Here is a 51,567-nt window from a genome sequence, read left to right on the forward strand (position 1 = left end):
TAAATGTTTCAGACTTTCTAGGTTTGCATTTTGTTTATAATGATTGTTGTGTTGAAGGTTGAATTTTTTCAAGAAATCAAATATGTGCTTTTGTTTTTGTTGATATTCAATGAATGCGAGCAGTAATATTGATGACACCTGCGAGCAAAGTCTTAAAACACTAATGAAAAGAGTGATTAGAATAAATTTTTAAAGATTAGGATAATAAAGGTAATGATAGTAGTGATGATTAAGAAAAAGCATTATGGTAACAAGAAGGGAAATCAGAACAAAACACATGTATCCACCTACCTCTCAACAGGAAATCACCAACAACAAGGAGGTGTACGACCCCAGCGACTTCATGCGCCTGTACAACCTGGTGTGTCACTCTCAGTTCCGCACCGCAGAGGATCTCTTCCATCGCTGCGTCATGATTGTCTTCCTCATCAAGGCACTGAAGAAGACCAAGTACTTTGATGGCAAGGGTTCCAGCTCAGGTGAGTGTGCCGTCAGGTCACTGTTGTCACTAGTGCTACTCTCTCACTGCTTTGGCTTCTCTAGTCTAAAAGAATGGTTTGATACAAGGTTAGAATATAATTTCAGAAGATATCCTGGACACCAAAAGAAGTGATTGATTAGTTCTAACATTTAAATGCCTGCAATTTGTTTTATTTGCTTGGTAAAATTTTCTAGGGTTACTCAAATAAAAATGTGTCATTCTACAGGTATGATTAACAGTTGAAAGGTTGTATCATACATGATACCATTTCTATTTTTCATTATTATCAAATAGATTTTGTGCACTGATTATATTATGCAATGGATACTGTATATTGTTAGAATTGTTTATTGAGCATTGGACATCAGTCACATCAGATCACACTTTGTCATGTGATAATTGTCATGTGTTTGGTGGCACCAGAAGGAAGAAGAAAAAAATATATAGTAATAATAATAATAAGAAGAAGAAGAAGAAAAAAAAAAAAAAGAAGAAGAAGAATGTGTAATAGAATTGATTGAGGACATCTTACCAGCTTGCTATTCGGGCAGTTTTCAAAATAGTATATGAATACATGTAACAGTTAAATGTCCACATACTGTTACATGCATGCATTCCTAACATTTACTAGTTGCTCCCCAGTCCTAAAGAGATGTGAACCTTTAATGTGCATGTCCTCCCATCAATATATACTAAAGAGGTCAGATTTTATTTTTTTTTATTCTTCTCAAAATAAAACCATAGCCAAGTGTACATAACTGGATTTTATCACAGAATGTACTTTATAATTATTTATTACATATCTCCATTCCTCATTAGAATCTGTAGAAAATAATTATCTCTGCCTTCTCTTTTTGCCAAAGCTTATCCCTTGTTCAAGGATAAAGGTGGGTGATGGATTCCTTATGTTTGCTCCATAAAATAATGTGTTCAAACATATATACTTTTTATAAAGTAATGTTAACTGTAAGTGAATGCATTACATATTATTAATTTTTTTTTTTATCATCTTATAATTCAACCTGAAAATATTAAGTAAGAAAAAATTAAAATTGTAATTTGTAAGAAGCAATTTATGTATTTTATGAATACATAAATTGCTTCTTACAAATTACAGTTTAAAGTTTTTCTCACTTAATATTTTCAGATTGAATTACAAAATTATTTAAAAAAAAAAAGTTCCTTTTAATAATATGTAATTTCACTTTCATTCATCAATATGATTATTTTTCTTACAGGTGATAAAATCAATGATGTGGAGCTGTTCATTGGAAGCCTCCTGTTGCGCTTCCTTCAGGTAGGTCAAAATAACAAAAAGAATTAGATTAGACAAAGAGTTTCAGAAGGAAAGTCATATGAACCTCCTTCATGAGTGAGTGTACTGAGTGAGAAATTAAACATGAAGGAGGTGTGGTGGTGGAGGAGTTAGTTGACAGAGCAGAGCAAGGAACATTATTATTGTTTGAGCATGTAAAGGGAATGGAAGAGAATGCCTGGATCAGGTATAAGGATAATGAAAAGGTCACACATAATTACTGAAACACAACTGAGCCATTTAAAAGAAGTTAGTTGAAGAGCCTCATTCATGTCATGATGAAGGTAGAGGATGGTCACCTTCTCTGTTCATCATCTGCCAAACCCCACTCATTACTCATTCATTTTCCCTCTTCACATCACAGGATTCCATGATAGCATTCCAACCATGAAATTACTCTATCATTCATTTTTCAGAAATACAGCATGTTAAGTTATGTTAGGTTTGGTTATTTAGGTGGCATAAATAAGGAGGAAATGTCTGCATGGGAGAAATGTCCATGAGAGAATAAACCCATGAAAAAAAAATATCCATCATTCATAACATTGCATATTTCCTCCCAGATAGTGCAATTCAATGCTCATGAAGTATCTGAGTTCTATCTGATGAGCCCAAGGAGTTTGGATGGCTCTAAAAATGAAACTCTGGGAGCTGCCATCTACCCAACCCTGGCTCTCTTCAACCACTCTTGTCACTCAGCCCAAGTCAGGTGAGACCTGTGACAGAATGAATCGGTAAATAGGAGAAAAAGTGATCCACCTAAAATTATGTTTATAGTTGTTGTGTTTTGTCACTCATTTATTATTAGTTGTTTTTATTATTATTATTATTATTATTATTATTATTATTATTATTATTATTATTATTATTACCTATATGTGTACATTTTCATTACCTCAGTAATCTTGTATATTTTTTGTTAGGAATACATCAGATCATCATCAGATCTGCCAAATACACATATTCAAGTTCACAATCATGCTTGACCATATTGAATTGTGATTTGAATTTCACAGTTTATACCATTTACTATTTTGATTTCTAAAATGACATGAAACCTGATGAAAATCTCTCTTCAGGTGGTCTTATATATTTTGGGTAGAATGGAAAGCTAGTGTATAACTCAAAGACAAATATTAAGTCAAGCACTGTATATTCATATTTATTTTGCTGTCTTCTGATTTGATGACCACTTCAATGTTATTCTGTGTACTGTATACTAGGCAGAAATAAAAGTGGTATAGAACTCATAGTTCAGTGATTAACACAAAATTAAGTGTATATACTGGATTTTTTAGCTCATTATGATTTGATTTCCACCACTTTCATAATGATGATATTGAATTTATAATAAGTTACTTTATACATACATACTTACATACATACATACATACACACATACATACATACATACGTACATATATATATATATACCAAAGCTGTCTCCCCAAAGATGGGATAGCCAAGACAAGGCACACAACCTCCACATTCTCATTCATTCACACCATTCTCTTAGGCCCTTCATCCCTGACAGAGAAGAGAAATTACTCCAGCCCTCACTATATGGGGATCATTGTTTAAGTATTTAGTTCCCCAGTGGTGGGCCCAAACTGTCTTTGGTGTCAGGACTGGGATTAATTATGGTGGTGGTATTTATGTACATAACAGCAGAAGATTTATTTTAAAGATTTATTTAAGATCTATATTGTATGCTTACAGATATTTCAGCGGCCAACAGGTGATCACCAAGGCAATCAGAAATATTCGTAAGGGAGAAATAGTACCAGAAAACTATGGGCAGTCCTTCCCTTCTAAGAACAAGATCCAGAGGAAGGCTGAGCTTGCTGACAGATACTGGTTTGAATGCAACTGTGAGGTGAGTGAAGCAAACCTCATAATTCATCACTTGCAAAAAAGTATAAGAATCTTGAAATGGGATAACCAAGACAAGGCAATCTTGAAATGAGTCCCCTTGGGTGGTCCATGAAAACACTGAGAAATTGATAAATCCTTAGCCATGAGAAGCATTAGCTGTAAACACTTCACTGAGAAACTGATCTGAAGGTGGGAATTTTTATCCATGAAAGCCATTAGGTGGAGAATGAACCACTGACCAGGAGAACAAGCCAGCACCTTGCATGTCAGGACCACAACATTTGCCAGGTCCCAAGATAATTTTGGTGGCCTTTGTACTCTTTGTACTCCTTACATTTCTATTGTGATATAAAAGACATAATAACTATGGGTCATTGTTATCTGGATCACAGTAGCATATATTTATAATAGTTATATGATTTTTGAAACTTAGAAATATCAGGTATAAATACGGGAAATCTACCAAATGCACAAGACATAAAAAAAAAAAAAAAAAAAAAACAGCTAATAATTTTAAGAAAATTCTTGTGATAAATGTAAAATAATTAATGAAAATATTGAGTTAATTTTTCCATCACACCACAACCAGCTGTTCTTGATAACATGTGAGAAACCCTTAGAATCATCTGACCTCACTCTGGTTCCATGTTTTTCCTGTGACTATTTCATGCTTTCAAACTCAGATAACAAGGTAATCAGTTATACAGACAACCAGCCCTTTTCTTAATAACCTTACTGCTCTTCCAGGCTTGTCAGAATGATTGGCCCATGTACAAGGATATGGATACCTCTACCATGCGTTTCAAGTGTCACAAATGTCATGGTCCTCTGAATGTGAACACAGAGCAACTCCTTAATCCGTTCATCAAGTGTGAGAAGTGTGGCGATCAGACTAACATTCTCTCCACACTGAAGAACCTGCAGGTGAGGATTCATTTATTCACATAGAGAGAGAGAGAGAGAGAGAGAGAGAGAGAGAGAGAGAGAGAGAGAGAGAGAGAGAGAGAGAGAGAGAGAGAGAGAGAGAGAGAGAGAGAGAGGTGGGAGACATAATTACAGCATACAAACTGGTGGATGAAATGGAGGAGCTAGACAGACAACCTATTGTGTTGGAGAAGAGAACTCAGATGTGTGAGGAGACATTATAAAAAGTGAGAAAAGAAAAGTTAAAAAAACATTCCATGTAGAGTGTGAAAGTATATACCTTGGTGTGTTAGATGATGTTTTTTTTGTGAGGAAGTACAGATATGTAAGTTTAGCATAGCTTTTAGGATGAATGTGCCAGTAGCAGGAATGTGTGGGATAGTTCTGGGGAAGAGAAAAGTTATGACAAATAAATAGACAAGCAAATGATGTATTCAATATTACTTTTGCTCTCATTTGCAGAACACAGAGCAGACTTTCAAGGGTGCATGTAAGGAGATGGAAACCTATAACCTAGAAAAGGCTGAGGCACTTTTGATTGAGAACTTGAAGCAGTTGGAGGCATGTCTGTACCCACCTTACAGGGACTACCATCTCACCCAGGAAGCCTACATGAAAGTGTGTCTCTGTCAAGGAAATATCAGGATCAAGCAGCCCAAGACAGAGGAGTAGGTTGTTCAAGGCAGAATAGAGAGCCAGCATTTGAGTCTGTTGATAGATATACAATTTTTATTTGGTACATTGATTTAATGTTGTAGTTTCTGTAAAATGGTAGTGTTTATAGCTCAGCTCTGATGAGCATATATACAATCCCGTAATATTTATTTTGATGCTTTGTATGATGTATGCTGTTCAGATTATATAATGCTGTGCTATATAAGGTTCAGATGATTTGTGTGTGTGTGTGTGTGTGTGTGTGTGTGTGTGTGTGTGTGTGTGTGTGTGTGTGTGTGTGTAAGTGTTGGGGGGTTTGGTTGACATGCCAGCAAGGTCTGTTGAGTGTTTCATTGAATGATTCATTGCTGCAGTTTTTCTGTTACTTTTGTATCTCACTGAAACATTCTTCTGCTGCTTAAAGATTTGATTGAAGTTAAGCAGTGCACACAAGGCAGCTGTCTCTGTAGAGGAGCCTTGCTTACTGTCTGTCTCGTGCACTTGTTGAATGTTTCCTCAAGATAGGTCTTTATAGATGCAAAATTGATTACCTGACTTCAGCTTTAAAACCATGAGTACAGAGCTATTTATGCCATTAGGCATTTTGCTTCTTTTGGAATCCTAAGCTGTTATGTACTTGTAAATTCCATGAAATTCTTCAATCTTAATCTTCTGCTAATGACATACAGAAGATGGCATTCTTCTCAGATTTCTGTTTAACTAACACTTGCACTTATATAGTTGTTCTGTATTCCATCCAGAGTTTACTTGATATTTAACTGCTGCATTATATGAGATAGTATACTATTTTGAAGATTACTACAGCATATTTGTAACAAATAGCTGCAGGAGTTTTATCCTGTATATGAATCAGGGAATATCAAGCACTAACATCCACCTCAGAGAATGTGAGTGTATTTGTCAGTGTGTATATTAATAAGCAGACCCTTGTGAATAGACTGATGGGTGTTCTATATCATTACACTGTACTCCATATGTATCAATACATTCTGTCATCCATTTCAGTGACACATGTAGTGACCCATTGCAGAGCCCTTATGTTCTGTTATGTTGATGAGTATTGTTATGATCAACCTTGAGAAACACTGGACTTGGCTTGTTCATAGTCAAGGTTCATAGTCACTGAGGTGTAGCTGCTGCCATATATATTCAGACATTGTCTCTCCTTTTGGGATAAATTTCATTCTTGTTTGTAAATACTGAATAAATCCCTTATAGTTATTGTTATTAATTATATATATATATATATATATATATATATATATATATATATATATATATATATATATATATATATATATATATATATATATATATATATATATATATATATATATATATATATATATACGAGATGTGTCATTAAAGTTCCAGGACTGGTGCCACACAAGTTTTATTTCACATCCAGGCTACAAACTATAGGTTATCTCCTTCGAAGTAATCCCCCTGGCACCGCATGCACTTGTCCATCCTTCTCTGCCAGGCTTGCATGCACTGCTGGAAGGATTCTTGCGGGATGCTCCTCAGCTCCGTCGTCACGGCCTTTTTGATGTCGTCCGCATCATCAAAACGGGTCCCCTTCATGACCTCCTTGAGCTTGGGGAAGAGGAAGAAGTCGCACGGAGCGAGGTCAGGTGAGTAGGGCGGTTGCTCCAGCACGGCGATGTTCTTCTTGGCCAAGAACTCTCTGATGCTCAGGGCATTGTGAGCAGGCGCATTGTCGTGGTGAAGCAGCCACGAGTTGCCCTGCCACAACTCCCGCCTCTTCTCGCGCACTGCACGAAGCAGACGCCGCAGTACTTCTTTGTACACATGTTGGTTGACTGTCTGGCCCTGTGGCAAGAACTCGCAGTGGACGATGCCCCTCACATCGAAGAAAGCGATCAACATGACCTTGAAGCTGGACCTGGACTGCCTTGCTTTCTTCGGCCGTGGCGACGCCGGACTCTTCCATTGAAGGCTCTGGCGTTTGGTCTCCGGGTCGTACTCAAATACCCAGGACTCATCGCCGGTGATGACTCTCCTGAGCAAGTCTGGTTCAGTTTCCAGACGCTCGAGGATGTCCTGACACACCTGCATGCGTCGTCCCTTCTGGTCATCGTTCAGGAGTCTCGGCACCATCTTCGCACAGACTTTCCGCATGCCCAGATCTTCAGTGATAATCTTCCACACGCTGTTGTGGTTCATGCCAAGCTCATCTGCGATCTTTCGAACAGTCAACCGACGATCGTCACGCACCATCTGCTTGACACGCTCAACATTGGCCTCATTCCTGCTCGTTGAGGGTCTTCCACTCCTGGGATCATCTTCCACGTCCTCCCGGCCCTCTTTGAACCTCTTGCACCACTCAAAAACACGTGAGCGTGACATTGTCTCATCCCCGTACACTTTTTGCAGCATACCCAGTGCTTCTGACGGCGTTTTCCCCAACTGCACCAAAAACTTCAAGTTTGTTCGCTGTTCAGCGCTCATTGTTAAACGACCTGCAACAGAGGACATGATTTTAAAAGCACGTAAGAAAAAGATTAGTGACTGTAGAGGGTTGGGAGCGCAGTTGTATACTCCAGAAGGATTACTTTGAAGGGGAAATATGGTGGTTTGTGGCTTGGGTTTGAAATTCATCTTTTAGGACACCAGTCCTGGAACTTTAATGACATACCTCGTATATATATATATATATATATATATATATATATATATATATATATATATATATATATATATATATATATATATATATATATATATATATATATATATATATATATATATATATATATATATATATATATATATATATATATATATATATATATATATATATATATATATATATATATATATATATAATCTTAGTGTATTAGTAAAGAAAATCATGTGGCATAGCTGTGTAATGAATTAAATATTGACTTTGTCTTGAGGATTGCCCTCCTCTTATCCATCATAGGCAGTAGGGATTGACCCAGACACCAAGTGCTCACAGCCATGTGTGTAGTAAAATCCTGTCCATGTGTCTGTTATGAAAGGAGAATCAAAATGCTACTAATGTTGTGTTAACCAGTGAGTTCATATAGTATGCTTGAGCCTTTGTGGGTGAGTCAGTAGAATTTTAAAGCTTGCATGCTTACTTCAGGTAAGAATGGAGTTCTTCTTAGCCTACAAGAATGCTTTAATATATTGCAGTGTGTGCCATATGATGCTCAGTATGAGCCCTCATTATATGAATCATAAGTGTGAGGAGCATTTCATTTTTTGTTGGTTTGAATAAGAACAGTAGAATTTTTAGGCATGTATATTAAATAGTTTTATTAAGGTTGGTGTTTTTACAACACTAATGATAAAGGGAGATGTTCAGCTTGAGGGCTGAGATCTTTGAGGACAACAGGGGGAATACTTTACACAGTTCCTTATTACAGACTCACTATCTTAGTCAAAAAGTGTTTAGTGCCAAATGTGTATGCTTCACTCAAATGAGTTTTTGTGATGAAAGATATTTGAAAAGAGTTACTCAACAACTCCTGGGGATGGAACCATACTTTTTTTGCTTTGCTGTAAGGACAAGAGGGTTAAAGCTATAAAATCATACCAACAAGAATGAGGCAAGCATAGTTCTGTCCAGAGGCTGAGATGTTTGTGTCCACCACATTATATGACTAGCAAGTTTGTGTCACCATGGTGGTGGTAGAAAGTAGTGTATGCAAAAAGAATTTTGTAATTACAATGCACAGTAAAGCCTCACTTCATGCAGATCAACAAAAAAAAAGTTATGTGATTTAATGCCAGACCTTTGACCGTCCTGTTCTCAGTAGGCCACCTTGACAGCATCCACAACACCAGTCTAACTTGCTGAGTATCCTGGCATTAATTAACAGCTAATGTACTGGCTTACATCTTCACATCCTATCTTAAACAGGACTTATTCTTAATTTTATAATTTTAATAATGCTATGTGTGACTTTTTTACAAAGCATTTGTTTTTCCAATTCTGATATAACATTATACGAGGATCTGCCTGATTTTGAGCTGACAGTTGTGGTGCTTCTTGTCTCATCCTTATACAAAAATTGTGTAGAACATTAGTGGTTAAGCAGTCCAGTGATGTTACCATCCTGGATCTTTAGCATAGTAGAAAAACTTATTGAATAGATATGGAACTTTGGTTTTCTAAAAATTTTAATAGGAGTTTCTGTAGTAAATATTATGTAACTTTTTGTATACAACTTTAAGTAAACCAATATAATACTTGTTAGGAAGTCATCATTTTACAGTATTGTTCAACCAGTGAAGGCATTGTTGATAAAGTGAGGTTTTACTGTAATGTTGAAGATGACAGGCCATTCTTATAGAATTTGTGCAAAGTTTTATTACCCAGCTGAGCTGATTAAAACCCATTACCTGCATGTGCGTGTAATGTGTATCAAGAGCAAGCTACAAGCTGAAGTGAATGTTGGTGTGCCTGGTTTGGACTTCAAAGGTTCAGACAATGAATCCTATTGCACCAGATGTGCTGAGTATCAAGTCTGCTTGAGAGTCACTCCTCCCAGTAGCACAGCAAGTGGGTATTTAACTTGGTTTCTCATTTTTCTAGTCATTATGAGGCATCTCCTTTATGAATCAAGGAAACTTTTTATTACCCCAGTAAATATTTAGTTTTGTGTTCATGGTATGCATTATGACTCCTGGATTGTGATAATATTATGGTTGCACCATTATACTCTGTAATTTTTAGTAGACTTTTCTCACAGATATATCTCAATTTAGGCTTCTAACAAGTCAGTTTGTTATTTTGGATTCTCTTTGGTGTAGCTTCAATATTGAATTCTATCATAGTTTTGTAAATCTTATTTCACTTGGAATTTCCATAAATAGGAAGATTATGACTAATGAAATCTGCAGTGAAGGAAATTCTCTCTCTCTCTCTCTCTCTCTCTCTCTCTCTCTCTCTCTCTCTCTCTCTCTCTCTCTCTCTCTCTCTCTCTCTCTCTCTCTCTCTCTCTCTCTCTCTCTCTCTCTCTCTCTCTCTCTCTCTCTCTCTCTCTCTCTCTCTCTCTCTCTCTCTCTCTCTCTCTCTCTCTCTCTCTCTCTCTCTCTCTCTCTCTCTCTCTCTCTCTCTCTCTCTCTCTCTCTCTCTCTCTCTCTCTCTCTCTCTCTCTCTCTCTCTCTCTCTCTCTCTCTCTAATGGTGTGGCAAGGTGCAGAAACATTCACTAGGCAGAACTGACTGTGAGGTACCTTATGGTCCAGTCAGTTAAGTTTTGTCCTTCCAGTCTATCAGGTCGGGTTTGAATCCCGATCATGTCCACCTTCCTTATATACAATAGCTTAATTTTTCATTGTTTCATAATGGGGACATAGTTCTTTTTTCAATCATGACATTCTCTCTCTCTCTCTCTCTCTCTCTCTCTCTCTCTCTCTCTCTCTCTCTCTCTCTCTCTCTCTCTCTCTCTCTCTCTCTCTCTCTCTCTCTCTCTCTCTCTCTCTCTCTCTCTCTCTCTCTCTCTCTCTCTCTCTCTCTCTCTCTTAACCAGCATTGGTTCCAAAGATAAACTGGAGAAAAATCCATTTCTAAAGTTTGTCAAAGTCTGAAGTAACTAAACATCCTGAACAGAAATACGACTCCTTGCATAATGCATCATATTACTACAGTCTTTTGGACAGATACTTGGTACTCTTGTGTACTTCTTTTGGAAGAAAAGGACCAGACATCCTTCAAGCTGCCCCACAGTTCAGCAGCATTATCCTGGACTTCTATTATCTCAGTTCTCAAGACTTTCTTGCTGCAGTTTTTCATGCATAATCTTCATATTTGCATTTTCTGACTTGTGTTTAGAAACTTATTTTACTTTAATTATGCCTTAAATAGTGCCTTTTGTACACTACTACAGACTGACTAAGATAAAGAGATTTATGTTGGTGAGCTTTATCATTATTTCCTGACACACACATAAATGAAAAATTGCTGTGACTACCAGGTGAGAAATGGATCTCATCTGCTGACGTGAAAAGTTTAGTTGTTCCTCACTTCCCCCATGTGTTACAAGGTTGATTAATTCCTCATAAGTTTTGAATGGGCTACATACAGTAAATTTATACCATTTCATTATCAGCACTTTTGTATATGCTTAATAAAAACTTGGAAAATACATTACAAATATTGCCTGTATTTTAAATGCTCAGTTGCCTGAGATCTGAGTAGTATTTTAACAGGTTAAGCTTCAGAACACAGTCACTCAGTAACCCTCATTACAACATGTCCAGCATGTGCCACTAACAACCATAGTCACTGGAACAGATGGGGAGGATGCAGCGGCAGCAGGCCCAGTGCACCTTTTAGCTACACACCAACATCTCCACTTTCTTCACTGTGCAGCCCATGCCACCATCATGCAAAAGTTGAGCCTTCTACTGTTAGTATTACTACTACTATTACTACTACTACTACTACTACTGCTGCTGCTGCTGCTGCTGCTGCTGCTGCTGCTGCTGCTGCTGCTGCTGCTGCTACTACTACTGCTATTACTATTACTACTACTACTACTGTTACTGCTACTACTGCTGGTACTACTACCATTAAAATATTAAATGATGACACAACAGTAACAACAGGGAACATTTTTTTTTATGTAGGAGGGACACTGGTCAAGGGCAACAAAATCCAATTAAAAAAAAAGGCCCACTGAGATGCTGGTCTCTGAATAGGGACCAAAGCAGTAGTCAAAAATTGAAGGATAACTGTCTTAAAACCTCCCTTTTGAAGGAATTAAAGTCACAGGAAGGTGGAAATACAGAAGCAGGCAAGGAGTTCTAGAGTTTACCAGAGAAAGGGATGAATGATTGAGAATACTGGTTAACTCTTGCATTAGAGAGGTGGACAGGTTGATTAGGTGAGATTGAGTATGTGTGATTAGGTTGGACAGATGGTGATCATACCACTGGGCAGGTGACGTAGTTAAGCTTATCAAGTGAGAGATGAATACAGTGACTAGATGATGTCCAGGAGAAAAAATGTTTAGCTAATTGGCAAGAGTGATAAGCTGCAAGAGTGATTAGACTGCTGGTAAGGTAATTAAGCTTGTGAGGTGAGAGAAGAGAAGTATGGTGATGAGATAGGAAGTTGCTTGTTTGCCCAGGTGATTGATCTGTAATGACACTTACTCAGGTGAAAATTAAGGAAGTGAAGTTGTGTGTGTGTGTGTGTGTGTGTGTGTGTTTATGTAGGAAGGACACTGGCCAAGGGCAACAGAATAGGGATGAGAGAAAGAAGAAATACTTGTGCAGCGAGGCCGCGGGAGGAGGGGAGGCATGCAGGTAGCAAGATCAGAAGAGCAGTTAGCATGAAAATAGCAGTAGATGACACCTAGAGATGCAACACTGCGGCGGAGAGAGAGAGAGGGAGAGTTGTTTTTAAGTGTATTTGTGCTTAATTAACTTAAAGCGTGAGAGAGAGTGGTAGGGGGAGAGTTACGGGGGAGTGGGAGGAGTAATGAAGAGGGGGGATGAGAGAGTTTGAAGGGATGGAATTGAAGTTAAGGTGGAGGGAAGAGAGTAAGGAAGAGTTAATATTCACTAGGGTAAAACATCTTTTATATATATATATATATATATATATATATATATATATATATATATATATATATATATATATATATATATATATATATATATATATATATATGTTTCTGATTATTAGAGTTCATAAGGAACTGGGAGTAAACTGAAAAGTGGTCAGTTATATCAGTGTATATAATACAATTCATAATATTGTTTCCAGGTTGAGTTGTCCAAATATGATCAATAAGCGTGGCGCCAGTATCAGTAACCTGAGTAGGCTTAGTAGTTAGTGGAAAAAATCCATGAGAATACATAAGATTCATAAAGTCTATTACGCTTGTATCATTAGCTTTAAGCAAGTCTAAATTCCAGTCCCCAAAGGAATAATAGTTAAGAGTACTTTTTCCTTTCAGTAAAGTTCAGTAATTGATGTAAAGCATTAAGAAAGTCAAATAAATTACCTTTAGGTGGTCAATATACAGAAGCTAGAAAGTTAGATTCTCTATCAGTACAGAGTTCCACACAAACACATTCAAAATAAGATTCCAAAATACTACAGTTTGACAACACAACAGATTTATAAATGTTTGAGACATACATACATACATACATACACCTTCACCATTTCTATCCCTATTAGTAGTGTATAAATTATAACCTGGTATGTTAAACAATGGCACAATGTTATTATCTAATCTAGTTTCTGAGAAGCCCATGACATCAAATTTTACATAATTACAATTCAGACATTGATCAGTAAAGACTGAAGATTGCTTGCAAGGCTTCTTATATTCATACTTAATATTGTTAATATATTATTAGCCCAAGGTTGTTTGTCGTGATCTGTTAGATATATATATTGTGAAGATTTATGTGTACTATGTGTACTAACAGATCAGCATTATTATTCAAGTCTTCATCCTGCTGGAAGTGAAGTGGATTGAATACCATGGTATCAAGTACTGCCAATGAAAGATAGTTAATGTTAACTAAATCACTGTAAATGAGACAGCGTAGCTCATCATCACTGACTGAATGATAGGAAAGGTGGTCAGAGACAGACATAGCTAAAGAAAATAGGGATTTGCGAAGTTCATCACACATTGTATTATTTCATACCTACTAGGTAGTGAAAGGATGCATATAAGATTGAATAAAGAACAGAGCAGAGTTGTGAAATATCGTCTGTTGCTGAATTACTGATTTATCCTTAAGCTTCACCTGTATTGTAATAGCACGTGTTTCTTGATTTCTGACCTGGTGTTCTAGAGTGTATGGTGTCTTATATAGGGAGCAGTGAGGAAGGACCTTCACTCCTCTCCCTGTCTTCAGCCACTAAGTTTATTTTCGTCCGTGGTTCAGTGGCTGATGTCTCTTCCTCGTTTTTTCTTCTCCCTCGTCACTCGGTCAAGAAAACACAGAGCCGCCCCCTTCACAAGATAAAACCCCTCTGTAACCTGGCTTTGGTCTGTATGACATCAAATCGCTATACTCCCTCCCTTATCCACTCTTTAAATTCCCTTATACTCTTTACCCAATCTTAATAATCCTAGGAACACTTCAGCAATATAATATCTTAAGAGTCTTCTGCGAATCAACTCAAACAGGTTGGAATTACTTGAATCTCGCGCTGACACACCTTCTCCTCACACTTCGTCTCTTAAACGTCCTTTAAATTTTCCTATACTCTTTACCCAAGCTTATTAACCCCACAAATACTTCCTTACTACAATATCTTAACAGTCTAGTACGTAATCATATCAGAGGTTGGAATTGCTTGAATCTAGCGCGGACACACCCGCTCTTCACACCATTTAAACACCATCTAAATTGTGTTATACTCCTTACCCAAGCTTACTAACCCTAGGAACACTTCAGAACTACAATATCTTAACAGTATGGTGCGGAATCATGCCTTTACACGCTTCAGTTACGCTCTAATAAACTCCTTTCAATAGCGAGAAAAAATGAGCTGTCAACTGAATGGCGTCTACCATCACCATGACAACGGGTCGTGAACAGCCAATCCCAGCCCGCCATTTCATCCGGGACCTCAAGATGACCACACTAATATCATACAATATAGTTTAATTTCCAGCCAAGATCAGAGTTAACTGAGACACATATGGTGGATAAAAAGCTCTTTAAAATATGGGTGTTCCGAGGGAAGTATACCACCAGGGAATGTGAGTTACATTAGTAATGGAGGAATATTTTGATTTTTTTTTTTTTTTTTTTTTTTGCTGGAACGCAGCAGACGAAACTAAAGGTAGAGTTACTACTTAGTGTTTTTGTGTATGTGTGTGTGTCGTGGAGGAGTGAACTGTGCCTGTCCTTGTGGGTGTATGACGAACCAGGCGTGAGTATTCAGCATTTCACCAAACACACTCACGCAGAGACTGGCCCTTTAAACCTTCGTCCCTTTAAATCTTACCCAAACAAACGCTTTCGGTTCGCGTAGGCAGACCAGGGTAGGCTAGCTCTCTCTGACCGCGCCATGTGACTTATTTTTTTAGGGTCATGCTCCTAATGAGAGAGTGACCCGCCGGCTAGGGGGACTGGGAGTAGGTTGGGAGCGTTAACTGGTTAAGTAACAGAGTAGAAGATGAGAGAGACACTGGGATGTGTGATGGATGAGTGAGAGGGAATAGAAGGGTGTAAGCTGTTTGACGTAAGGGTGACAGGCTGAGGTGTGCGTCCGTGTGTACACGTATGTGGGTGGGTGTGGGTGACTGGTTGGGTGTGTGTGGTGGGTCAGTGTCCGTATGTATGTGTGTATTACCCTTGTGAGACCCTCTCTGTGTGTCTGTGTGTGTGTGTGTGTGTGTGTGTGTAGGGAGGGAGAGACACGTGAGGAAAGAAGGGAGGATGGGGGTCAGGAAAGAGGAGAAGAGGGATGACTGGGTGGACCTCTTAAAGATAGTATTCAGAAATTACGTGTTTTCTTGACGGCTTCGCTGAGTCACTGTGTGTTAAGGAAGAGGAAGAGGAGGAGGATGAGGATATAGAAGTGATGTAAGCATAGGTAGGTTTTAAGTTAGTGTCGGTAAGGTTTAGGTGAGGTTAGTTAAGAATAGGCGATATTAGATTAGGCTATGTAAGTTGAAGTGTGTTAGATTGTAAGGCTAAGTAAGGTTAGGTTAGGTTAAGATAGTGCGTTAGGCTAGGTAAGTTAAGGATAGGTTAGACTAGCATAGTTTAGTTTATATTAGATGAATTTACATTAACTTGCATAGGTTAGATTAGATTAGATGAAACTAAAGCAAGATTAGGATGACATAGGTTACATTAGATCATGTTAAGTTATAGTACATTAATTAGGTTAGTTAAGGTAATTGAGTTAGGAAAGGTTGCATTAGATTAAACTAGCATAAGTGAAGAAGTTAAGTTAGATTAGGTGAGGAATTATTAGGTTAGATGAGAGGAGGTGAGGTTAGGTTAGATTAGGTGAGGTGAGGTGAGATTTGGTTAGATTATGTTAGGTGAGGTTAGGTTAGATTAGGTGAGGTGAGATTAAGTTAGGTTAGAGTGAGGCATCTTGAAGTCATGAGAGACATTGGCAGGAGCGGAGGTGGTACCTTGCCAACTCCACCTGAGAGAGAGAGAGAGAGAGAGAGAGAGAGAGAGAGAGAGAGAGAGAGAGAGAGAGAGAGAGAGAGAGAGAGAGAGCAGAGGGGGGTCAGACTACTGCTTCATTAAAGGAGTCTTTAAAATTAGCTTCCCTATGTTAATGTGTTAGTTTTCATATTTATTGAGAGAGAGAGAGAGAGAGAGAGAGAGAGAGAGAGAGAGAGAGAGAGAGAGAGAGAGAGAGAGAGAGAGAGGCAATATGGTGTAAATAAAGGGACTAAAAATGTACTTCAAATGGCTTGATTCTCTCTCTCTCTCTCTCTCTCTCTCTCTCTCTCTCTCTCTCTCTCTCTCTCTCTCTCTCTCTCTCTCTCTCTCTCTCTCTCAATAAATATGAAAACTAACACATTAACATAGGGAAGTTAATCTTCGTCCTCATTTACTCCCAACCCCAACCATTGCTAATATAGACTTCACTTTCATCCAGTTAGAAAATAAATCTTGTAAAATAACATTAGGTCTCGTCTATCATCCTGTAGTCCAGTCACCTGCTACGGACAAAAAACTTTATGACCTTATTGCGGACATTTGTTGCGTTAATAATTGCATAATTATGGGGGATTTTAATTATCCAGTCACTCTCAAAACATCTTTATTTGTTCTACAGCCACATCCAGTCTTAGAACTGGGAAGAAATTGCAAAATGTATTCTTTTTCAATGCCAACTTTACATCTTGTAGATGGTTATAAAGGAGACTGCATGCATTGCTTCTGATGCTGCTAATTTTTTTGTTTCACAGTGAAAGGCTTTAAATGTAGTTGGAAAATGTCATAGGAAAAAATTGTAGTTAATATTGGATGCAAAATATCAAAGTAAGATTAGGTAACAAATTTTTAATGTTGGGAATAGTAATCCAATTATATATATATATATATATATATATATATATATATATATATATATATATATATATATATATATATATATATATATATATATATATATATATATATATATATATGGGAGTATATTTTTTGTAACAGTGTGAATGATAAGATTCCATTTTTCAGTGTTGCCATGGTGACGGTGGTGGTGGGCATGATACAGATGCGGGAGCTGGAGTTTGTGCCCGATGGAGACATGCAGCTGGACAAATTCTGTTGCTCATTGGTCAGACTGGAGTTTACATGTGTACTTCCTTCACCATCATTGGTGGACACTTCACCATGAGTGTTAGTGAAATGTGCTCTCTTTGTTAGTTTATTTGTATATCAGAAAAATTTAAGGCCAGTTAGTTGTCTAGACTATAAGTTTTAAAATGAGAAAATAAATCTACATATTTTTTTAAAAGCAAACAGTTAAGGCATTGTAAAGTAAAAGTCAAAATATATTTTGGTTATTATTTTTTTGCAATCAACAACTTTCATGTATAATGAAATAAATACATTCATCAAACTTAATATCATATTTAATAACAGCTAGAGGTACCAATTTGCAGATGTCTATGGAAAATTTGTATCATAATCTTGTGGCCAACAAAAAAGGATACAATGAATGATGACTTATTATTGTAAGAAATCTTTCAGAGTTGTTGTTGTGTACTTCCACATTCCATGGAGACAGGTTTTTCCTTCACTTTTCAGCATTTAAAAAGTGATAATTTCAACAGGATGCTTGAGCTGTCACGGTGCTGCTGCTGTTGTCTGCCATCATCCCCCTGACACAGACCACCCTGCAGACCACCTTCATCCTGGGTGCCACACGTCACTGCTGCTACAACTCAGAGCAACTGGAGCGCAAGCCAGGAAGGGAGATAGTAACTTTTCACTTAATTTGTTGTTTATTTGAGGACCTAATGACAGACACATAATGGAATGAGTATTTGTGAATGTTTGTTTATATCTAGATACAGCATTCACATATCTTTTAAGTGCCACCTTCCAAAAACAATGTCAGCCAGAAAAATAACTGATGAATCTAATTACATTTCAAGTCAAAAAGTTTTCCTTTAACCACTTTGCTCCAGATGCTTAAAAACATGCGTTGCTCACATACATGGCGTCGCGTAGGCTCGTGAGTGGTAACTTATCTAATTTCTAATAATTTCTAATATAATTTCTGTGTGTGTGTGTGTGTGTGTGTGTGTGTGTGTGTGTGTGTGTGTGTGTTTTATGTATGAGTGACACTGGCCAAGGGCAACAAAAATCCAATAAAAAAATATGCCCACTGAAATGGCAGTCCCATAAAAGGGTCAAAGCAGTGGTCAAAAGTTGATGAATAAGTGTCTTGAAACCTCCCTCTTGAAGGAATTCAAGTCATAGGAAGGTGGAAATACAGAAGCAGGCAGGGAGTTCCAGAGTTTACCAGAGAAAGGGATGAATGATTGAGAATACTTGTTAACTCTTGCATTAGAGAAGTGGACAGAATAGGGGTGAGAGAAAGAAGAAAATCTTGTGCAGCGAGGCCGTGGAAGGAGGGGAGGCATGCAGTTAGCAAGATCAGAAGAGCAGTTAGCATGAAAATAGCGGTAGAAGACAGCTAGAGATGCAACATTGCGGCAGTGAGAGAGAGGCTGAAGACAGTCAGTTATGTTTGTGTGTGTGTGTGTGTGTGTGTGTGTGTGTGTGTGTGTGTGTGTGTGTGTGTGTGTGTGTGTGCGCTGATGCAGCTGAGAAGGTTGCCTTATGATAATTATTGACAAATGAAGGTAATGGATGCGCATGTCATTACTACTTTTTTAAGTGTGTGTGTTATGTACACACACACACACACACACACACACACACACACACACACACACACACACACACACACACACACACACACACACACACACACACACACACACACAAAGAGAAGTAATAGACACGCATCCTTTACCTTCATTCATCAATAATTGTCATAAGACGACCTTCCCAGCTGCATCATTACACACACACACACACACACACTTACACACCACGTAGTGTAGTGGTTAGCACGCTCGGCTCACAACCAAGAAGGCCCAGGTTCGAATCCCGGGCACGGTGAGGCAGATGGACAAGCCTCTTAATGTGTAGCCCTCTTAATGTGTAGCCTCTTAATGTGTAGGTACAGGATGTAACCCGAGGTGATGTGACTTTGCTGCCCCGGTGTGTGGTGTGTCATTGGCCTCAGTCCTACCCAAAGATCAGTCACCATGAGCTCTGAGCTCTTACACACACACACACACACACACACACACACACACACACACACACACACACACACACACACAGAGAGAGAGAGAGAGAGAGAGAGAGAGAGAGAGAGAGAGAGAGAGAGAGAGAGAGAGAGAGAGAGAGAGAGAGAGAGAGAGAGAGAGAGAGCAAAATGGCAATGAATGAAACAGGGAGGAGGGGGAACTGTGTGTGAAGGAAAACATCATCTACGTGAAACATTTGATTGATTATAAAGCACATGTGCATCATATATAGTCATGAATGTGGAGGAACAGCAGAGTGAGTGATCAACCACAGAAAGGAGAGAGTCGGACATGCGGAGAGAATGGAAGGGGAACAATTTGAGAAGATAAGCATGCAAATACATAAATATAAGGTGGAATAACAGTGTTTGGTGGGAAGATGAAAGAGAGATGCCTGTTTATGAAGCAAAATGGTTGTGCAAGAGAGGAATGATTGGAAAACCATTCCCACCAAAGCCAACAGACCTTACACCATATTTTTACAAACCACAGCATCTCTATTCATCCATTCTGTGTGTCTTCTCTTCTCTCTCTCTCTCCACTCTTAATGCTGCTGTGGGTCTCTGGGCTGGAGTACATCAGAGAAAGATTGACACCGACTTATATATGAGAGGATGTTGTCTGTAACTATGCTATGGGGACATTGCAAGTTTGTGGGGTGTAGTGAATGAATAAGTGTGTCCTCTATAGCATACTTAAAAACCACACTCTCACATGGAAATCAATCTCTCTCTCTCTCTCTCTCTCTCTCTCTCTCTCTCTCTCTCTCTCTCTCTCTCTCTCTCTCTCTCTCTCTCTCTCTCTCTCTCTCTCTCTCTCTCTCTCTCTCTCTCTCTCTCTCTCTCTCTCTCTCTCTCTCTCTCTCTCTCTCTCTCTCTCTCTCTCTCTCTCTCTCTCTCTCTCTCTCTCTCTCTCACTACAGCCTACAGACTCACTATTTCCTTAACCACACCTCTTGCCTGAAACAAATTAAAAAGGCAGGTGAGAGAGAGAGAGAGTGTATATAAATCTGTTGTTATTGTATTTATTTGTCTATATTTTCCTTACAGAGTGATTGATTGATTAAATGATATATATTGGTGTTAATATATACAGACAGACTGGTATATAGACATTCTGATATGTGATGGCCAGTCCATGGAGCACAAGGTCTTTGTGGACTAATGAATATTTTACACTAAGGTTTAAGACCAGTGTTTTATTCAGCTATCATGAAAAAAAAAAGAAAAAGACAGTACATAATTATTTAGTAAGTAATTCATAACTTTAACCCAATCAAATTATAGATACATGCAAAAAAGAATTATATCAATAACAAAAGTAAATAATAATAATAATAATAATAATAACTATTACAAATTACAAACAATTACATATGTTTATAATAGTAGAGCTGATTACAATTTGAAAACTAATAAATACAATGAATAATTACTTGTTAAGTGTTGTTTTATCAGTAATTTAAAGGAATGTAATGGTTTGTTTTTAACTGTGTCCGAGAGCCGGGTCCAGTGCTTGGTTCCTCGTGAGACGACACTCTGTTGGGCACGGGAGGTTCAGCAGAAGGGTGTCCTCAAGTTACCTGTCTGTCTTAACTGAATATCATGAGCCCGTGTCTCTTGTGTTTGTATTAAGAGCTTTGTATACAAACGCCAAGGTCTGGAATACAGTAATGTCTCCAGTTTCTAGGAGTTTAAGATCCACTGCTATGTTCGGACTTGTTACTGTTTGTCTTATTCCAAATTAGCTTTTTTGGGGCAAGAAATAATTTATGAGTGTAGGTTGCACTAGGAGAGAGAGAGAGAGAGAGAGAGAGAGAGAATGTTTTAGATATTATTATTATTATTATTATTATTATTATTATTATTATTATTATTATTATTATTATTATTATTATTATTATTACTGCTACATATTTCTCTCTCTCTCTCTCTCTCTCTCTCTCTCTCTCTCTCTCTCTCTCTCTCTCTCTCTCTCTCTCTCTCTCTCTCTCTCTCTCTCTCTCTCTCTCTCTCTCTCTCTTACAATAATAGTTTTACCCTTCTCTCTCATCCTCTCTCCCACTTCCACTCACTCACTCTCTCCCTCCTTTTGCAGCAAATCCCGAGGATCAACGAGGACATGGTGGACCCAGAGATTGCAGCAGCAGCGAGAGAGAGAGAGAGAAGCAAGAGAGGAGGGAGAGGAAGGAGAGGAGGAGGAGAGAGAGGGAGGCCAGGAGGGAGGCACGTCAGAGAGAGAGGGAGAGGAAAAGGTTGATTCTGTTACAACAACAACTGCAACAACAACAACAGTTAGTCAGTGAGGAGGGGGAGGGGCCGTCCTCTGATGCTGAGGATGAGGTATTGTTCAGGGTAAGTAGTAGTAGTAGTAGTAGTAATGCATCATTTTTAAACTTTCCGAGATAATCTTATTTCAACAGGTAGAGATGAAAAAGTCCTCTAACTGACAAAAAAACATTATCTATTTATTTTGTTATGTAGGCCAGCCAGCCGTGGGGGGGACAAAACTTCAATAAAAGAGACTCTCTGAGGTGTGGCTCCCCAAAATAGAATTGCAAATGGTAGCCAGAATTTACATGAATACTGGAGGGTGCTGTCAGGCCAAACCAGCTCCCCATCTGTGCCTATGCAGTGTCTGGCCAGCCACTAGTGTGTTTTGGGGGCTCAGACCAGCAGATTCCCACTGTTTATTCACTGTTTGTGTTGATGCAGTGTCTGGCCAGCCACTTGTGTGTTTTGGGGGCTCAGACCAGCAGATTCCCACTGTTTATTCACTGTTTGTGTTGATGCAGTGTCTGGCCAGCCACTTGTGTGTTTTGGGGGCTCAGACCAGCAGATTCCCACTGTTTATTCACTGTTTGTGTTGATGCAGTGTCTGGCCAGCCACTTGTGTGTTTTGGGGGCTCAGACCAGCAGATTCCCACTGTTTATTCACTGTTTGTGTTGATTTAGTGTTTGGCCAGCCACTTGTGTGTTTTGGGGGCTCAGACCAGCAGATTCCCACTGTTTATTCACTGTTTATGTTGATCTAGTGTTTGGCCAGCCACTTGTGTGTTTTGGGGGCTCAGACCAGCAGATTCCCACTGTTTATTCACTGTTTGTGTTGATCTAGTGTTTGGCCAGCCAGTTGTGTGTTTTGGGGGCTCAGACCAGCAGATTCCCACTGTTTATTCACTGTTTGTGTTGATCTAGTGTTTGGCCAGCCACTTGTGTGTTTTGGGGGCTCAGACCAGCAGATTCTCACTGTTTATTCACTGTTTGTGTTGATCTAGTGTTTGGCCAGCCACTTGTGTGTATGTAGGGGACTCAGACCAGCAGATTCCCACTGTTTATCCATTGTTTGTGTTGATGCAGTGTTTAGCCAGCCACTTGTGTGTATGTAGGGGACTCAGACCAGCAGATTCCCACTGTTTATCCACTGTTTGTGTTGATGCAGTGTTTAGCCAGCCACTTGTGTGTATGTAGGGGACTCAGACCAGCAGATTCCCACTGTTTATCCACTGTTTGTGTTGATGCAGTGTTTGGCCAGCCACTTGTGTGTATGTAGGGGACTCAGACCAGCAGATTCCCACTGTTTATTCACTGTTTGTGTTGATGCAGTATTTGGCCAGCCACTTGTGTGTATGTAGCGGACTCAGACCAGCAGATTCCCACTGTTTATCCACTGTTTGTGTTGATGCAGTGTTTGGCCAGCCACTTGTGTGTTTTGGGGGCTCAGACCAGCAGATTCCCACTGTTTATTCACTGTTTGTGTTGATCTAGTGTTTGGCCAGCCACTTGTGTGTTTTGGGGGCTCAGACCAGCAGATTCCCACTGTTTATTCACTGTTTGTGTTGATCTAGTGTTTGGCCAGCCAGTTGTGTGTTTTGGGGGCTCAGACCAGCAGATTCCCACTGTTTATTCACTGTTTGTGTTGATCTAGTGTTTGGCCAGCCACTTGTGTGTTTGGGGGGACTCAGACCAGCAGATTCTCACTGTTTATCCATTGTTTGTGTTGATGCAGTGTTTAGCCAGCCACTTGTGTGTATGTAGGGGACTCAGACCAGCAGATTCCCACTGTTTATCCACTGTTTGTGTTGATGCAGTGTTTGGCCAGCCACTTGTGTGTATGTAGGGGACTCAGACCAGCAGATTCCCACTGTTTATTCACTGTTTGTGTTGATGCAGTATTTGGCCAGCCACTTGTGTGTATGTAGCGGACTCAGACCAGCAGATTCCTACTATTTATCCACTGTTTGTGTTGATCTAGTGTTTGGCCAGCCACTTGTGTTTATGTAGGGGACTCAGACCAGCAGATTCCCACTGTTTATTCACTGTTTGTGTTGATCTACTGTTTGGCCAGCCATTTGTGTGTTTTGGGGGCTCAGACCAGCAGATTCCCACTGTTTATTCACTGTTTGTGTTGATCTAGTGTTTGGCCAGCCACTAGTGTGTTTTGGGGGCTCAGACCAGCAGATTCTCACTGTTTATTCACTGTTTGTGTTGATCTAGTGTTTGGCCAGCCACTTGTGTGTATGTAGGGGACTCAGACCAGCAGATTCCCACTGTTTATTCACTGTTTGTGTTGATGCAGTATTTTGCCAGCCACTTGTGTGTATGTAGCGGACTCAGACCAGCAGATTCCCACTGTTTATCCACTGTTTGTGTTGATGCAGTGTTTGGCCAGCCACTTGTGTGTTTTGGGGGCTCAGACCAGCAGATTCCTACTATTTATCCACTGTTTGTGTTGATCTAGTGTTTGGCCAGCCACTTGTGTTTATGTAGGGGACTCAGACCAGCAGATTCCCACTGTTTATCCACTGTTTGTGTTGATCTAGTGTTTGGCCAGCCACTTGTGTGTTTTGGGGGCTCAGACCAGCAGATTCCCACTGTTTATTCACTGTTTGTGTTGATCTAGTGTTTGGCCAGCCACTAGTGTGTTTTGGGGGCTCAGACCAGCAGATTCTCACTGTTTATTCACTGTTTGTGTTGATCTAGTGTTTGGCCAGCCACTTGTGTGTATGTAGGGGACTCAGACCAGCAGATTCCCACTGTTTATCCATTGTTTGTGTTGATGCAGTGTTTGGCCAGCCACTTGTGTGTATGTAGGGGACTCAGACCAGCAGATTCCCACTGTTTATCCACTGTTTGTGTTGATGCAGTGTTTGGCCAGCCACTTGTGTGTATGTAGGGGACTCAGACCAGCAGATTCCCACTGTTTATTCACTGTTTGTGTTGATGCAGTGTTTGGCCAGTCACTTGTGTGTATGTAGGGGACTCAGACCAGCAGATTCCCACTGTTTATCCACTGTTTGTGTTGATGCAGTGTTTGGCCAACCACTTGTGTGTTTTGGGGGCTCAGACCAGCAGATTCCTACTATTTATCCACTGTTTGTGTTGATCTAGTGTTTGGCCAGCCACTTGTGTTTATGTAGGGGACTCAGACCAGCAGATTCCCACTGTTTATCCACTGTTTGTGTTGATCTAGTGTTTGGCCAGCCACTTGTGTGTTTTGGGGGCTCAGACCAGCAGATTCCCACTGTTTATTCACTGTTTGTGTTGATCTAGTGTTTGGCCAGCCACTAGTGTGTTTTGGGGGCTCAGACCAGCAGATTCTCACTGTTTATTCACTGTTTGTGTTGATGCAGTGTTTGGCCAGCCACTTGTGTGTATGTAGGGGACTCAGACCAGCAGATTCCCACTGTTTATCCATTGTTTGTGTTGATGCAGTGTTTGGCCAGCCACTTGTGTGTATGTAGGGGACTGAGACAAGTTTATTTAATGTTCAGTGACCCGTTTGCAGGCACAGGGGTGTTGACGAGCTGGGTGTGCAGGAGACAGACAATTACAAAGGTTTACAGTTCAAATGCTACATGTATCTTCAAAATACAGATAATAAGTAGATAAATATTGAAATTAATATAAAATACCATTCTTTATTTAACACTTAACCAAACTTAACCAACATACACACACACGCTAACTCAGACAGTTCCCTAACTACCTTACCATCCCGCAGGAGGCCATGTCGGAGGTGCCGGTGGTGGGGTCGCCAGTTCCGGAGTACGAGGTGGAGGAGGAAAAGGAAGAGGAGGACGAGGAGGAGGCACGGATAAGGAAGAAGAAAAGATTATTACCTGTAGCCCTCCCTCCAGCTGATAAGGGGATATTAAGGAGCCCTTCCTACAGGTGTGTCTGTCTACCTGTGTGTCTCTTTCTATCTCTCCTTTTCATTTTTCCAGTTTCCCATTATTTTCTCCACCCTCTCACTGTCTTTTCTCAGCCTCTCACAACCTGTCACACCCTCTCCCAGCTATTCACAGCCACTCACAGCCTCTCTCTCTCACTCTATCTCATTCCCAGTGTATCCAGACCATTCCAGACTTACCCCAAACTGTCCCCAAGACTTCCAGTCCATCCCAACTTCTCACAGCCTCTTCCAGCCTTTCACAGTCTCTCTCTCTCTCTCTCTCTCTCTCTCTCTCTCTCTCTCTCTCTCTCTCTCTCTCTCTCTCTCTCTCTCTCTCTCTCTCTCTCTCTCTCTCTCTCTCTCTCTCTCTCTCTCTCTCTCTCTCTCTCTCTCTCTCTCTCTCTCTCTCTCTCTCTCATTCCCAATGTATCCAGACCATCCCAGACTCACCCCAAACCATCTCCAAGACTCCCCTTCTCTCTTCCTCTCCTCTCCCTCTCTCTCCCTCCCCTCTCTCACTCTCCTAACTCTCCCCAGGAGAGGCCCCAGTGGTGAGCAGATGGTGATGCTGGAGATGATACTGGCATATTGAGTATTATAATTAGCCATAAACACTTGCTTGCTTACTTTCATGTCTACACAGGTTCGTTCGATGCAAGGAGTTGGCACAGGAGGCGTCCGAGGCTGTGTAGAGCGGCCGTCTGAACCTGGTGCCACAGCTTACTATGTTCAACAGGTGCGTGTGTGTGTGTGTGTGTGTGTGTGTGTGTGTGTGTGTGTGTGTGTGTGTGTGTGTGTGTGTGTGTGTGTGTGTGTGTGTTTTGTGTGGTCATTTCACTATATCTATCTGTTTAGTTTGTCTCCATCTGTCTGTCTTTCTGTCATTGGTCTGTCTGTCTGTCTGTGTATTGCAATGATTTTTCAGTTATGTATTTTATTTTTTATTCTTGTGTACTTGTGTCTGTCTGTATGTATGTATGTATCAGTCAGTGAGTCAGTCAGTCAGTCACTCAGTTAGTCAGTTAGTCAGTCATTCAGTCAGTCAGTTAGTCAGTCATTCAGTCAGTTAGTGAGTTAGTCAGTTAGTCAGTCTGTCAGTCACTCACACAGTGTTAATCCTCCTCTTCCTCCTCCTCCTCCTCCTCCTCCTCCTCCTCCTCCTCCTCCTCCTCCTCCTCCTCCTCCTCCTCCTCCTCCTCCTCCTCGTCCACCTCCTCCTCCTCCTCCTCCTCCTCCTCCTCCTCCTCCTCCTCCTCCTCCTCCTCCTCCTCCTCCTCCTCCTCCTCCTCCTCCTGTTCCCCACCACCCCTGCCGAGAGGTGAGTGTATGTACGTGTGTGTGTGTGTGTGTGTGTGTGTGTGTGTGTAGTAATAATAGTAATGCTATGTACATATATAAATACTGTTAATATTATTGATAAAAAATATTGATGATGATGATGATGATGATTCAGTGGTGATTATGAAAATGTGCATTACAATATAGGGTAGATATTATTGTTATTACCTGTGTGTGTGTGTGTGTGTGTGTGTGTGTGTGTGTGTGTGTGTGTATGTGTGTGTGTGAGGAATAATTGAATAATTGAATAATTGATGCTCTCTCCTTTGCTATTCATTATATACATGGACAGATGCCTGAAGGAAGTGTGTGTAAGGGAGGATAAAGAGATCATGCTGGCCTATGCAGACGATGTCGCTGTCGTGACAGGAAGCCAACAAGATCTTCAAGAGGCCATGACAAGATGGAATGATGTTTTAAATAGGGAAGGAATGAGAATGAACAAACAAAAAACTCATTTTACTAGTGGACAAGCAACAAGTGATGGTGTGGCTCTGAGCCACTGTAGTAGGGATGTTATGGTTTAAGTGTAGGAAGTTGCAAATGCTCACCTAACAATTGCACCTTAGTAGAAAAACACAAACAGGAAGTTTATGCAAGTTTTTATCCTTATATAAAATGTTGTATTGCATCAAACCTCCATACATTACTGTCTCTATCCAGTATGAGACCGGTGTTCAGGAAGCACAAGCATGTGCTGAATAACAAGAAGCCGGCATTGGTGAAGGTGACAACATTTCATCTATTTCTACATACTTTTTATTATTAAAGCTTATCTTATAATTATTTCTGAAGAGATTGACTAATTTTTGTAGTATTTATGACTTAGAACTATGATAAAGCTATGAATTGATATAATTCCTGATTTGTTTTATCTTTTCATTATCCTTCCTTTGTTAATTGAGCATTTTATATTACTTAGCTTAAAAATGCAAGAACGGTTCAGAAGTATCCAACCTTGGGCTAAGGGCCAAAATTATGGTATCATTCAAAATGTCCTTCAAAGAAAGCCCTCTGTAATCCAACACACTTAGCCCATTAATCCCTTCCATTTCTCATCAATTTGTTCAACATTCATATTTTTCCCTTATAGGGTTGAACAATTTTCATGGGTTCAGAGCAAAAGGCTTCCTCATTCCTCCCCAAGGTATTCCTCGGATGGTAAGCAGGTTTGACTCTGGAGCAAACCTGACCAAGGGCTACTGCCCAAGGCTACAGAGGTTCCTCTCCCTGAGGCTGAATGCACCATGTGAGATGGTTCTGTTATGTGGATGAATGTCATGGTGGATAGCAGTGCCACCACATTCCTACAATCATCCATCACTCCACTGCTCAAACGCTTCTGCAACCAATGATAGGTATGCTGCCACATTCTGCATGGTCTCCTTGGCTCTCAGATAAGGATACTGTCAACAGGTTTGGGATTGCCAAAAAATCATAAGGAGCTATGTCTGAAAAGTCCAGAGAGAGAGAGAGAGAGAAAGAATGAGCAAGAGAAAGAGTAGGATGAAGCAAAGGAAGAGTCAAGAGGGAGGAAGAGAGAGTAGGACAAGAAAAAACAGAACAAATAAATCCCCTACACGTCTTGTCTCCATTCACACAAGCCATGAAAAGCTTGTCCATCCCTGAGTGCTCAGAAGCAGTGTTCCACTGATGATGTGGAAACTTGAGACACCCAATCATTTAATGGGCTTTAGTAGGTTTTGTCACCAGTCTTCTGTGTGTCACTGACTACATTTTGAAATTTTTATCTGTTCTATTTAATTTTGTGTGTATGTACACAATGTTTTATGGTCAATAAACTATTTATAAAACTATTTATCTGTGGTGAGTAAGATAAAAGCAGTTATTGTTATTATTATTATTATTATTATTATTATTATTATTATTATTATTATTACACATTTTCCTCCTTGTATTTAAATATTATTATTATTATTATTATTATTATTATTATCATGAATTGTTCTTGTTTATAAATAAAATACTGTAACTGATTATTATTTTTTTTTTTTCATTCATTTAGACTCTCTCTCGCTCTCTCTCTCTCTCCTCTCTCTCCTCTCTCTCTCTCTCTCTCTCTCTCTCCCTCTCTCTCTCTCTTCTCTCTCTCTCTCTCTCTCTCTCTCTCGAATAAAATGACTGGTGAGGAACTCTAATAATTAAAGTGCTAAAAAATCCATTAAACTACGAGAAATAAGACAAATAATTAATGACACACCTAATAACACAAACAAGGAGTAATAAACAAAACTTAAGCCAGAAAACACGAAAAGATAAAACTATCATATAAAGAAATACGAAGTTAAAAAAAAATCATGAATATCAAATAAATAACTCACATATAATCAATAAACACGTAAGGAACAGTAAATAAACAATTAAGCCATTCATTGCAAGGGCCACAGTCAGAAAGTGAAAAAAAAAAAAATGCTTAGTTAAAATACCGAGGCTAAATAAAACAAGGAATTAGACAAATGACAAATAATTAATAAATACATAAGGAATAATGAATAAACAAAAAATTAAGCCAGGAAGACTATTATAATTATTGCAAGGAGACGATATGTATGTATGTATTGTATGTAATTCGAGGTTAAAATGGCTCAAATCTGACCCAACAGCAGGCCATAAGTGAAGGTGTTCCTCAAGGCAGGGAAGGGGGGGGGGGGGGAGCAAGGAATAGGGGAGGGGCTATAAAACTATTGGGGGGATATTAATTAATGACGCATCCAGTTTAGCGTGTGTGTATATTTCGCGTTTGTGATAATTTAAAGGTTTTCTCGCGTTTTTATCTTTATTTATTTATTGATTTTATTTATTTATTTTATTTTTTTTGGCAGGTGTTATATTTGTTGAGTGTTTTAAGTAACTGTGGCTCATTGCATCAAAACTCCATTCATTACCTTCGTGGGAAGGTTCAATTTGGCAAGGTTTTTTTTTCGCATTTTGGGTTTTTGTAGTAAATTATGCATTTTCTCATATTTTTCTTTGCTGGTATTGTCCCTTCCACGCCATATATGACTGGAAAGTTGGGGGGCGCCTTCCCCCCCCCCCACCCTCCACTGCTACGTTTTTTTTTTCTTAATCAGTCAGTCAACCAATCAATCAATCCCTTCATGAATCATACCCATTTCCAGGTGTCACCCCCACCCATACATCTCTCATTCTGTCATGTATGAACAAGTGCTAAGGGCAAGCTGAACAAGTACAAAGGGCAAGCCAGCTGTCTCTCTTTTAATATTCTTGCCCTGAAATAAGATTACAAATGAAGGTCTATTAATCATCCATTAAATAATCCATTTTTATTGCTTTCTCATTCTTCTTCCTCTGTGTATTGTTAAATTGGATGGTTATATCATTGTCCCTTCCTGTGTTTTAGTGTGCCATTACCTGTCCTCTCTTCCAGCTGATATTTAGTTTGTACTAAAAATAGACTGGCATAACTTTACAATTTATACACAAATAACAACATAAACCAATAATGCATTGATATTATGCATGATAGGAGTGGACATTTCCACTCTAACATCATTAATGAATGCATGATGAGACGCACCACTATTACAAAGCTAATGAGTTCAATAAAAAACACTCAATAACAATTTCAATAACTTTATTAAAAATAGCAATCTTTATAAATCATGAAACTAGAAAACTTTAAGAACCTGGGGCTATAACATCAAATGCACAATAATGCAAACACTTTTTACACACACACTCTTTAATGATATTTCCTAATATACAGTATAATTCCAAACAGAGAAGAGAGAGAGAGAGAGAGATGAGAGAGAGAGAGGAGTGATGAACTACCTGGGGTCATAAATGTAAAGTACAGGTATCAGTCAGGCAAAGCATAGTGCTTGCCTGTCTCATATGGAATGTAAAAACATGGCTTCATATCATTCCAGACCTGGGATTATGGCCAAAAGTTACCAAGCAGTGCTGAGCAAAATCCAGTAGAGTAATATTCAGTATCATTGAATTACTGACAAAGTAAAGATCATTATGTGCAATGATACTCACTACCTAGGAGCATTTCAGGTTACTACCAAGAATCTGACCATGCTGGCAGGGCATGGTTAGGCTACAACACATTACATACTTCTCCATTCAAATCAGTCAGCTGATTAAATGGGTGAGTTAAACCATTTTGATCATCTAAATCATATTAAGGCATTGGATGAGACCTGGACAGCTTGGGTCAACACCATACATAGGTACTCCACTACTCTGTGGGAGGCACTTGATTGTGGCAAGAGTCATCACAATACCAAACACCATCCTTGACAAAGCACAGCATGGCCCACTCATCCCCAGGAACCCAGCCATCTCTAAGGAGCAAATCAATGCTGCCCAGTGTCACTCCTCATCACTTTATAGGGAATAAGAAGTAGATCCCACCCCAGCACCATCTTTACATAGAATATAATACAGAGGACAAAGAAGGAATACAAACAGGGCACATGGTATGGTATGGAACACCAACCCTCACTTTTGGAAAACCCCAGCCACTCAGTAGGAGACCAGCCAGTCACCATGGCTATCACCTGGGGATTCTTAGGAACAGGTGTTAGGTATAGAATGAGAGATAAAGAAAACTCCCAATTACATTTCAAGTCTATACGCAAGTCTCCATAGATAGACAAAAAAAGTGTTCATGAATTAAACACAATATTGTAAGTTTTAAATGTTATGTGGTAACTTAGATAGATGGACAGGTCACTTGAGAAGAGAAAATAAGAAATGTCTTAGGAAGAGTATTTTGTCATATGTATGAATATATATGACTGTATGACATAGATGACTGGTGAAGTAGATTTTGTCCCTTATCAGAGTGGTTGTGTAGCTGAAACAAATTAATGATTATCAAAACAGAGACACATTTGAGCTGATTGGTGAATTACAGTTTCAGAGTGGATACGGCATACACTGGGATGATAAAACTACTGCAGTCATAAAGTAGATGAAAAAATACTGTGGGGAGGAATGCAAAGCAGTAAAATATGCAACAAAAGAAAGAAAGAAAGAAAGAAAGAAAGAAAGAGAGAGAGAGAGAGAGAGAGAGAGAGAGAGAGAGAGAGAGAGAGAGAGAGAGAGAGAGAGGAGAGAGAGAGAGAGAGGAGAGAGATGAGAGAGAGAGAGAGAGGAGAGAGAGAGAGAGAGAGAGAGAGAGAGAGAGAGAGAGAGAGAGAATGAAGTGACATGACATCTTTAAGTACAAATGAGTATATAGTAACCATACACTGATACTTGTCCCCTTATACAGTGATAAGTTTACCCAAACACAATGGACACGGATGGAACTTTTGGAGGCTAAAGTGCTCCAGGTGACTGGTGGACTCCATTTCATTGCGGAGGTCCAGGATTCTCTGCACAGTTGGGCTTTTGGTGTCAGTGGAAGTGGTGGCAGTGTGGCAGCAGTAAACAGTTTTGGTCTTTCTATGGGCAAGTTCTGTAGGATTCATATTCTGCCTCCTCATGAGGGACATCAGTGTGAAGGGTCAACAGAGCATCAATTCCCTCCTCAGGCAAAGAATGATGGATGCAATTTTCTGTTTCTTGTTGTTGCTCCACCTTTTCAGAGTGCTTGAGGTGCTCGTCAGCCACCTTTCCACTGCTGGTGGGTGTCTCAGACTCACTGGTTCCTGTTCCACATCAAGAGTGTTAGCAGATGCCACTTGTATTTCATCTACTTAGTACATTACATCATTACATAAATAACTGGTGTTATCTGATATTAAAGTGCTAATGAGCAACATGCCACAGAAATCTGTTTATTTCAAGAAAATTATGAAGATAATAATAATGTTTCATTGCACTTCATAAGATGGCTCAGTTTTTACTACTCACCAACACTGCTAAAGATAGCAACTGGACTCTTAAGGACGCTGCTTATCTTCTCGAGCTGCTCAAGGTCATGATCTGCTTCCTTTTTCCTGCACCAGCTTTGATATCAAATCCTGCAGGAAACAACTGTGTTAATTCACATTTTGAATAAATCTAATAGATAAAATTTCACTTACAACACCTTATGTGTCTCTGGTGACTCATGGAGGACAGATACATCACCTGAGACTAAATGGTCAGTGAAGAAGTTGACCCTTGATCCTGGCTAATCACATTAAGTACATTAAACACTCCTGTTAACTAATAAATGAGGGGTAGATTTCTCTGGAAGGTTACATTACACTACTTCCCTGGCATTTGAAAACATTTTGCTCTACATGAACTCATATGGAAGCTTTACTGCAACATTACATCTCAGCTAGATGCCAGATGGTGTAGCCTCCATCACAGAGCAAGGTAATGATATGAAGGCTTAGTACTTTGGTCAACACCTGAATAAGAACCGTTTGAGATGCAGCAGAGATCACTAACCTGCCAGCAATTGAATAAGAAGTGTGTGAGATGCAGCAGAGATCACTAACCTGCCAGCAATTGAATAAGAAGTGTGTGAGATGCAGCAGAAATCACTAATCTGCCATGACATGAATAAGAAGTGTGTGAGATGCAAAAGAGAGCACTAACCTGCAGAGTGGTTTTGCTTCATTTCCTCTCATTCATGATGGAGGCTGGCAAGGTCTAACTCGCGTTCTCGAGCTTGTTGCTTCATCACTCCTCGCTGCAACTGGTAGATGGTGATGTAGTCACCTGAAGAAGGATAAAATTCTTCATTAAAAGACCAAGGAAATGGCATACAGTAAACAGTAAACACTTCCTCCACTTCACTTTTACAGATGATTCAAATGAGCAAAAAACATGCACACACCGATGGACTCTGTCTCCTCATGCACTACAGCATGCTCAAGCTGCTACTTCCTGTCACTCAGCTCAGCCACATCCTTCATGCTGCAAGTTAACCTGCTCTCCAGGACCCCTGTGAGCCTCCTGCAGTTGTTGCAGCTTCTGTTAAAGCTCAGTTCCTCCCAATCCTGTTGTTTCTCCTGATAAAACAATAAGTTTGTTTCTCTCACACTTTTCTTAATACAGCCTCAATAAACAAATCCAATAACAATGCTTTTATTTTGTTATTAATTAAAAAAATTGAGCAACAGTGAGGAAAAATTTATTTGCTTTATTATTAGAGAATATAAACTTTCTTACCTTTGGTTCAGTTATGACATCTTCAGACAACTTTTCATGAGCAAGAGATTCTCCCAGCAGTTTGTTATACTTATCCCTCTCACAGTCTAGCTGAACCTGAAGACTGCTGCACTCACTCTCCAACCTGCTAACCTCAGATGTCAGTGTAGCCCACTTGACCCAGCAATTTCCCCTTGGTAACTGTACCTGGAGGTGAAAAATTGATGCAACAGAGGGCCAGACAAGAATGACCAATGGAAGTAATTAGGCGTAATGTAAGAAGTGGGTATAAGACTAAGGGAAATAGAAGGGCAATGGAGAGAGGGTTAGATGCACCAGAAATGTCTGTGGAGCCAGGTAAAATTTTAACTTGTAACAGAGATAACTAAGAGCAACTGTGAATGAATAAATGTGATGTAGCCTCAACCCATGACTGGGAAAATGCAAAAGCAGCACCTCAGACACCAGGACCATGATGACTGGCAGCTCCCAAAATTAGCTGCTGGCTTTTGTACTCCTAGTCACCACAGGAGGCTCATCCACAGCTAATCCTATCAGCTGATCATCTTGGGTGAAGTAATTGTTTATCAGTCTGGCTGTTGAGTCCTGATGCAGAGATGTGTGTGTGTGTGTGTGTGTGTGTGTGTGTGTGTGTGTGTGTGTGTGTGTGTGTGTGTGTGTGTGTGTGTGTGTGTGTGTGTGTGTGTGTGTGTGCACTTTGGAAAGCCTCCCTCCAAGGAGAATGTCAGTTTGATATACAAATATCAAACATACAAGAATATTTGGGTAAAAAAGAGATATGAACTTGGAAGAAAGGGAAAAAGAGAAGGATCTGAGGAATGAAGCCAAGCAAAAAAAACGAGAGAAGTACAGAGACCGAGAAGCAGAAATTTTATTGGAGGGTACTAGATATGAAACTAAGGAAATGGTATATTCAGGAAAGGGAACAAGAAATGAAAGAACCACAACAGCAGACAGACAAATTGCATGTGGTGGGAGAAGTAGTATATTAAGAGTAATATATACAAAAACAAACTTCATGTAAACAAATAAAATTTTCAGAAAACTTGTCACACAAAAACCTTATTAACAACTCACCTTCTCCTTCTGCGGCATTTCCTTCCTTCTTATCTTTCTCCTTTCCTTCCCCATCTTCCTCCTCCTCCTCCTCTCCTTCCTCTTTCTTTCCACCTTCCTCCTCCTCTTGTGACTCTTAACTCTCTTCCTCCTCGTCCTCCTCTTCCCCTGTGCTTCCCTCCTCTGAAAGAAAAGACTTGTTTAAAAAGCAAGCAAATATAGTAGTAATAGTAAAAAAAAGTCAATGAAATGAAAGTTTATACACATATGAAATTAGTGAAAATTTGACACCAAACATTCTCTATCTGTAACATTACATCAGAATGACGAGAACACAAGATATGAAAAGTGAAAGGGAATGATGTATATAACAAAGAAAAACATTGTATAATGACATATGACAGGAAAAATAATCTTGTATACTTGAGTCCCTTAAATACTTGCTTCCTTGTATATTAACTCCCAAAATGCTCATTCCTTGTACTCTCATTTTCAAAACACCTCTTCCTTATATATTGTCACTCAAACACTCCTTTCCTTGTACACTTATTCCCAAATCATTCCTGTCTTCCTGTATTCTCATTCTCCAAACACTCCTGCCTCTGCACACCCAGTTCCTCAAAACATTTCTTCATTGTTTACCTCATTCCCCAAACACACCAACTTTCTTGTATACTTAGCTCTCAAAAGATGCATTTTTAAACATCCATAACTCCTTTTATTTTCATTCCCCAAACACTCCTGGCTGTGCACACTCCAGCACGTTAACACCACACACACATTCACACTCTTAATATCATCTGTCAGCCCCTAGTGGAAAGGGACAATCTTGTGGCCCACCATACTACACCTCAGGAGGTCAGACACAGCATTCAGTTAACAAAAAATCACATTAACACCCACTCCCCACAGAACATAGTAACACAAAATCAGATTAACACTCACCCCAACGTCACGATTCACAAGACAAGTTCTCATCCCACAGCCGTAAACTGTTTGCGGCCACCTACGAGGACCTTGCCAAGAAGATGCTTGCCTACACAACCCCAACGGACACAGCTCTGTACCGGCGCATCCCGGCTAACACGACAGGCCTCGCCAGCATCCTCTTCTTCATCGAGCGACTCCAGAGGTGCTACATACCCGCGGGGGAGAAGCCTGTTAGCATGGGAGTTGCTGCTGGCTGGTACATGTTGTCAGCTCTCCTACAACAAGGTGAGGACCTGTTGAGGTGTAAGACTGGTCAGTTCAAGTGTTGGAGCATTTAGTGTTTGGTAAGATGGCTGGTACATGTTGCCAGCCCTCCTACAGCAGGGTGAGGACCTGTTGGGGTATGAGACTAAGTTGAATGCAAGGGTAGTGGTGTTTAATGTTTGATAAGATGGGAATACAGAAAGACAGTTATTAAAGGATATATTTAAAACTGGGAAACTTTACATGATACACTGGTGTATTTTCATAATTGAGCTGATATTAACTTGAATTAGTTCTGGCATGAGCAATATAAGCAAGTTGATATGGATATCAAGTAATGTATTTAATTTTATCAGTAGTTCTCTTCATATGATGATATCAACAGTTTTTCTTAGTAAGATATGAGATATAAATCTTTTAGAAATGATGAGAAAAACTCTTAAATTGCATTTTCATCTCTGAAACATTTTAAAATGGTCTTTTCTACATTTTTAAATTTAAAAAGATGTGTTACTTTCAAAGATTTTTAAATTGCCTTTGCATCATCCTCCATGTCTTAAAATTGCCTTTTCATGGCATCTTTCCCTCCTCCTCTTCCTCCTGCAGGCTCCAACACCTACCCAATCAGCACTGCAGCACCGGTAATCTACTGGGTTGGCTACAGTGTGTCCCTCATTGTGTACACATCATACTCTGCCACACTGGTCTCACATCTTGCTGTGGAGCAGCCTGCACCTCTGCCATTCAGCAACCTGCGGGACCTGTCTAGGCTGTCAGGCTGGGATGCTGGATGCAACAACAATGACCTCTTCCAAGTGACAGCCTCGGTGGGTCCTTGGCTTCTTGCTGTGTGAACTGATATACCATCCAGTGGTTGAGAGTTGAGGAGAGAGAGAGAGAGATAGAGAGAGGAGAGAGAGAGAGAGAGACAGAGAGAGAGAGAGAGAGAGAGAGAGAGAGAGAGAGAGAGAGAGAGAGGGAGAGAGAGAGAGAGAGAGAGGAGAGAGAGAGAGAGAGAGGAGAGAGAGAGAGAGAGAGAGAGAGAGACGAGAGAGAGAGAGAGAGAGAGAGAGAGAGAGAGAGAGAGAGAGAGAGAGAGAGAGAGAGAGAGAGAGAGAGAGAGAGAGAGAGAGAGAGAGAGAGAATTTTGTTCAGTGCCAGATTTAGGAGTCCACAAAAAGACCAGCTGCCCAGGAGCCTCCACAATCTGGGGTCTCCACAATCTGAGGAGTCTCCCACATAAATATTCTGTAAGTGAAAGAAAACTTAAATTAATCAAACACTAGTTTTCTATGAACTAAATATTTTTTTTATTACTATCAAAATAACCACTTGTTTCATTTACACTAAATAAATATGTTCCTTTCACTATAATATATTATATGTATTAAAAACTGCATGGAATACAGATACAAAAATATTAATATAAATATTTCAGGTAGATGGCCTCCACACTCAGGCTGCTCACAGGCCTCCACAGACACAAATCCAGCCCTTGATTTGTAAATTAATTATTTTATTTAATTATTTATTTTTCCTTTGTAAGAGGAGCACTGCCTTAGGGAGGGAGAGAGAGAAAGAGAATAATAAAAAACAAAAAAAAAACAGATGCCATTTCTTTAAGAAATGGCATCTGTAATAATAATCTGTTATATGCCATAATAAATTATGGCATATAACATAAAATGTTATATGCCATTTGATAACAGTTTTCTATAGATCTAAGTGTAACTCAGTAAGTTTGTAACACAATCTCCCTTTCCTAAATCCAAATTGCTTTATTATCACTGGGAGAGGCTGGGATGGACTGGGAGAGGCTGGAATGCACTGAGAGAGGCTGGGATGGACTGGGAGAAGCTAGGATGCACTGGGAGAGGCTGGGATGGACTGGGAGAGGCTGGAATGCACTGAGAGAGGCTGGGATGGACTGGGAGAGGCTGAAATGCACTGGGAGAGGCTGGGATGGACTGGGAGAGGCTGGGATGGACTGGGAGAGTCTAGGATGCACTGGGAGAGGCTGGGATGGACTGGGAGAGGCTGGGATGGACTGGGAGAGGCTGGAATGCACTGAGAGAGGCTGGGATGGACTGGGAGAGGCTGGGATGGACTGGGAGAGGCTGGAATGCACTGAGAGAGGCTGGGATGGACTGGGAGAGGCTAGGATACACTGGGAGAGGCTGGGATGAAAAGGCTGGGGCTGGGGCTGAGGCTGGGGGAAAAGGTCAAGAATGTTGGGTGTATCTCCAAGACAGTCAGGAATACGAGTAGGGTGTTGCACCAATTGCTCAAGGTCATGGAGGATAGCAAAGTTGTAGGCTAGTTCACCAGGATGGTCAGTGAAGGGAGAGGAAAGCCAAAGCTGGTGGTGAACATTGAAGTCTCCAAGAATGGAGATCTCTGCAAAAGGGAAGAGGGTCAGAATGTGCTCCACTTTGGAAGTTAAGTAGTTAAAGAATTTCTTATAATCAGAGGAGTTAGGTGAGAGGTATACAGCACAGATAAATTTAGTATGAGAGTGACTCTGTAGTCGTAGCCAGATGGTGGAAAACTCAGAAGATTCAAGAGCGTGGGCACGAGAGCAGGTTAAATCATTGCGCACATAAACGCAGCATCCAGCTTTGGACTGAAAATGAGGATAGAGAAAGTAAGAGGGAACAGAAAAGGAGCTACTGTCAGTTGCCTCAGACACCTGAGTTTCAGTGAGGAAAAGAAGATGAGGTTTAGAAGAGGAGAGGTGGTGTTCTACAGATTGAAAATTAGATCTTTGACTGCGAATGTTGCAGAAGTTAATGAAGAAAAAGTTGAGGGGGGGTGTCAAGACACTTAGGGTCTTTGACAGAAAGGCAGTCTGACCTGGGGACATTTATGGTCCCCTCCCCAGATGGGGACTACGAGGCTGGTGTAGGAGTCGCCACGATGATTTTAAAATTTTTGAGTGAAGGGTGTGTGTGTTATTAGGTGCTTGTAGTTTTGTGTGGAGGAAGAGAGTTGTCTTTAGAGGGCAGGCTATGACTGCCCCCTTGTGTTGTGAGACACAAAGGGAAACGTTCAGCGAGGTCACAGCTGGGTTTAATGATAAGTTCACAGCACCCCCTGAACAGTGCTTTAGACCTCACTGGTAGTAATTATCATTTAGGCAGATGTCTACTGCCTCCTCATATATATATAATATATATATATATATATATATATATATATATATATATATATATATATATATATATATATATATATATATATATATATATATATATATATATACCCAGCCAACATTGGATAATGGGAGGCATGTGGGTGTTTTGTGGGCTACTTTATGGGTCCCATGTGGGCTACCCACATTACTGTAAAACACAGGTTGTTCTTGGAGATTTAAACTTTTTGCATTTATAAATATTCATTCACATGACAGTAAAGATTCATTTTACTAACATGCCAGTTTCTCTTAAACCAAGCAATTTACGTGTAATCTTATCTTACAAATGGCTTGAGGCATTCTCTAACCCTCTTGGAAAGTTGACAGATATAAGTAATACTGCTAATTTTCATTGAAATATTAAAAGAAAATTAAATAAATAAATAAATAAATAAAATAAATAAATAAATAAATAAATAAAAATCTTTTGGTACAGTGATGTTCCTCATTTTTTGTCCAAGGTTCTAACCATACCTAAACTAACTTAACAACACCAAAACTAACCTAACCATACCTGCTGTAACCCTAACCATACCTAAACTAACTTGACCACACCAAAACTAACCTAACCATACCTGCTGTAATCTAACCATACCTAAACTAACTTAACCACATCCAAACCTAACTACACCCAAACTAACCTAACTGTACTTGCTGTAACCTAACCATACCCAAAACTAACCTAACTACACCCAACCATATCAAACCTAACCTAACCATACCCTAAACTCAAGGCAAGGTATGGCGTGTCTAGCCAGTGGTAGCCATAATTATTTCCTATTTTCATCAATAAGAAAAGGCATTGAATTCAATTTAAAAAAAACGTTTCAATTATTGTTAAAGGTTTGTAGAAAAGAATATATCAAGAGCTAGTGTTATTTCAATAAGATAGGTAATGAAATACTGGCACATTAATAAAAGTGATATCAAGCCTCAATATACTGACATACGGTAATAACAGTGTAGTACCATCACAATCACCAGCACCACCACCTTACCATTTATATCACTAGACAACCACCTCTACACCGTACGTAATGTACTTTCCACATATAATGCATACCTTTGGGCAAATTGGTGTCAGCGGAGCATTGAATGAATGCCTCTTGGCACTTGCTGGGAGACTGGATGCCTTGGTAATCTGCAGGGATCACCACTTTTTAACACAGGCTAACTTCTTACTTTACACGTTATGGAAGGCATCAAGTATGGCTTCAAGCATTTTAAAGTATTCACAACATTGTCGAGTGCAATTTAAGATACCTTACTTCTGAACTGGTGTGAACCGCCAACGTACTGTTTACAGCACCCGCTGGGTTAAAACGTATGTTCACTTTTTAAATCTCTGAATTAAAGTATATTGCATTTTTCAAGTTCAAAAATTAAAAATATTATTGCATAAAAATAATGCACTTTTCTTTCTCTTTCCACAAGTTACCTCCAGCAGATTATTAAAGGTAGGTGGAAATTTTATTTAGAGCATGATGAACCCAGCCGTTAGCAGGAAGGGCGGCACAACCAACGTCAGCGGGCGCACCTACAGAGTGAGAAGAGATATTTTCGCTGAGTACGACGATGCTGAGTTACTGAAAAAGATTCAGATTGGACCGTGCTGGTATTGTTGCAGTGACTGATATAGTGAGAGACAAGCTGCAAAGTAAAACTGAAAGAAATAGAGCCTTGACCCCTGAGATGGTGGCCATCACATTACGATATTTAGCCACAGGAAAAATGCAACAGTGCAGTTGTGATGATTTTGGAACAACGCAGCCCACTATCAGCCGTGCAATATCACAGACAATTGATGCACTGGCTGACCCAGAAGTAATCTGCCAGTTCGTGGCTTTCCCTCACACCCAGCGTGAAGTGCAGCAAAAACAGGCAGAGTTCATGCAAGTAACTCAGTTTCCCGGTGTTGTGGGAGTGATTGATGGTACTCATATAAGAATTGTGTCTCCTCATGTCGATGAACATGTATATGTGAACAGGAAACGCTATCACAGCATAAATGTGCAAGTAGTATTTGATGCTCACTATAAGATTCTTGACATTGTGGCAAGGTGGCCTGGCTCAGTCAACGATGCAAGAATACTAGATAAGTCAGCACTCAAACTGATGTTTGAGGAACAACATGTACCTGCAGGATGCTACCTTCCCGGGGACAGTGGCTATCCCTGTAAGCAGTGGCTCCTCACTCCTTACCTTCGCCCTCAAACTGTTGCACAAGCTAATTATAACAGGTGGGTTTATTTGTAAATAGTGTTCTGTTAGGTTTAGATATGCTTTGAACGAATCTAGTAGCTTTCTCCCCAGGGCCGCCCTCCCGCGTGTGCCCGCAGCCCCTACAAGAACCGGTCCCTGCCCCCCTTTGGGCACGCTCTCCTCCCAAGGCTAAGTCCCCGGGGCGTGGCCGCCCAAACTAACCCCCTCCTCCCAACAGTTCCAGTACCTTACGATGCAGCCGAGGGGACTGACGCCACCACCACCACTGCCACCACCGCCACAACAAGGGTTATTCAAATGGGGAACATGCTTCAGGTGTTGCCCCAAGATGCCTCAGCCCCGCAGCCCCACTTCCCCATGATAGTGCAGGCAGGGAATGTCATACAGGTGAGAGAGAGAGAGAGAGAGAGAGAGAGAGAGAGAGAGAGAGAGAGAGAGAGAGAGAGAGAGAGAGAGAAAGTTTTTTACATACAGAAAGGAGAGACAGAGATAGAAAATCAATCTTACTACTACTACTACTACTACTACTACTACTACTACTACTACTTCTGAGCACCTCCTTCCTCTCAGGTTGTTCCAGCTGACAACACGCAGGTATTAGGGGCAGAAGTCGTTGGAGTTGGTCGGGTCATGCAAGTGGTCGGAGTCCCAGGCTTTCCCCCGACCCCAGCCCCAGACCCCTGCCCCAGCCACCCCTCTCCCTGTGACCCCTGCCCAGTCATCCCTCACCCCCTCCTGCCCCCTGCGGTGCTGCCAGCGGGGGTGATGGGAGGTGGAGGTGGGCCACACACACCTGGGTTAGCTGTGGCTTGGCTTATCTCCCTCCTCAGCAGGTGAGAGAGAGAGAGAGTGTATATACATCTGTTGTTATTGTATTTATTTGTCTATATTTTCCTTACAGAGTGATTGATTGATTAAATGATATATATTGGTGTTAATATATACAGACAGACTGGTATATAGACATTCTGATATGTGATGGCCAGTCCATGGAGCACAAGGTCTTTGTGGACTAATGAATATTTTACACTAAGGTTTAAGACCAGTGTTTTATTCAGCTATCATGAAAAAAAAGAAAAAGACAGTACATAATTATTTAGTAAGTAATTCATAACTTTAACCCAATCAAATTATAGATACATGCAAAAAAGAATTATATCAATAACAAAAGTAAATAATAATAATAATAATAATAATAACTATTACAAATTACAAACAATTACATATGTTTATAATAGTAGAGCTGATTACAATTTGAAAACTAATAAATACAATGAATAATTACTTGTTAAGTGTTGTTTTATCAGTAATTTAAAGGAATGTAATGGTTTGTTTTTAACTGTGTCCGAGAGCCGGGTCCAGTGCTTGGTTCCTCGTGAGACGACACTCTGTTGGGCACGGGAGGTTCAGCAGAAGGGTGTCCTCAAGTTACCTGTCTGTCTTAACTGAATATCATGAGCCCGTGTCTCTTGTGTTTGTATTAAGAGCTTTGTATACAAACGCCAAGGTCTGGAATACAGTAATGTCTCCAGTTTCTAGGAGTTTAAGATCCACTGCTATGTTCGGACTTGTTACTGTTTGTCTTATTCCAAATTAGCTTTTTTGGGGCAAGAAATAATTTATGAGTGTAGGTTGCACTAGGAGAAAGAGAGAGAGAGAGAGAGAGAGAGAGAGAGAGAGAGAGAGAGAGAGAGAGAGAGAGAGAGAGAGAGAGAGAGAGAGAGAGAGAGAGAGAGAGAGAGAATGTTTGATATTATTATTATTATTATTATTATTATTATTATTATTATTATTATTATTATTATTATTATTATTATTATTATTATTATTATTATTATTACTGCTACATATTTCTCTCTCTCTCTCTCTCTCTCTCTCTCTCTCTCTCTCTCTCTCTCTCTCTCTCTCTCTCTCTCTCTCTCTCTCTCTCTCTCTCTCTCTCTCTTACAATAATAGTTTTACCCTTCTCTCTCATCCTCTCTCCCACTTCCACTCACTCACTCTCTCCCTCCTTTTGCAGCAAATCCCGAGGATCAACGAGGACATGGTGGACCCAGAGATTGCAGCAGCAGCAAGAGAGAGAGAGAGAAGCAAGAGAGGAGGGAGAGGAAGGAGAGGAGGAGGAGAGAGAGGGAGGCCAGGAGGGAGGCACGTCAGAGAGAGAGGGAGAGGAAGAGGTTGATTCTGTTACAACAACAACTGCAACAACAACAACAGTTAGTCAGTGAGGAGGGGGAGGGGCCGTCCTCTGATGCTGAGGATGAGGTATTGTTCAGGGTAAGTAGTAGTAGTAATGCATCATTTTTAAACTTTCCGAGATAATCTTATTTCAACAGGTAGAGATGAAAAAGTCCTCTAACTGACAAAAAAACATTATCTATTTATTTTGTTATGTAGGCCAGCCAGCCGTGGGGGGGGACAAAACTTCAATAAAAGAGACTCTCTGAGGTGTGGCTCCCCAAAATAGAATTGCAAATGGTAGCCAGAATTTACATGAATACTGGAGGGTGCTGTCAGGCCAAACCAGCTCCCCATCTGTGCCTATGCAGTGTCTGGCCAGCCACTAGTGTGTTTTGGGGGCTCAGACCAGCAGATTCCCACTGTTTATTCACTGTTTGTGTTGATGCAGTGTCTGGCCAGCCACTTGTGTGTTTTGGGGGCTCAGACCAGCAGATTCCCAGTGTTTATTCACTGTTTGTGTTGATGCAGTGTCTGGCCAGCCACTTGTGTGTTTTGGGGGCTCAGACCAGCAGATTCCCAGTGTTTATTCACTGTTTGTGTTGATTTAGTGTTTGGCCAGCCACTTGTGTGTTTTGGGGGCTCAGACCAGCAGATTCCCACTGTTTATTCACTGTTTGTGTTGATCTAGTGTTTGGCCAGCCACTTGTGTGTATGTAGGGGACTCAGACCAGCAGATTCCCACTGTTTATCCACTGTTTGTGTTGATGCAGTGTTTGGCCAGCCACTAGTGTGTTTTGGGGGCTCAGACCAGCAGATTCCTACTATTTATCCACTGTTTGTGTTGATCTAGTGTTTGGCCAGCCACTTGTGTCTATGTAGGGGATTCAGACCAGCAGATTCCCACTGTTTATCCACTGTTTGTGTTGATCTAGTGTTTGGCCAGCCAGTTGTGTGTTTTGGGGGCTCAGACCAGCAGATTCCCACTGTTTATTCACTGTTTGTGTTGATCTAGTGTTTGGCCAGCCACTTGTGTGTTTTGGGGGCTCAGACCAGCAGATTCTCACTGTTTATTCACTGTTTGTGTTGATCTAGTGTTTGGCCAGCCACTTGTGTGTATGTAGGGGACTCAGACCAGCAGATTCCCACTGTTTATCCATTGTTTGTGTTGATGCAGTGTTTAGCCAGCCACTTGTGTGTATGTAGGGGACTCAGACCAGCAGATTCCCACTGTTTATCCACTGTTTGTGTTGATGCAGTGTTTGGCCAGCCACTTGTGTGTATGTAGGGGACTCAGACCAGCAGATTCCCACTGTTTATTCACTGTTTGTGTTGATGCAGTATTTGGCCAGCCACTTGTGTGTATGTAGCGGACTCAGACCAGCAGATTCCCACTGTTTATCCACTGTTTGTGTTGATGCAGTGTTTGGCCAGCCACTTGTGTGTTTTGGGGGCTCAGACCAGCAGATTCCTACTATTTATCCACTGTTTGTGTTGATCTAGTGTTTGGCCAGCCACTTGTGTTTATGTAGGGGACTCAGACCAGCAGATTCCCACTGTTTATCCACTGTTTGTGTTGATGCAGTGTTTGGCCAGCCACTTGTGTGTTTTGGGGGCTCAGACCAGCAGATTCCTACTATTTATCCACTGTTTGTGTTGATCTAGTGTTTGGCCAGCCACTTGTGTTTATGTAGGGGACTCAGACCAGCAGATTCCCACTGTTTATCCACTGTTTGTGTTGATCTAGTGTTTGGCCAGCCATTTGTGTGTTTTGGGGGCTCAGACCAGCAGATTCCCACTGTTTATTCACTGTTTGTGTTGATCTAGTGTTTGGCCAGCCACTAGTGTGTTTTGGGGGCTCAGACCAGCAGATTCTCACTGTTTATTCACTGTTTGTGTTGATCTAGTGTTTGGCCAGCCACTTGTGTGTATGTAGGGGACTCAGACCAGCAGATTCCCACTGTTTATTCACTGTTTGTGTTGATGCAGTATTTGGCCAGCCACTTGTGTGTATGTAGCGGACTCAGACCAGCAGATTCCCACTGTTTATCCACTGTTTGTGTTGATGCAGTGTTTGGCCAGCCACTTGTGTGTTTTGGGGGCTCAGACCAGCAGATTCCTACTATTTATCCACTGTTTGTGTTGATCTAGTGTTTGGCCAGCCACTTGTGTTTATGTAGGGGACTCAGACCAGCAGATTCCCACTGTTTATCCACTGTTTGTGTTGATCTAGTGTTTGGCCAGCCACTTGTGTGTATGTAGGGGACTCAGACCAGCAGATTCCCACTGTTTATTCACTGTTTGTGTTGATCTAGTGTTTGGCCAGCCACTTGTGTGTATGTAGGGGACTCAGACCAGCAGATTCCCACTGTTTATCCATTGTTTGTGTTGATGCAGTGTTTGGCCAGCCACTTGTGTGTATGTAGGGGACTCAGACCAGCAGATTCCCACTGTTTATCCACTGTTTGTGTTGATGCAGTGTTTGGCCAGCCACTTGTGTGTATGTAGGGGACTCAGACCAGCAGATTCCCACTGTTTATTCACTGTTTGTGTTGATGCAGTGTTTGGCCAGCCACTTGTGTGTATGTAGGGGACTCAGACCAGCAGATTCCCACTGTTTATCCACTGTTTGTGTTGATGCAGTGTTTGGCCAACCACTTGTGTGTTTTGGGGGCTCAGACCAGCAGATTCCTACTATTTATCCACTGTTTGTGTTGATCTAGTGTTTGGCCAGCCACTTGTGTTTATGTAGGGGACTCAGACCAGCAGATTCCCACTGTTTATCCACTGTTTGTGTTGATCTAGTGTTTGGCCAGCCACTTGTGTGTTTTGGGGGCTCAGACCAGCAGATTCCCACTGTTTATTCACTGTTTGTGTTGATCTAGTGTTTGGCCAGCCACTAGTGTGTTTTGGGGGCTCAGACCAGCAGATTCTCACTGTTTATTCACTGTTTGTGTTGATGCAGTGTTTGGCCAGCCACTTGTGTGTATGTAGGGGACTCAGACCAGCAGATTCCCACTGTTTATCCATTGTTTGTGTTGATGCAGTGTTTGGCCAGCCACTTGTGTGTATGTAGGGGACTGAGACAAGTTTATTTAATGTTCAGTGACCCGTTTGCAGGCACAGGGGTGTTGACGAGCTGGGTGTGCAGGAGACAGACAATTACAAAGGTTTACAGTTCAAATGGTACATGTATCTTCAAAATACAGATAATAAGTAGATAAATATTGAAATTAATATAGAGTACCATTCTTTATTTAACACTTAACCAAACTTAACCAACATACACACACACGCTAACTCAGACAGTTCCCTAACTACCTTACCATCCCGCAGGAGGCCATGTCGGAGGTGCCGGTGGTGGGGTCGCCAGTTCCGGAGTACGAGGTGGAGGAGGAAAAGGAAGAGGAGGACGAGGAGGAGGCACGGATAAGGAAGAAGAAAAGATTATTACCTGTAGCCCTCCCTCCAGCTGATAAGGGGATATTAAGGAGCCCTTCCTACAGGTGTGTCTGTCTACCTGTGTGTCTCTTTCTATCTCTCCTTTTCATTTTTCCAGTTTCCCATTATTTTCTCCACCCTCTCACTGTCTTTTCTCAGCCTCTCACAACCTATCACACCCTCTCCCAGCTATTCACAGCCACTCACAGCCTCTCTCTCACTCTATCTCATTCCCAGTGTATCCAGACCATTCCAGACTCACCCCAAACTGTCCCAAACTGTTGGGATGGACTTCCAGTCCATCCCAACTTCTCACAGCCTCTTCCAGCCTTTCACAGCCTCTCTCTCTCTCTCTCTCTCTCTCTCTCTCTCTCTCTCTCTCTCTCTCTCTCTCTCTCTCTCTCTCTCTCTCTCTCTCTCTCTCTCTCTCTCTCTCTCTCTCTCTCTCTCTCTCTCTCTCTCTCTCTCTCTCTCTCTCTCTCTCTCTCTCTCTCTCTCTCTCTCTCTCTCTCTCTCTCTCTCTCTCTCTCTCTCTCTCTCTCTCTCTCTCTCTCTCTCTCTCTCTCTCTCTCTCTCTCATTCCCAATGTATCCAGACCATCCCAGACTCACCCCAAACCATCTCCAAGACTCCCCTTCTCTCTTCCTCTCCTCTCCCTCTCTCTCCCTCCCCTCTCTCACTCTCCTAACTCTCCCCAGGAGAGTCCCCAGTGGTGAGCAGATGGTGATGCTGGAGATGATACTGGCATATTGAGTATTATAATTAGCCATAAACACTTGCTTGCTTACTTTCATGTCTACACAGGTTCGTTCGATGCAAGGAGTTGGCACAGGAGGCGTCCGAGGCTGTGTAGAGCGGCCGTCTGAACCTGGTGCCACAGCTTACTATGTTCAACAGGTGCGTGTGTGTGTGTGTGTGTGTGTGTGTGTGTGTGTGTGTGTGTGTGTGTGTGTGTGTGTTTTGTGTGGTCATTTCACTATCTATCTATCTGTTTAGTTTGTCTCCATCTGTCTGTCTTTCTGTCATTGGTCTGTCTGTCTGTCTGTGTATTGCAATGATTTTTCAGTTATGTATTTTATTTTTTATTCTTGTGTACTTGTGTCTGTCTGTATGTATGTATGTATCAGTCAGTGAGTCAGTCAGTCAGTCACTCAGTTAGTCAGTCATTCAGTCAGTCAGTTAGTCAGTCATTCAGTCAGTTAGTGAGTTAGTCAGTTAGTCAGTCTGTCAGTCACTCACACAGTGTTAATCCTCCTCTTCCTCCTCCTCCTCCTCCTCCTCCTCCTCCTCCTCCTCCTCCTCCTCCTCCTCCTCCTCCTCCTCCTCCTCCTCCTCCTCCTCCTCCTCCTCCTCCTCCTCCTCCTCGTCCACCTCCTCCTCCTCCTCCTCCTCCTCCTCCTCCTCCTCCTCCTCCTCCTCCTCCTCCTCCTCCTCCTCCTCCTCCTCCTCCTGTTCCCCACCACCCCTGCCAAGAGGTGAGTGTATGTACGTGTGTGTGTGTGTGTGTGTGTGTGTGTGTGTGTGTGTGTAGTAATAATAGTAATGCTATGTACATATATAAATACTGTTAATATTATTGATAAAAAATATTGATGATGATGATGATGATGATTCAGTGGTGATTATGAAAATGTGCATTACAATATAGGGTAGATATTATTGTTATTACCTGTGTGTGTGTGTGTGTGTGTGTGTGTGTGTGTGTGTGTGTGTGTGTGTGTGTGTGTGTGTGTGTGTGTATGTGTGTGTGTGAGGAATAATTGAATAATTGAATAATTGATGCTCTCTCCTTTGCTATTCATTATATACATGGACAGATGCCTGAAGGAAGTGTGTGTAAGGGAGGATAAAGAGATCATGCTGGCCTATGCAGACGATGTCGCTGTCGTGACAGGAAGCCAACAAGATCTTCAAGAGGCCATGACAAGATGGAATGATGTTTTAAATAGGGAAGGAATGAGAATGAACAAACAAAAAACTTATTTACTAGTGGACAAGCAACAAGTGATGGTGTGGCTCTGAGCCACTGTAGTAGGGATGTTATGGTTTAAGTGTAGGAAGTTGCAAATGCTCACCTAACAATTGCACCTTAGTAGAAAAACACAAACAGGAAGTTTATGCAAGTTTTTATCCTTATATAAAATGTTGTATTGCATCAAACCTCCATACATTACTGTCTCTATCCAGTATGAGACCGGTGTTCAGGAAGCACAAGCATGTGCTGAATAACAAGAAGCCGGCATTGGTGAAGGTGACAACATTTCATCTATTTATACATACTTTTTATTATTAAAGCTTATCTTATAATTATTTCTGAAGAGATTGACTAATTTTTGTAGTATTTATGACTTAGAACTACGAGTATGATAAAGCTATGAATTGATATAATTCCTGATTTGTTTTATCTTTTCATTATCCTTCCTTTGTTAATTGAGCATTTTATATTACTTAGCTTAAAAATGCAAGAACGGTTCAGAAGTATCCAACCTTGGGCTAAGGGCCAAAATTATGGTATCATTCAAAATGTCCTTCAAAGAAAGCCCTCTGTAATCCAACACACTTAGCCCATTAATCCTTCCATTTCTCATCAATTTGTTCAACATTCATATTTTTCCCTTATAGGGTTGAACAATTTTCATGGGTTCAGAGCAAAAGGCTTCCTCATTCCTCCCCAAGGTATTCTCGGATGGTAAGCAGGTTTGACTCTGGAGCAAACCTGACCAAGGGCTACTGCCCAAGGCTACAGAGGTTCCTCTCCCTGAGGCTGAATGCACCATGTGAGATGGTTCTGTTATGTGGATGAATGTCATGGTGGATAGCAGTGCCACCACATTCCTACAATCATCCATCACTCCACTGCTCAAACGCTTCTGCAACCAATGATAGGTATGCTGCCACATTCTGCATGGTCTCCTTGGCTCTCAGATAAGGATACTGTCAACAGGTTTGGGATTGCCAAAAAATCATAAGGAGCTATGTCTGAAAAGTCCAGAGAGAGAGAGAGAGAGAAAGAATGAGCAAGAGAAAGAGTAGGATGAAGCAAAGGAAGAGTCAAGAGGGAGGAAGAGAGAGTAGGACAAGAAAAAACAGAACAAATAAATCCCCTACACGTCTTGTCTCCATTCACACAAGCCATGAAAAGCTTGTCCATCCCTGAGTGCTCAGAAGCAGTGTTCCACTGATGATGTGGAAACTTGAGACACCCAATCATTTAATAGGCTTTAGTAGGTTTTGTCACCAGTCTTCTGTGTGTCACTGACTACATTTTGAAATTTTTATCTGTTCTATTTAATTTTGTGTGTATGTACACAATGTTTATGGTCAATAAACTATTTATAAAACTATTTATCTGTGTGAGTAAGATAAAAGCAGTTATTGTTATTATTATTATTATTATTATTATTATTATTATTATTATTACACATTTTCCTCCTTGTATTTAAATATTATTATTATTATTATTATTATTATTATTATTATCATGAATTGTTCTTGTTTATAAATAAAATACTGTAACTGATTATTATTTTTTTTATCATTCATTTAGACTCTCTCTCTCTCTCTCTCTCTCTCTCTCGAATAAAATGACTGGTGAAGAACTCTAATAATTAAAGTGCTAAAAAATCCATTAAACTACGAGAAATAAGACAAATAATTAATGACACACCTAATAACACAAACAAGGAGTAATAAACAAAACTTAAGCCAGAAAACACGAAAAGATAAAACTATCATATAAAGAAATACGAAGTAAAAAAAAATCATGAATATCAAATAAATAACTCACATATAATCAATAAACACGTAAGGAACAGTAAATAAACAATTAAGCCATTCATTGCAAGGGCCACAGTCAGAAAGTGAAAAAAAAAAAAAATGCTTAGTTAAATACCGAGGCTAAATAAAACAAGGAATTAGACAAATGACAAATAATTAATAAATACATAAGGAATAATGAATAAACAAAAATTAAGCCAGGAAGACTATTATAATTATTGCAAGGAGACGATATGTATGTATGTATTGTATGTAATTCGAGGTTAAAATGGCTC

The 51,567-nt window shown here is 40.4% G+C and overlaps 1 protein-coding gene and 5 long non-coding RNA genes across 14 annotated transcripts in view; 3 read left to right on the forward strand and 3 right to left on the reverse strand.

The window, feature by feature from the left end:
- Window positions 1–5,557, forward strand: part of LOC135090724 (SET and MYND domain-containing protein 4-like) — a 67,041-nt gene extending 61,484 nt beyond the window's left edge. For 5 of the 6 annotated variants that reach the window (XM_063987748.1, XM_063987749.1, XM_063987753.1 and 2 more), the window contains 7 exons: window positions 302–479; window positions 1,345–1,368; window positions 1,720–1,778; window positions 2,360–2,505; window positions 3,516–3,672; window positions 4,419–4,595; window positions 5,058–5,557. In XM_063987748.1, the coding sequence (XP_063843818.1) occupies window positions 302–479; window positions 1,345–1,368; window positions 1,720–1,778; window positions 2,360–2,505; window positions 3,516–3,672; window positions 4,419–4,595; window positions 5,058–5,267 (951 nt within the window). In that variant the 3' untranslated portion in view covers window positions 5,268–5,557. The remainder of the gene's footprint in view (window positions 1–301; window positions 480–1,344; window positions 1,369–1,719; window positions 1,779–2,359; window positions 2,506–3,515; window positions 3,673–4,418; window positions 4,596–5,057) is intronic. The other variant, XM_063987750.1, reaches the window with a different exon arrangement.
- A 9,506-nt stretch (window positions 5,558–15,063) lies between these two features.
- Window positions 15,064–29,120, forward strand: LOC135090729 (uncharacterized). Of its 4 annotated transcripts, none has more exons than XR_010262097.1 (7): window positions 15,064–15,179; window positions 17,462–17,623; window positions 18,061–18,207; window positions 21,712–21,968; window positions 25,615–25,784; window positions 26,429–26,521; window positions 27,416–29,120. It is a non-coding gene; the product is annotated as an uncharacterized LOC135090729 (long non-coding RNA). The 4 variants fall into 4 exon arrangements; XR_010262100.1 differs by having other exon boundaries at window positions 15,064–15,089; XR_010262099.1 differs by having other exon boundaries at window positions 15,143–15,161.
- Window positions 17,805–34,387, reverse strand: LOC135090730 (uncharacterized). The gene is made up of 4 exons (XR_010262101.1): window positions 34,231–34,387; window positions 33,896–34,070; window positions 33,655–33,777; window positions 17,805–18,180 (listed from the first exon to the last, which is right to left on the reverse strand). It is a non-coding gene; the product is annotated as an uncharacterized LOC135090730 (long non-coding RNA).
- Window positions 34,388–35,934: 1,547 nt separating this feature from the next.
- Window positions 35,935–40,996, reverse strand: LOC135090726 (uncharacterized). The gene is made up of 3 exons (XR_010262094.1): window positions 40,737–40,996; window positions 37,101–37,335; window positions 35,935–36,509 (listed from the first exon to the last, which is right to left on the reverse strand). It is a non-coding gene; the product is annotated as an uncharacterized LOC135090726 (long non-coding RNA).
- A 439-nt stretch (window positions 40,997–41,435) lies between these two features.
- Window positions 41,436–51,035, forward strand: LOC135090727 (uncharacterized). Its single transcript, XR_010262095.1, has 7 exons — window positions 41,436–41,913; window positions 42,114–42,283; window positions 42,467–42,729; window positions 43,917–44,173; window positions 47,411–47,580; window positions 48,320–48,412; window positions 49,333–51,035. It is a non-coding gene; the product is annotated as an uncharacterized LOC135090727 (long non-coding RNA).
- LOC135090728 (uncharacterized) lies at window positions 47,581–47,907 on the reverse strand. The gene is made up of 2 exons (XR_010262096.1): window positions 47,825–47,907; window positions 47,581–47,793 (listed from the first exon to the last, which is right to left on the reverse strand). It is a non-coding gene; the product is annotated as an uncharacterized LOC135090728 (long non-coding RNA).
- Window positions 51,036–51,567: the final 532 nt, after the last annotated feature.

This window comes from Scylla paramamosain, chromosome 35 (assembly GCF_035594125.1).
Source record: "Scylla paramamosain isolate STU-SP2022 chromosome 35, ASM3559412v1, whole genome shotgun sequence".
Classification (NCBI taxonomy): Eukaryota; Metazoa; Arthropoda; class Malacostraca; order Decapoda; family Portunidae; genus Scylla; species Scylla paramamosain.